At 35.7% G+C, this 72,089-nt stretch overlaps 1 protein-coding gene and 1 pseudogene across 4 annotated transcripts; one reads left to right on the plus strand and one right to left on the minus strand.

Moving 5' to 3' along the window:
- Window positions 1–14,230: 14,230 nt before the first annotated feature.
- On the minus strand, window positions 14,231–21,275 carry LOC111986641 (serine/threonine-protein kinase STY13). Of its 4 annotated transcripts, none has more exons than XM_024018328.2 (3): window positions 21,168–21,275; window positions 18,932–19,924; window positions 14,231–14,881 (listed from the first exon to the last, which is right to left on the minus strand). In XM_024018328.2, the coding sequence occupies exons 2-3, from the start codon at window positions 19,840–19,842 to the stop codon at window positions 14,542–14,544; spliced, it is 1,251 nt and encodes a 416-aa protein (XP_023874096.1). In that variant the 5' UTR covers window positions 19,843–19,924; window positions 21,168–21,275; the 3' UTR covers window positions 14,231–14,541. The 4 variants fall into 4 exon arrangements, with proteins under 4 accessions (XP_023874096.1, XP_023874095.1, XP_023874094.1 ...); XM_024018327.2 differs by having other exon boundaries at window positions 18,932–19,881; window positions 20,938–21,273; XM_024018326.2 differs by having other exon boundaries at window positions 18,932–19,884; window positions 20,938–21,273.
- A 4,604-nt stretch (window positions 21,276–25,879) lies between these two features.
- On the plus strand, window positions 25,880–41,942 carry LOC112003940 (cytochrome P450 CYP749A22-like; annotated as a pseudogene).
- Window positions 41,943–72,089: the final 30,147 nt, after the last annotated feature.

Consider the following 72,089-nt stretch of genomic DNA (forward strand, 5'->3'; position numbering starts at 1 on the left):
ATTTGTTGCTAATATATTAAACATAATATTTACAAACAATGAAAAGAAACTGCGCAAAAACCATTGTCTTTAACTACACTAACTGTTCTTTATCAGTTTGTCTAGATTGTCTTGTTGTTTTCCAAATAAACTAAAATATGATAACAACACAAAAATATGACATATTATAATATAATTTTCCCCAATTCAGATCAACATCAAACACTATTCATTAAAAGTATTTAGTGTTGTAAATAAAATGATAAAAAAAAAATATTTGCATCAAGGAACATATATGAATTAGTCAATAATAGGATAATAAGGGAACAAACCTCTAGTCGGAGATCCTCCTATGGGCAGTGAATTTTTTTTTTTTTTTTTTTTTTTATAGAAAATATTTTAAAAGTAAAATTCTGAAAGACAAATATTCATCAATCTAAGGATTAATAAAAATCCAACAAAAAATGAGAGAGAGAGAGAGAGAGAGAGAGAGAGAGAGAGAACTTTTTTTTGTATGGGAAAATATGCATAAAATGGGAGAAAGTGGAAAATTTATAGTAAGATGATAGGAATAAGAAGAGCCAAAATAAAGAAAGATGGAGGGGCAAAATAATATGTAAAGTTAAAACCGTCCAAGATGAATATATATTAATAATACTTTTGTTTGATTTTTCACTGATTTATTATATAAATTATAACATAAAATTAATGTAGATGTATATTTAAAGTTAAAACCACTTAAGATGAATTTATAAATCCAATATATTTATATATTTAATATTGTAAAAAAATTAAACGTAAAAAATGAATATGAAAAAGACTAATTATGTGGCCAATGACGTGATGATGAGGTAGCTCAATAGAAGTGTAGAAATAATAAATGTTATGATTCAACTTTTAAATATATTTTATTGAGCTAACTAACCTATGTTTGATTGTTTGTGCATTAGTTGTCATAGCCTCAGTAGCACCTACAAGTTGTATATATCTAAAATCTTAAGCGTAACATTTATTGCTACTAAACTCCCACATAATTATTATTTTTCTTATTTATTTTTTATTCCTATTTGTTTTATAAAAAAAATATATAAGTAGATTATTGACTTTACACATTCATCTTAGATAGTTTTAACATTACATATAATTTTGCTTCTACATATTCATCTACTTTAATTTATAATTGATTTTTTATTCCTATTTTTTTTACAAAAAATATATAAACAAATTATTAACTTTACACGTTCATCTTAGGCTGTTTTAACATTACATATAATTTTGCTTTTACATATTTATCTACTTTAATTTAGATGTTTATATCTAAATAATGAAATCAATGAAAAATTTAAAACCAAAAACAATGTCTAACATATCTATACTATATATGTAAGGCACAATTTGGTTCCTAAGCCCAAAAGGTAATAGAATCTAGGCCCAAAAAGCCCAATACAATAAATTTGTAGAGAGTGGGTAAAAAAACTAGACTCTAATGAATTGGATAACAATTATAGTGGATACAGATGACAGGAAAGTAAAGGTAGACTGGATTTATCCAAAGAAAATCGTCCTCAACACAATTTAAGGAGATCAGTTCATGTATATATCTCTTTTAAGTTTGGTTACAAGTCCAGTTCTTGTTTCTACAGTGTTTTTCTCTCAATTCTCCAATCTCTTTCCCTCAGGATCTTCATTTTATTTTATACTATCATCTTTCTTTCATCTCCACCCTTCACGTGTAGATTAGATCGCAGATGTTGATCCTTGTCCCATCAGCACCTTCCTAAAGTCTTTTGAAGTAGTTGTAAGGCTGAAAATTATTATTCAGGTATCATTTTCACATTAATGCAGTTAGAAAGTCAGCTGCAGAGCATTTAATGTGGTGGTGGCAGCTTTTTCTTAGATATTCATAGTTTCCCTTTGTCCTGTGCTTTCATGATGTGTATTCTTATTAATAGGATATCCCAGAACGTTACTCTGGATGGCAGACCACATCTTCTGACCTCTGCTTTGCTTAGTTGAGGAGGCATTCCTCCTCGGCCCACCTTCCCCAACCTTCTTAGTCATAGCTTGCACGTGGAGTTCTGATTCTTACATCTTCACTATTGTTTATCTGTCCTCGGATCACTAAGCATCTTCAGACAAGGCCCATGGCCCAATATATACTCTTGAGCCCTTTATCCCTACAATATATAATAATAGAAGTTTTGTAATAAGTTTTATAAAACTCTTTATGCACTACATATTTAGCATCTTTCCTTATGTTTTGTTTTGTTTTTTGTTTTTGTTTTTGTTTTGTTTTTTTTTTTTCACAATTCTTCATTTGTTCAACTTTTCATCTTCTTCAACCATTTTCTTTTTAGTTTAATCTTTCATCGCCTCCAATAAATATTTTTAAAAGGGGTAATTACACATAACCCACCTATGGTTTGAGCGAAAAACTCTTTGCCTACCTATGGTTTGAAAAGTATTACTTAAACCACTTGTGGTATATTCCGTTTGTTTTCCATAACCCACCTCTGTTAAAATCAAGGGTAAATAGGTATTTTTGCTCAAATTTTATGTCTTTCTCCTCCCAAATCAAAAAATAGAGCAAAAATGCAAGAGAAACAAGATCAAAAAGTGGTATTTGTCTCTCACTCCATTCACACAAATTTTGAACATGAAGAACATACCCAAAAAAATAAAAAGCCTAACCCCCATTGCCTCCCTCAACCCTTTGGCTAACTTATCACAAATAGAAAATGAAAAAGAACCAATATAACAGTTCCACTGCTACTTCAAGAAATCTCAAGGTAAAAAGATTACTGGGTTCTAGGTAATTCTACTTTCAATTTCAAGTTCTGTCCCCTTTTTGTTTTCTTGTGGTGCTGTGTGCCTAAGAGGCAAGTAACTTTGTATATGAACAGTTTGCCCAGGAAATCCATCTTAAGTGCTAATACTTCAGTTGATTCACGGATTAGAATTTTGGATGGTCCTGATGTCACTCAAAAATTCAAAGGTATCTTCATAATCATAGGAGCAGAAGTCTCTACCTTTTAGCTGGTGTGTTTTAACCTTCTTCTGGTTATGGTAATGGGTTTGTTGGTTGGATATATAGAAGGTTTTCAAAATACAAGTAGCCAAATTTCAGCTTCTTTTAGTCAATATGGGAAATATATTGTTATTGCAAGTGAAGATTCTCAAGTTTATGTTTGGAAACATGAAGAGCCTAGAAATGCTGGGACAAGAAAATCCAAAAATGTAGTCACCCAATCACACGAGCACTTTCATCACCAAACATTGAACCCTATCTTCCCTAAAAACCAAAAGCTTAAAACTTTCATCATTAGAAACCAAATTACACAAACACCTAATTGCATTGAGCCAAAGCAGTCCCAAAATTCACAACCCCCAAAAGAACACCACCCCATTTTCCTCAACAAAATTCTCTTTAATTTCACTAAACAAAGCAAGATTTCTTAGAACCCTAGTTGCAAAAGCTTGAGAACCATGAGTGCCCACTTGACAAATCTCCAACAACGATGAAATCCCACCTCAAGAACCAATAGCCTTAGCGTTTTCTTTGCTAAATGTTAGAACTTGAAGTGCCACACATGCTTTTTCTTTAGCAAAAGCACTCCCAGAGTCCAAAATTCTCAACAAATGGTTCAAAAGCAAAAGACCCTCAGCAATCACCACGTGCTTGCTCAAATCCACAAATGAAATCCTCAAAATCAAACTCACAACTTTCTCTTTCATCTCGAATGAGCTCGAATCAAGCAATTTCACCAACATAGGCACCATGCCTTGAGCCACAGCGATCATCACATTCTTGTCATCCAAATATTAATTTTCACAAAACCCTCCCTTTTGATCTTGTTTCTCTTGCATTTTTGTACTATTTTTTGTTTTAGGAGGAGAGAGACATAAAATTTGAGCAAAAATACCTATTTACCTCTGATTTTAACAGAAGTGGGTTATGGAAAACAAACAGAACATGCCACAGGTGGGTTAATTGATACTTTTCAAACCACAGGTAGGCAAAGTGATTTTCTCTCAATTACCCCTTTAAAAAAAAAATTAAAGTCATTTGATTCCCTTTAGATTTAAAATTTTTTTTTCCTTTATATCTTCTTAAATCCTACTGTTTCACTTTGTTCAACCTTTCATCTACTTCTACCATTCCTCTTTCATCTTAATTTTCATATAAATATCTTCTTACTTCATTTCCACCTCTCTCCCCTGTTCCTTCCAAGTTGTCCACAATAAAAAAGGTCAATACTCACTCTTTTTCTCCAATTTTGTTTCTCTTTCGGTGGATTATTTATTTATTTATTTTTTTATACTGTTTCAACCACTTTTTTTTTTCTACTAATGGTTCTTTTTGTTATTATTGATTTAATTGTCACATCACACTTGTTTATTTTTTTGGTAAATTTTTATCAACTTTTATGCATATAAAAGTAGTTTAGTATTCCAATTCCTGATCACAAATTTTTTTTCTTTATCCCATTGGTTTGATTTGATTTGAGTTAATAATTAGTTGTTTTGCAAGTTAGAATTTTTCTTTTTTAAGTGATCAATTTAGATGTTAAACTATGAGACTTTACTAATTTTTATTTTTGATTTTTAATCCTTTAAGGTGGACAAAGTACTCTTGATAGTTGTAGTAGAAGTACTCTATAATGTCATTTATTCAAAGAAAAGCAAATGTTAGTCAAACAAAAAATAATCGGATGGTTAATATAACAATTTGCTGCTAATATATTAAACATAATATTTACAAACAGTGAAAAGAAACTACACAAAGACCATTGTCTTCAACTACACTAACTATTCTTCATCACCTTGTCCAGATTATATGTTGTTTTTCAAAAAACTAAAATCTGATAACAACACTGTGGGGCCTAAGAACCTGGCAACTCCGGTCCATTTTATATCTAGCCCAAGGCCTATGTCGAGGAGGAAGGAAGGCTCGAGGGAGAAGTACGAAAGTCTAAATCGCTAGGAATCTTGTCGAGGACGACCCTGTCCTCGGCCAACCGAGCCCAACACTTTAGCCATGGCAGCTTGGTGGAAGAGTAAGTTCAGGATGAATTGTCACCTTCGCATTAAGTGCGCTCACCTAACCCTTTGGCCACATTAATGGTTATGTGACCTCTGAACAAGGCTGCCTCGGTCGCCGCAACTCACAGAAGGGTTGGTAAAGTGGCTGATAGGACGGGCAGTCAGGAGGAGGGGGCATGAATGATCAACAAGTGGAAGAAAGAGGTTAGGGAAAGGGACTATATAAGGGGAAGATACAGATGAGGCAAGGGGGGATGATTCCCCCGGGAGAGACCGCTGTCAAGCTCCTCGGACTGGTGCTGAGGACAGATTTTGGAGGACGATCTTGATCCGCTTACGTCTAACGGTGGCGAATGGTGGCGAACGCTTCACCGCCCACTGCCCGCTTGTTGGGGCCTAGTTCTTGAACCCGCTCTCTACAAATTCATTGTATTAGGCTAGCTGGGTTTAAGTCCACTCACTTAACATTAGAAGTGCTCAAACCCGGTCCCTACAATTGGCGCCGTCTGTGGGAAGAACTTGTGTGCTAGCAGGTGTAGAGGGCAATCGTTCCTACGATTCTAGCTTATGCAAAGCCAGACAGTCTCTCGTCACTGCCAATAGCACCGATGTCGGATCCCATAAATAAATAAAAAATGCAACAAACAATGACGCATTTGCTCAAGAAACGATTATAGTAGAAAAATAAAAAGATTCAGAGAAAAGGAAAAGTGAACAAACATTGCAACATTTTATTAAACAAAAAATAAATACATGGTACAAACAGAGGCTTAGACATGCTTGTTTTAAAGCTAACTCTACAAATAGAGGCCCAGAGGGACTTGTTCAAAAGCTAACCCTAAAGAAAAGGGGGCTGAGGCAGGTTTGCTTCAAGGCTACCAACAACCTTGCCCCATGATGGTACCGGCGAGAAGAGAGGAGCAGATGCAAAAGTGCCTGAGGGCCCCGCCCCATGATGTTCCCTTGATGCTCCCCCAGCCTCATGATGATTGAGCATTAGAGGCAGCAACACCCGGGCACCAAACATGACGTAATCTTGCGAGCCTCCACCGATAGGTAAGCTGGGCATGAGTCACCACCAGCTTGAAGGGTAGGCATGGACGCACACCAGAGAAAAGCGTTATGTACTTCATGGACCTCCCTCTTGATCACCAGGCACGATACCACCGGGATGACGCCCAAGCCTTGCCGCGCTGGAAGTCTAACGCAGACTGCAACCGCAGCGGCTCTCGATCAAGGGAGGAGGACCTTTGGCTTGCTTACCCCCACCCTCATCCAGAGCCGTCCCATTCTGCCAAGCTCTGATCACAATTTTGGCAAGGTTATTGAAGGGGCTTAGGGGGTGGAAGAACCATGTTTCCTGTTTAACTAGAGGGTTCGTGAAATGTGGAAGGACGATTCCCCCAAAAAGCCTTATATGGAGGGCGAAGGTTGGTGGGAATTGGTCCACCTAGAATTCGAAAGAAGAATTATTAGCGACATTAATCCTGATCGAATTCCAAAGAAGCCATCAATCGTTGGATTTGCATTAATCCATGAGGATATTAATGAGGGCGCGCCTCGCACAACAAAGCTCAAGCAGGGAACGCGAATAGTCAAAAGACGCCTCGTAATCGAAGAGGGCAAAAAAAAAAAAAAAGCAGAGTGAAAGAGGGACAGGTCACCCCCGTCCAGGTCAATACGGGGCCAATTGCCTAGACTAAGGAGGAATCCATCCTCGGCAAAACACGACCGATACCATTATCGCTCTAGAAGCGGACATTCTAGCGTCAAGGGCAAACTCCCTTCACCCCAAGCAGAAGAACACCTGGGTACTAGACTGAACCAAGGTCTTCCGTGGTCCTCGGACCCAAACCTTCGGTGAAACTAGTTACTTACAGAAGAACACCTGGGTACTAGACTGAACCAAAGTCTTCCGTGGTCCTCAGATCCAAACCTTCGGTGAAACTAGTTACTTACAGAAGAACACCTGGGTACTAGACTGAACCAAGGTCTTGCATGGTCCACAAACTCAAACTTGTGAGGAAACTAGTTACTTTCAGAAGAACATAAGCGTTAGACAAAACCAAGGCCTTGCATGGTCCTCAAACTTAAGCCTATGGGAAAACTAACCACTCAGATACACTTGGGTACTAGACTGAAGCAAGGTCTTGCATGGTCCACGGACTCAAACCTATGAGGAAACTAGCTACTTACAGAATAACATAAGCGTTAGACAGAACCAAGGCCTTGCATGGTCTTCGGACTCAAGCCTATGGGAAAACTAACCACTCAGATACACTTGGGTACTAGACTAAACCAAGGTCTTGCATGGTCCACAGACTCAAACCTATGGGGAAACTAGCTACTTACAGAAGAACATAAGCGTTGGACAGAACCAAGGTCTTGCATGGTCCTCAGACTCAAGCCTATGGGAAAACTAACCATTCAGATACACCTGGGTAGTAGACTGAACCAAAGTCTTGCATGATACATTGACTCAAATCTATGGAGAAACTAGTTACTTTCAAAAGAACATAAGTGTTAGACAGAACCAAGGCCTTGCATGGTCTTCGGACTCAAGCCTATGGAAAAGCTAACCACTGCAAGGAGAACCTGGGCACTAGGCTGAACCAAGGTATTGCATGGTCCTTAGACTCAAACCTATGGGGAAACTAGTTACTTTCAGAAGAACATAAGTGTTAGACAGAACCAAGGTACTGCATGGTCCTCGGACTCAAGCTTGTGGGGAAACTAGTCGCTTATAGAAGAACCAAGGTACTGCATGGTCCTCGGACGCAGACCTCTAGCGAAACTAGCTACGTTCAGCAAAGGAGTAAACAAACTCCAGCCCATGAGCACCACTTAAAGCATTCTGAGGTACATTGAACCTAGCCCCTTAGCACAGTTAGCAACTAACGGCTTTCCTAAGCATTTTGTACTGTTTACCGTATCTTATTCATGTGCCGTGGAGTCAATACAGTGGAATCTTTCCCTCAGCATCCAATCCGGCAAAAATAGGTCGTGGTGTTAAGGTGATTCGATTGTCAATCAAAATCCAAGTGAGAACTATTACTAGGGGCTCTACGTTTTGTTTGGTTGCCAGCTTAGAATGAAAAACGTGCTGAGTTTCGGAGATTGTGAAGCTTAGGTTATATAAGTAGCCAAACTCATCGCAACGACAATAGACGCCAAGTAAAAAGAAAAGGAGATCCATGCATTCAGTTTAAAAAGTATTACAGTGTTTAAAACCAAAACAAGGTATACAGTGATGAATCAAGACAAAAAGTAAGGTAAAATGAAAAAGAAAGCAAGAGCAGAGTGGCCCAAGCTGTTAAGATGGGGTAGCCTGTCAAGATGGCCTACTTCCCCAGCTCGGTGGACAGCTTGTCCTAAGGGGTTTGACGAGGGGCTTCGACTGGAGCTTCGGGACCCTGGCTCGGAGGGGCTACTTCGGAGGACCTTCCCTCAGCAGGATGGACTTGAGGGACAGTGAGTGTGGCTTGGGAGTTAGCAGGAGGCCTTACCATATCCTGGGGCACTTCTGGGTTATCGGTTCCTGCCCCCTCCAATGCCTCTTGATGCACAGTCTCCTCGACAGGCTTATCAGATGAAGCTGGGTCCTTGGCGGCACTGGCCTGGCTTCCATCTGTCACTTGTAAGTCAGAGCCCGCTTCGGAGATGACAAAAGCAGTCTTGCGAATTGCGGGGGCGTAGTACACTCTCTCGGCCCTCCTGAGTTTGGACGAGGCCTCGACCCCCGCATGGTTGAGGGCCTCAGTCCAAGTCTGGAAGCAGGAAAGCCTGCATACCTCAGGGACTTGAGCCCTGAGGGCAGCCTCGGTCTTAGCCACTCCCTCGGTAAAGGCCTCTTCCTCCGCTTCCTCTATAGAGCGCTCAGCATCTGTTCTCGTAAACACGGCTTCTTTTTTAGCCCTCAGGGCCTCGTCCCTGGCGTACTCGGCAACGCCTTTGGCCCTTACCGCCTCGGCTAACTTCTGCTTCAGGTCAGCAATATACTCTTCGGCAACCTGTAGTTGACCCTCGACAACGTCTGATCCTCAGCCTGTTTCATGACGCCAGCTAGGTCAGATACCGCATTGTCTCTGGCCTTCGTCATCTCCTCCAAGTCCTCCCTTACCTTCTTGAGATCGGCCTTAGATCTCTTGAGGGTACTCGTAGCCTTCAGGTATTTGTCGTACTCTTGACCTGCGACTTTATCCTAGTTATCGGCCTCCTCCTCCTCCAGCCTAAAAGTGGCCTGGATAGCCTGTCAACCAAAACAAATGCCCCGTAAGTTGGGTGCTGAGCAATAAGATTCNGCGTCTACGCACCCCAGTATCCTAAACACATTGACGGCGCACTGGGTGGGAGTCAGCTGGAAATGTCTGAGGTAGTCACGCGTCACCGGCCCCATAGGGATTCTCATACCCCTTTAAGAAGGCGATTATGGAATCACAACTTCGCCCTCTCTCCTCTTAATATTTACATTCCCTTTCCTCACAGTACCTCAAGCCCATGCTACTGGGTATCCTATAATCGGTGATGAATTTCTCCATCACCTCTTCAGACTCAACTAACTTCTTAAATCTACCCATCCCTAACAACGGCTAAGGGACTCAAAAAAGGCGTAGGAAAGAGAAGACTCAGAGAGAAAATTTGAACTAGAGAGAGAAAGGAGGACTTACAGAAATGAGGAAAAGCTCCTCGGATAGGCTTTTTGTGCTGAAAAAGGACGCTGAGTGAGTTGGAGGTTTGACTGGATTCAGAGTATGTGCACCAGAGTTCTTGAATGCAAAGGTAAGGAGGCAAATTGGTCCAAATGAGTATTTATATCTCAATAAAAGACAACCAGGTGGAGTTTCCGCCATAAAGGTAGAGAACCCCACTAATTGATTACCATCACATAGTGGAACGTGGAGAGTATGGAGTCGCCAGAATTTAATGCGGGTGCGCACCGCATATCGAGACGTCAGAGATGTGCATTGGGTAAGCGAAAAGACTCCAACGCTGACGTAGGCCAAGGTTGGGCGAGCCACAACGAAGGCCCGAGGATGTCAAAATCCTCCTCCCCATCCGAGGATACGGATAACAGGATTTTGAAGGGCTATTATGGGGCCTAAGAACCTGGCAACCGGTCCCTTTTATATCTGGCCAAGGCCATGCTGAGGAGGAAGGAAGGCCCGAGGGAGAAGTACAAGAGCCTAAATCCCAGAATCTTGCGAGGACGACCCTGTCCTCGGCCAACCGAGCCCAACACTTTAGCCATGGCAGCTGGTGGAAGAGCAAGTTAGGATGAATTGTCACCTCCGCATTAAGTGCGCTCACCTAACCTCCTGGCCACATTAATGGTGATGTGACCTCTGAACAAGGTTGCCTCGGTTGCGCAACTAAGAAGGGTTGGTAAAGTGGCTGATAGGACGGGCAGACAAGGGAGGGGCATGGATGATCAACAAGTGGAAGAAAGAGGTTAGGGAAAGGGACTATATAAGGGGAAGATACAGATGAGGCAAGGGGGGATGATTCCCCCGGAGAGACCGCTGTCAAGCTCCTCGAACCGGTGCCGAGGACAGATCTTAGAGGACGATCTTGATCCGCTGAGTCTGACGGTGGCGAATGATGGCGAACGCCTCACGCCCATGCCCCGCTTGCTGGGGCCTAGTTCTTGAACCCGCTCTTTACAAATTCATTGTATTGGGCTAGCTGGACTTGAGTCCACTCACTTAACAGTAGAAGTGCTCGAACTGGTCCCTACAAACACAAAATATACATCATAATATAATTTTTCCCTAATTCAGATCAACATCAAACACCATTTATTAAAAGTATTTAGTGTTGTAATAAATAAATGATAATAATAAAAAAAAAATAAAAAAAAAAACTTGCATCAAGGAACACATATGAATTAGTTAATAATAGGACAATAAGGGAACAAACCTCTAGTCAAAGATCCTCCTATGGGCAATGAATATTTTTTATAGAAAATTTTTAAAAAGTAGAATTCTAAAAAAAAATATTCATCAATCTAAGGTAGAGATACAGGAAATTTTTTTTTTATAAAAAAAATCCAACAAAAAATGAAAAAAAAAATTTTGAGAGAGAGAGAACCTTTTTTGTATAGGAAAAATATGCATGGAATGGGAGATGCTCAAAATATGAATGGAATGGAGTGGGTTGCTAAAATAGATAAAATAGTATTTTAAGTTGCTAAAAGCTAAATATTTTAGATGCGTGAATGCTCTAAGTAACCTGGGTTTGACTGTTTGTGCATTAGCTGTCAAAGCCTCAGTAGCACCTGCGGGTTGTGATGAACCCTACGGTACAAATTAAAGACATGACCAACATAGTCAAACATAGAATCGAAGTACATAATCATACAGGGACCCAAAAATAATGAGTTCATAATTACCAACAACTGCAGCACCAACAGAGCATGTTGCTGCCTACTTCAGAAGCCTTATTGATGCGTTGCATGTGTTGCCTAAACAGTCTCAAATGCAAACCTAAACAGAAAATCCTGAGTCTCACGCATGTTCACAACTGGTTTAGTTACCAAGTGAGGTTTGGGTTTATATAGGTTGTGTGGATTACTTGGTTTAATTAAGTTTAGCATGATTAAGTTGATTGGGTTTGGCATGGGAGTATTTTCAGGACATAGTAATTATTCTGGGGTGGTGTTTTAGTTATTACACAATGAAATATTCTAAGAATCAAAAGATTTTGTTAGAGTTTAACCAAGAATTTGATAGTAGAGGGGTACTAGCTAGCTTTGCTCATTTCAAACCATAAAATGAAAAATTGCTCAGTTTCAAAGGTTTTGGCGATTATGAATTACAGGGATAAAGTACTTAACAATTAGTTGGGAGTGATTTAGACATTAAACAATAAAATATTTCAAGAATCAAAAGATTTTGTTGGGATTTATCAAAGAATTTGACAATAAAGGGGTATATCGCTCATTTCCAAAACATAACAAAGGGAAGAAATTACTCTATTTCAAAATTTAAGGGGAGAATTGTTAACTACCCCAAACATAAAGGAAGGAAAGGGCTTTCTTCCCCTTTATATATATATATATATATAGAGAGAGAGAGAGAGAGAGAGAGAGAGAGAGAGAGAGGTGAACATTTTATTTTGTTTTGTCCCTAAAATGAAAAAATTGTCATTGTTTTATAATAATAAAAAAGCAAATATAATATTATGTATATCACTTTTGATATGAAGGGACAAATAAATATCAATTTATATTAATTACAAATTATTAATATTATAGAAAAAATATTTAATGGAGTAAATTTAAAAAATTTCCAACATTTTTCTTGTAATTAATCAATATGACGAGGATGAAGAGTATGCAATTGATAAACTTACCAGTCACCGGTTGGTCCTTGGACCAAGCCACATCTCATCTGTATTTGATTTGGTTGCCTTTTATTTTTGCCTTATTTATCATTAAACAAACATAAAAAGAGAAAATAACAAAAAGTAAATGACTGCATTATCAAGTCTAAGAACACAGTGGGTCAAAGTGTGAGGCTTTCACACACAGAGCAAGAGAGAGTGAAGGGTGTCGGAGTCCAGATTCATGCCACACCAGGGTTGTGGCACATTTAAAAGGTTAAAGACCAAATTAAAATACAACGTGTTAAGAACCAAACATATATTTTACCCAAAATTTAAAAACAATTAATTAATGACATATGAAGGAAAAAAAAAAATACCCACAGAGTTGCATATACTTCATTTGTATTTGGAGGAAATTTTTTTAATAATTATTTCTTATTTCTTTTATGAAAAATCTACTTATTTCCTATGTTTGGAAATTGGTTGCTTCCTAAAATTAAACTAGAAAATATATATATATATATATTTTTTTTTTTTTGGGTTCAAAATCATTAATATTTTTATGAGGAATGATTGAACGAAGGGCGGAACTAAAATAAAAAAATAGTTCTCAAACAATGCTCTACCAAAAAAGAGTTGACTACAAAGCAATAGTCCTAGCCCCTAGTCATTATAGAATTAATGTATTTTTTTTCTCAGTTTCATTTTCTTTTTAATTTCATTTGTTTCTCATGCACTTAAAGTTCTGGTTCATAATTTGAAAGACTTCATTTGGAAGTTTTTTATTCACTTTGGTAGATAACGTAATAATTTATATTACAAATGAAAATTTTAATGATTCAATATAAATATGGTAACAGATGAATTTTAATATACTTTATTGCATGAAATATCGTTATTGAGATTTATTTTATACAATTTTAAGACAATGAGTTCTTTTTTTCTTTTTCTTTTTAAGCAACATTTATACAATCACTAAATTCGAAAAGATGATAAGTCCTCTTTAATAGTGTGTGTAATGTATTGGTATTAAAACTTGGATATTATGTGTGTATATATTTATCTCAAAGGTATAGTACTCATGCCTCCTTTCTTTCTATTGATAACTGATGTTGTATGGATATTTTACAAACTTTGTTCATGAGGCTAACTTTTACGAGAACTTTTGTGTGGGGTTATGAAGGAAAAGCAAGGGAGAGAAAGTTGGGGTAGACAAAATTAGAAATAGTACCAAATTAGGCAGAAAGTTGTATGGGAAATTTTTTTCATTAGCGGGCTCTTTTCTGGACCTAAAATCTCTCTTTTTCCTGAATAAAATTTCAACTCAATGAAGTGCTTTAAAATTCTTAGCTTTGCTTTTCTTGATTATTAAGCAACTTTAATCAAAGCTATGCTTAACGCTTAGCAAGCAGGCATTTCGCACCCTCTCCATCTCTGATATTTGGGACAAGTCACAACTCCACCTTCCGCGAATTTTGAACTCACAAGTCACCACTCCACCTTTCCACAGCTCCTGCAAGAAGAGATGTAATATTTGAACTTGAACTCAATAACCCAATGGCCAGACCATTTCACGTAAGACCCGGGCTGCTTGGTATTCTAGTAGAAGAGGGACTTCTTCTAGCAATTTCTTCCAACTTCTAGCCAACAGCACCGTAATCTTCAACTCACACAGCTCAATCACATTTGGTACCCAGTTGCCTATATTCACCTCACAGCTTTGACTTCTTTCAAGTTCACTTTCATTATATAGACAAATCTGATTACAACCAAACATGATAATCCATTTGAAAAAAAAAAAAAGATAATGTCTTTTTCAGGAGGTTTTTTCTTTGGGGGTGGGGGGGTTGAGGACACATGAGAGAGAGAGAGAGAGAGAGCTGTATTTCTCAAGAAAGCACAACAGCTAAACAAGGTATAGGTTAATACATAGCAGAGTGAGAATTATACATACACATCAATCTCCTTTTCTATCACTAATTCAGCAAATGGAATCCATTCATGTTGAAACACCAAAACCAATAGTTTTATCATACCTTTTCCTTTTTCTATCTTCAGAAAGAAATTCCAACTCATAAATACACAAGGCTACAAATGTAATCACCTCCTTCTGCCTCTTTTTCTCTTTTTTCCAGTTTCTTTTTTACTTTTTATGTTCTGCTGATTGTTTTCTCATTTAATGTTTCTCTGATAGGATCACTCCATTGTCCTAGGTTGGCTCATGCAACACCTGAAACGAGCCTTGCGGACAGTAGTCATTATCTCCATCTCTGCATTCTCCAGCATTCTGACAACTTCCATGAAAGGTGGCCTGACATCAGGGTTGGCATCCCAGCACCGGGTCATGATATCACTGAGAACAGGTAAGCAGTCACTGGGTATTATTGGACGAACTCCCTTGTTAACGACTGCAAATGCTGCCTGCACGGCTGTCATGTTCTGGAATGGTAGCATTCCTGTTATGAGTTCCCAGAGAACAATCCCGAAACTATACACATCCACTTTCTGTGTGTAAGGCCTGTGCTGGATCATCTCCCTGCATAGCCAGATAAAAAATAATAATGCACTCAAGTAATCCTCAGTGAAGTTTCAAGAGAGAGTATACCAAAAAGGAATCAGTAAATTTGTCAGATTCATCAAACAAGAAATGTCATACCAACCATCAACAAATGGCAAATTGTTAAGATTCTCCAGATCAAAAGAGAACGGAAACATACTAAACAAGCAGATATTTAGTTACTAACTAATATGTTAATATAAGAAGCAAAGCTGGTGATGAAAATGACAAAAAGATAATCTAAAAAATTTTCTTCTTTTGCTATTAAGAATCTAACAACTTTTCAGTTAGCAGTCCTTTGAAAAAAATAATGATCAATGAAGTTCAGGAATATCGTACAATACTAAATACCATTAGTAAGATGATAAAACATGTTTTGCTTTTACTTCAACCTGAACTACCATTACAACAAATCCAATTAATACAACCAGGAGCAATTCAATACATATCAAAAAATAAAACCACATGACAAAATCTATAAGCCACAAAGATAGTCTCCCATTCACTAGAAAAGAAGAAGCAAACTTTCTTCCAGAATGTCAGAGAGAATGGGAAACAAAGTCAATTACAATAGGCAAGTAGGATCAAAGCCAGACCAACTACTCTATAAGCACAAATCCATAACTACTAACACATAAACCTAGCCGCTGCTTGATTGCTCAGCAGAATATAATGATGGTTCTGGAAAAACCAAATTGTAATTTTTAAACCATTTTGCAAGTCAACCTTATTCGCCAGGGCCCCAACCCCTCACTAGATAATAGTACTAGAAAATGCAGTAGACATAAAACTGCAGAAAGCCAAGTTGATCCTCAGTACAATCACAAAAGCAGGCCCAGTTTACTAATGTATGACAAAGGGGCAAAGAATAAGAAATAGCAAAAAATTGGAAAGAGTAAAATTTAGATGAAAGATTGAGATTCTACTTTTACCATGATACCCAGGATTTTCCTACATAATAGCATCTAAACATTAACGTTCCAAAAATGAAAGTTGTTCACAACATGGAACCATATCTCAATGGCAATATTTTATACCCATATCACTCAAATTGATTGAATCCATCACTCCCTAGTATACCTAATCCAACTTTTTCATTAGATTAATAGAGGGTTAGGTTTCACTATAACATTTTATAGATAGCAATGTGATTCTAAAGCTTGGAAAATCGGAAATAACAGACAGTGCACCAAGCCGCCAGCCTACTAATATTTCTACTATGTACTAATGGCAACCATATCTGACCAACTTAAGCAGATCAGGCAAAATCTGATTACAAATAAATCCCATTAGCTCCATAACCCAGAGATATACATATTATTATTTTTTGATAAATAACAGAACTTAAAAACAAAAATAAAAACAAAAAGAAGAAGAAGAAGAAAAAGAAGAAGAAGGAGAAGAAGATACCCCAAGTGTACAGGCTGTATACTATGAGACCATCACAATCACAACCCAACTCTCAAGTTAAAAACATCAATTAGCTTTAAGAAAAAAATTAAAAGAAAAGAGCCCAAGAATATCTTCTTTTTTGAAAAGTAGCCCAAGAATATCTTCCTTAAGTAGACACAAGAAAATTCGGAAAAACAATCATATTAAAATTCTGAATCAAGTTTAAAAGGGAAAAAGGACAAACTTATGTCGCCTCTGACAGACGCTGCAAAGTGGGGAAATATTAGCAATGCACCTCACAAATTTTGAAAAGGATCATCCAATTTGGTTGTAATGATGCTAGAATGACCACCATCAAACTTCTAATGAGATCTGAATTACGATAACCTCTCCACTATGAAGAGACCCATTACAATTCTCTTTTGACAATAATGGTGGTAATCAAAACTTTTCTCCTACATGTTGGTCAAAGTTTGAAATAAGCAAATGGAGAACAAGAATTTTACATCCAAGCACAATTTGAATAAAAAGATTGTTTTGTTAAAAGCCAAGGAAATGAAACAACCAGAAAACAAGCAGAAGAACTTATAAGAATAATATATTGAACAAGGAAAGCAAAAATTCTACACAGTAAGTTATCATAATCTCATAAAAAAGTCAACATCATCCAATTAAAAAGCAGTGAAACTCTATAGCGGCATTTTTTTTTTGCTTGTTAAATATATTTGTATAATGAATCGTGAACCTGACTTCAACCTGTTCTTGGGGAGGAGATTGCATTTGAGCTAGTGCTTATTGGCTTTTTATGGTCGTTGAATATCAAACTATGTCACATGCTTTGAAAATCTAAAACTGGCTTTTAGAGGACAATTATATCCTGCTCTTAATTGTCAGAAATTTTTTTTGTGGGGTAATACAATTGAGCTAACAACATCTCAAACACACATTTAAATCTTAGAAGAATGACAACATAGTATTTAGTGAACACGTTCCCCTCAGACATTAACTAAACGGGGAAGGCCATAATAGGTGTCATACTCTTGAAGGAAATTATGCAAAAATAACAGGCTCCAAGCTGATGCTGCAGGGAAGCCTAATACTTAATGACTAAATAAAATTGAATATTATTTAAGTGGGTTAAAGACCCACAACTTGTTTCAGATAGAATGAGCCCCCAGGAAACCCTGGGGAATTGTCTTCTGCCACAGCAGACTTCTCAATGTAAAATATTTTCTCACAGAAAAAGTTTTCAATGTAAACTGTTTTGAGGAAATTGACATATTCTCCACTGTTTGGCTGGATTTATGGAAATGTTGAGAAAATAATCACGTTGTTTAGCATGCAATGGAAAACTCAAATTCTCAATATATTTGTGGATCTCTATATAACCATAGAAATAACAATTTCCATGAATTTACAAAGAAACAACAGGAGCATTATCAGAATTTCCATTCTCCAATCTGATACCAAACCTGACCATTATAAAAAACCCATTTGGTGGGGTTTGCAAATCAATTTTGAGCAAAGGGCTTGGAGGAATTTAGGTAGATCAGCGATTAAAGGAGAAATGCTTGCAGTGTAATTTTTTGGAGTGTTTAAGGGATCTGCTTTGTTGAGGGCAAGAGCTGGAGGAGCTGCTAAGGTCCAAGTGTTGGTAAATTGAGGAAGTTTTGGATCTCGGACATGGGGCTCACAATGTGGAGGGGGTAGGATTTGAGGCAAAGGCAGAATAAAACTTGGATCTAAGAAAAGCCAGATCCAAGAAAAGATTATAAGCAGGAGAGTGAGAGAGAAGGAAGTAGAAGAAGATTGCAATGGTACTGTATCTTAATCTGGAAGCCCTATGATAACCTTCTTTTTGTCTCAGATTGCAATGTCAAGGCCAAAGCATAAGTCATTTCCCCCATTTTGAGCTTATTTTCTGTTGACAGGGTTTGTCAGTTGCACCAAGTGTAAGAACATGAAGAATAACATATTGTGGAAAATATTTATGTCAAAGCAATCAAAGCCTAATTGATTTTGAAATCAAAACAAAAGCTGTGCTTGCATCAAAGAAATGTGTACAAGATCAATTAGGTAATGAACAGAATAAAATAATTTGTTATCAGATATTTTAAATAAGTACAAAATTCTACGCTAGTATTTTTTGCATAAACTATGCAACTTCATATCTTGAAGAAGAAACAATTTCTAAAATGGTCAATGACACAAAATCCTACTCAAACTTACAAAGAGTAGCCATATCCAAAAGCAGAGCAAGATACATGTGAAATAGCAAGCAAACTCAGATTTTAAAACAAGTAAAATATCTGTAATTCCTAGTAAATGTGCATTGCTAATTTTCTACCTGCAAATAAGGCACAGCATCAACATTTAAACTTATGTTAAAAGCATACTAACCTAACATAGAATAGTCATATACATATAATTAATATACATAATACATACACACACACACACACACATATATATATATATGTATGTATGTATGTATGTATGTATGTATGTATCTCCCCCAGGAAAGACTATCAAGGGATAAAATCATGACAGCCGAAACATGAGCTTGCAAAACAATTTAATGAAATAAAACCAATACAGCAAATAAATCTTAGCAGCTAATGGGTTAAGGAGTCTTACGGAGCCATCCAGCGGTATGTCCCTGTCTCAGGTGTCATTCCTTCAGTCTGCACCTCTATCCGCGCAACCCCAAAGTCAGCAATTTTAATTGATTTGTCTGCGAAAATCAACAGGTTATCAGATTTTAGGTCCCTATGGATCAATCCAAGTCCATGAACATAAGCCATCCCCCTTGCTACATCCAAGGCTTGCTTGACAGCTAATTTCAATGGAACTGATCGGTTTGAGCGCCTTGTCAGGAACTGCCGAACTGAACCACCCTTTGCATACTCAGTCACAATGCACCAAAGCATTGGTTTCCGGCATGCACCGATAAAGCGAACTATGTTTGGATGCTTAAGTGTAGCCAACATCATCACTTCCTGCTGAAACTGTGTCTCCATCAACTGAGCCCTTCCCAGGTCATTTTCTGGCCTCTCCAAAATTTTGATGGCAACATCCTCGCCATTGTAAGTACCTCTGTACAGCTTCCCAAAAGCCCCTTGAGCAAAAGCATCTCCCATATTAAGCTTCCTTAAATCGATTGTCCAGTCATCAAAATTCTCAAGCCCCTCAGTAGGGGTATTACTGTCCATTAGAGCTCGGGCCAGTGCATCATCACTGAGAGCATGCGTGACTTTTCCACGACGATTAACACTGTGTTGCACAGAGTAATTGTCATTAGCACGCCTCCGCAAGCCTTGGTGGTTCAAAATGCGAGTATGAGAATCGTTTGATCCAACACTGCTGTTATCTATAGACATTGCAACAGAGCCTCCGCCAGTACTTGTTTGTAAACTGCCAACACTGTCAATTGACATGTTGGTACCCTCACCAAGTTTCTGGTAAAACCCTTGGGACAAGTCGTAATAGTTGTTGTCATTTTTGTTAAGGTCTATTATTCCTGCAAACTTTGGACCACCCTCCAACATTTTCTGACTGAAAAGCAAATCTAGCAAGCCTCCTTATTTCTTCTGCATCAGAAATTGCAAACTCAATCCACTTAATTAAACCCTGAAACATAAAATTTTTATACAAACATTTTCAGCATTGGCCTCTTATACATCACAATCCCATAACCAACAAAAATCCTAAATTTGTAATCAACTTAAACTCTGGGGCATATAAATAATTTCATTAGAACCTAAAATCTCCAACAGGTTGTGTGAAATATGTTGGAAGATAATTAAAAAAAAAAAAAAAAAGATTCAACCGTGCAAGCACAAAAATATTTGGCTCAATCAAGCATCCGAGCAGAGTTGTTTTTTCTTAGTATCACATGTCCCTCCCATGTATTAGCCTGACACTAAACCATTTCATACCTTTTCTTTTTTCTTTTTTGTACTCTAAATTCTAGATAAATAATAATTAAGTGAAGAAAAAAAGGGTCTTTATAATAAAATCCTAGATTTTTATGAAACACAAAATCAACAAATTTTATTAGAAATTTAAAGCAAACCCACAAATAATTTGAAGCCCCATAACATAAAAATTCAAGATTTTCAATAAACCCAAAAGAAGAAATTTTAGCATAATGAAAAACAAACAAACAGGCCCAATATAACAAACAGTCCTTTAAGGCTCAGAATTTCTCGTGTAGCCAAACAATATAAGACCAAAACACAAACTTATAATTACACAAACAAACATATACACAACGCCAATTTCGCATCATCACCACCAAAAATAGCATTATAAAACATAAAAATAAAAACTTTCTAAAACCCAATTGAGAAAAAAAAATTAACTAAATTACAAAAATAAAAATAATCCATCTACACAAAGAAGCAAATACAGAAAGTCAAAACTCCTAGAAAATACAGAAACATCAAAAATTCACATAACCCTAAAAATAAAATAAATAAATAAATAAATAAAAACCCTTTTTTGTATTATCTCCGATTTCATTTCCTAAATACAAATTCACAGCAAAATCGTAAAACGAAACCCTAGAACCCGAAAAAGTCAGCGGTTTTGAGCGATAGAGCTTCGAAAAGGAACGGAATTGTGCATGCAACGAAGCTTACCTCGATGGAGAGAGGTTTCCGATTCTCCGATCGAAACAGAGAGAGAGAGAGAAGATAAGATAGAAGAGATCGAGCTCCGATCAGAGAGAGAGAGAGAGAGAGAGAGAAGAGAAAAGGTGTAGACTTTTTTTTTTTGTGTGTTGTGTTGGTTTGTGTGTTGAGAATGGAATGAGGCAGAGAAAGAGAGGAGGGTCTGGGAGTCTATAGAGTCAGAGTCAGAGAGGGCTTACTCAGTCAGTCTTTTCTCTCTTTCTACCAATTCTTCTGGTCTTCGATGATTGCTATTTGCTATCTATGCTCTCTCTCTCACCTTCCTTTACTTACACTTTCCCCTTTCTATTTCTTTATCTATATATATAGAAAATAGGTATATGGAGTACTATATTTACACCGTCAGCAGTCAGTCCTGGATTACTCAGTAACTGGTTTTAGTAATTACTAGCTGACTGCAGGTAAGTTTTACTAACTAGAGACTAGTTTAAAAGACTATTCTTTCTAGTTAATATCCTGTGAATTACGCGACAACTAGTTCGAATTAGTATAAAATATTCTTCTTTCTAGTGAATATTCACTGGATTACGCGACAACTAGTTCGGAATAGTATGAGTTTAAAATATTCTTCTTTCTAGTGAATTCTGGATTAGCCGGCAACTAGTTCAAGTGTGTGAGTGGGATTGGTTACTTGTAGGTTTTACCAGTTAGAGATGAGTTTAAAAGATTCTTCTTTCTAGTGAATGTCTTGGATTACCCAGCAGCTAGTTTGAATTAGTGTGAGTTTAAAATATACTTCTTTTTAGTGAATTATGGATAGCTCACAACTAGTTCAGGTGTGTGAATGTGATTGGTTGCTTGTAGGTTTTACTAGTTAGATATGAGTTTAAAAGATTTTTCTTTCTAGTGAATGTCCGAGATTACCCGACAACTAGTTTGTTAGTAAGTTTTACCAGCTAGACACAAGTTTAAAAAAATTCTTATTTCTAGTGAATCCTAGATTTCTAAGCAACTGGTTCAAGTTTGTGGGTAAGATTAGTTGCTTCTAGATTTTACTAGTTATAGACAAGTTTAAAAGGTTGTTTCCTATTTTATCAAATATATGAAGGTTTTACAAATGTAATCATTTTTCTTTGTCACTTAATAGATCATCATTAGTTCGTTATATTTAAAATTTGAGCAGTTAATTTTAGATTTCTTAAAAATCTTTTTTTTTTTTTTGTATTTTACATTAGATTTAAAGGCCATTAGAGTTAAAGGTCATAATATGTTACAAAATTATTTATGTTATATGTTGTATCTTCTTAATCTTAATTGTTCATTTATTATTATAAAATCTATTAGTGTGTACCGTTACATTTAGTATTTTAAACAATTAATTCTAAATCAGTGAAAAAAATTCTTATTTCTAGTGAATCCTAGATTACTAAGCAACTGGTTTAGGTGTGTGGGTAAGATTAGTTGCTTCTAGATTTTACTAGCTATAGACGAGTTTAAAAGGTTGTTTCCTATTTTATCAAATATATGATGGTTTTACAAATGTAATCAATTTGCTTTGTCAATTAGATCATCATTAGTTCGTTATATTTGGAATTTGAGCAGTTAATTTTAGATCTCTGAAAAATCAATTTTTTTTGTTTGTATTTTACATTAGATTTAAAAGTCTTAATACGTTACACAGTTATTTATGTCATGTGTCCTATCTTCTTAATTTTAACTGTTCATTTATTATTATAAAATCTATTAATGTGTACCATTACATTTAGTACTTTAAACAATTAATTCTAAATTAGTGATTTTTTTTTTTATATTTTAAATTAGAGTTAAGGGTCGTTCTACCATACATGACTTTCTTTTGTTGTATACCATATATTCTTAATCTTGACCATTCATCTATTATTTTAATTTATTAGTGTGTATTGTATAATTCTAAATTAATAAATTTAATAAGTGATGTATACATGGCAATATTATTATTTTAAAATTATCGATAATAAATAGTAATGTACACATAACGTGATCGATTGTAAGTACTCATGTTAAAGTCAAATAATGATAGTTGTAAAGGTGACATTTTTTTTGTGGCAGTTTGCATCATCCCTCACGTGGGTATTGAGTCTACCTTGCGGTCCCGGGCTCTGTAGACCGCTCTTAAAAGCCCTTGTGGAATAGTCTTGGTCTAGATCAACCTTGGGCTAATTTGAAAATCTACGTTTCTTTGCACCAAAATGTTTTGGATCTCAAGGCTAGAGTTCTAACACCAGATGGGTTCCTCCTCAGTCATGGCTATAGAATAGAGCATCTGTGTTAACATGGCTGAGTGTGGGCTTTCTCTTCTGGATTTGATTTTCCCCTGAGCGACTTTGTTAGCTTTGAGGTGGATTATTGCCTATTGGAGAGCTTTGGTTTGTTGGTTTCTCAAAATTTTCATTGCTACTTCTCCTTAATTTGAGGTGGTTTCCTTGTATTGATAGTATATTGTTTGTAGGTTTTTTTCCTAGAGTTTTGATCTATTCCAACATTACTACTTTTTTTTTTTTTTTTTTTTCTCTTTTACTTTTATTTAGTTGTTATTATTTAAAAAAAAAATTGTTATTAATTATATATTTTCTGTCTTTATCTCAAAATAAAATCAGTAATATTCCTGGGAAATACTATGATAGAGAGTCTCATAAAAATTGATCAATCAATTCTATTGACAATTATTCACCAATACAACATTACAGGCACTTTTGAGTTGGTCTCCAAAGAATGCTTATGTTGGTTCTTTTTCCTCTTATGGCCGGTCCTTCAAGTTTTGCAAGTGTAATCTTGATGGAAGGCTGATTGTTCAACCCTTATCTGGCTTGTTTTGCCGTTATAATATCTTTTCTATTTGTTAGAGAGAGAGAGAGAGAGAGAGAGAGAGAGAGAGAGAGACTTAATGAAGTATATGCCTTATAAGGATCTATTGTGAATTGGGAATTAGAAACTTATATTCAAAGGAAAATTTTATTACATTTTTTACTATCTGATAGGTTAAAATTGATTTATACTAATTGAGTGAAAATTAAAAATTCAACACCTATTATTTTATAAAAAAAATTAATTTTCACTCATATATTCAATTCAATTTATCGTATAAATATAAATCATTGTATAAATCTCATGATTGTCAATACTCTATTTTGGTTGCCCTCGCTTTACTTGCAACAGTCCCAATTTAAATTTCAAAAATTATATTTTTGCCTTGAGATCAAACAAATGTCAAAATTTGTCCCATTTGAATGTTGAATTAGCCAATTTTATGGGTCCATAGGCAAAATGGCCAAAATATCTTAAGTTGACCAAACTTTGACCTAGTTAATCGACAATCAAATGAACTCAAAAGTTCACCTAACCACCAAATTCTATTATTTTGCATCAAAATCCATACTTCCAAACACTTCCCCAAAGTTTGATCAAGTTTAAGCAAGGTTAACCCACGATTGATTACAATTTGACCAAAAATCTGATAATTTGATTGGGATAAATTCAAGTCTCTGTTGAAGGTAATTAAATTCACTTTAAAATGATTGCTCATAGGCCAATATCGAATTTAAAACGATTAAGATATTGCAAAAACAATAAATTAGAAAAATGTCAAACACAACCATTGTTTAGCTTAATTAGGATGATATTGAGTGGAAATTTAAGGGGTTAATTTTGCATTTTTACCAAAAAAATAATAATAAGTTAATACTCAATGGACTAGGCCTAGCCCACAAACACACGCACCCTTTGAGTAGATCCATTGAGTCAGTCCTCCCCCTCCACTAAGTGAGTTGCCCCTTAAGGCTCAAACTAATAGCCAACTAATATATAAACCTATCCAAAGCCCAACTCTTTTCATATGTGGGACTCAATGATTTCACCACATTAAGCCATGTTTAAGTGAGCACTATTTCAAGGATGACAATTTTGCCTCACCCCACCTTGAGTCGCCCCTTCCCACTTCACCCCACGCAAGTTTTCCCTGCCCAATAAGGTGAGATTTTAGCCCCCGCCACAAGAATGAGTTTAGACATTTTAGCCCCGCCCCACCCTACCCTAGTTGATAAGTACTATAATTGTAAATTTTTCATATCTTGAATCCCTACTATTTAAACAAATAAATCAATACTAGCTTATTTAAATGCGTGGATATTAAGAATTTTATTTTTGTTAAGATATTGTCTTGTTAAACATTTGGATAAAATGGTTCAGTTATTTGATGAAATAAATTTATTAGTAATTTCAAGTATATTTATATTAATGAAACATGTTTTATTAAAAAAAAAATTGTAATAATTGTGGGAAAATTAACATGAAGTAAAATTTACAAGGTAGGGCCCCAACAGGGTCTAAGGGGTGGGGATGGGCAAGGAAGTTTTTCCTATTATACATGGTTAGGTAAGGATGAGGCATGACAAAGCCATGCGAGACGTGGCTTAAGATCCCATCCTTAAGTCCCACCCTTTCCCATTGCCATCCCTACACTATCTGTCTGTTATTTATATTTATACTATCATTTAAGGGGCTTCCAAGCCATTTAAATCGTGGACTCTAAGCCATAAATTCTAAATATTTAAGGGGATTTCAAGCCATTTAAGCTATGGACTCTAAATAAAACTCCTAATTTTTAGGTAATTTTTTTTAAAGTTTTTTTTTTTTTTCATCACATTTCTCCATATCACATAAAATTAGGCACTACCTCTCCTTACAATTTTTTATTATTATTTTTTTGAGGTTATATCAACTTGCGTTTATTTTTTATAGAGTTGAACGAAAAGTATTTTATATCAAATTATACCACGTCATCCGTATCAAAATCCAATAAACGAGAGACATATGTGCAAAAATAACTACCTACTAACAAATGTCTTTCATTTGTTAGTGGGTTAGTTATTTTTTGTTGATATATTTGACACTTATTGGATTTTATACTGCTAACATGATATCATTTGATACCAAATACCTTCTCAAGTTGAACACATGCAAAAAAGAAAAAGGTAAGAGAGAAACAAATAAAAGGAGAGCTTTTATAAGTAACCTAAAATTTTAAATTTTAAAACATAATAATTTTACTTAGATAAGTGAAAAAGAGTAATAGATAACTAGTAGATATTCTTTCAACTACATAGAATAATCTCATAAAAATAATAAATAAATAAATAAACTACATGGAAATATGGGATAAGGATACGTATTTTTTAATAAAATTACCGTGGGTTTTTTTGTATAGGAACCTGAGTTTTTTATTTTGGCTAGAAAATTGAAATGAATGTTTTTTTTTTTTGGTTAGAAAATTAAAATGAATGTTTTTTTTTTCTTTTAGGATAAATATATATTAAAAAAAAACACAAGTTTATGTGTTTCTAAAAATAAAGGGGCTGTTTGGTAGGGTGTTTTGAGCAACAGTTTTCAGTATTACACATATTTCTACACACTTTTTTACTTATGCATATTTCTAAAAAATACAAATAACATTATTAGAACAACATTACCACCCCAAAAACTCTTTTTTGTGTTGTTTTTTACTCTCGTTTTTTACTCATTTACTTTTTCAATTTTAAATAATAAAATAAAATAAAAATTGCTTATCAGTTATCACTTATCGTGTAGGTGTTATTCTCAAAACTTCCCAACAATCATTTGCTATAAAAATATGATAGTTCTTAATGCCAACCACCATAAACTTCTAACATAGAGAAGGAAGGTACACCACGAGAAAAAAAGTGGTAGATTATGTCAAACAGATCAGATTATTTTTCAGATTAGCAATGTTATGTGATTTTTATATTGTTGTGCACGTGTTATTTACTTATTTGATTTCTAGGCCATTGAACATCTTAAAATTATAACGTACTCTCTCACTCTCTCTCTCTTCTTTTTGTTTTAAAAAAATGATAATTTGATTAGGCTTTTAACATTATCTTGATGAAGTTTCTCCAAAAAATAAAAGCAATAGGATCCTAAAATTTTTGCAGTTGATCACCTCAAACTTTATGACTATTTTATTATGTGAGTTTCAAGTCTTCAAGACTTATGAATTTTTTTTTGTGTTTGCTTTGTTTTATTTTACAATATTGATGTAATAGAAATTTATCTTCAAAGTCTTTTCAGGCTTAATTTCCTTCCTAGGGAAAATTTTCATTCTTTTTTTTAGCTCATTTTGTAATTTACTTATTTGTGCATTTTCTTTGTATGTATGTAATTATTTTACAGGTTGAATTATTATCTATCGTTATATTTTTGTTATATGTCTTTTTTGGGTGGCTTTAATTTAGGTATAGGAGGCCCACACAAATTACGAGAGAGAAATTTAATGAGAACTTCTTATAAGATAATTTTACTCTCTTCACATATTTATGAGTAAAAGAAATTATAAAATGTAGCAACTTCGAATTGTTGGTGAAATAATGTTTTGGCATAAATCTCATCATACTCTTAGGTATTTTGTAATTGAAAAATGTAGTAACTTTGAATTATGATGAATGAAAACTATTAACCTTTAAAAAAAAAAAAAAAAAAAAAATAGAAGAGTCTCTGAGTACACACGTAAGTGCATACTCAGATGCTAGTATATTCTAAAAGTTGAATCTTTAAAATTGGTAGATACACAAAATGGTGGCAATTGTCCCTTTGGCAAAGCCCATAACAAAATATGTTTGTAAATCTACAACAGCGCCATTTAGCAAACAACGATTTGTACAAGTCATAAGTACTTGACACATCATAATGAGTTGAGTTTACTTAAATACCCATAATTAAATTACTGTTATATATATTTGACATTCATAAAGTTTATTACTTAAATATTGGTATTTAATTCAAGAGTAAATGAGTTTTCTTAAATTACTCCAATTATTTAATAGTTTTTAATAAAAATATGGCACTAAACATGTTAAGTTTTAAAAAAGTGTTATGTTTACAATATTTTCACAACAAATCTTAGTTGGTAGGTTGTTATAGGTTTTTAATTTGAATCAACCACTGAAATTAGTTTCTTGCTCACTAGTAACAATAAATAACAATCTGCCACATAAAATTTGTTGTGAAAGTGTTGTGAAAATACTGTGAACATAACATTTCTCTAAGTTTTATGTTTCTTCTCTACCTTTCTTCATTCTTTTACCTATTAATTTATTATAATAAAAGAATAGGTAACTAGAGCCTCTAGTTTTTTGTTGACCTCGTGAGAGTGTGCCACCTCAGTTTTGTAGCCTCTAGAATTTTACACTTCAATTTTATTTTAAAAATTATATAATTTTTATTGTATGAATATTACACGAACTCTTTGGAAAACCTAACTCTTTTTTAGATACGCTTCTTTTGGCTCAATATCTCTTGCTCTCATTCATTCACTTACTTTGCTTTCCAAACCACAACGCAGTCTCTTCTATCTCTCTACCCTCCGTTAAGCAGAGCACCCTACCTTTAAGGTCACCCTTAACTCCCTCTCAGTCCATTATCGTTGCAATTCTTGTCGGTTCATTCCTCCTTTTCTTTTAGGTTTGATCCTTTATTTATTTATTTTTCACTTCAAGTACTGAATAGTTAGTAGTGTCATCAACTTCACTACCATCAGAAGTAAAATTTAAGAATACTATGCCACATGTTTAGTGGGGTGATTGATTTTCTCTATATGGTAAACCAAATTTGGTTCAATAGTTGGAGTTAAATTCAGTTTTGATTGTTTATTAATTTTATTTATTTATTGAAAAGGCAAAAATTGTATTTCTATTAAAAAGAGAAGTATGAAAAGAATAATAAGCCAGCAAATTTCTCTAGGGGGCCAAGCTAAATCATGTACTCCCATGGTGGTTGTAATTTAGATTTACGTTCTAAGGAAACAACACTTATTTATTCAAGTATAGAGTTCAGTTAATTTTAACATATCTAAAGTTTCAACAATTGGGATAAAATATTGTAAAGTAGCTTTTAAAGTTTTAAAATTTTGAATATTTTTTTCTCTTAAAATATCATCAATCATGGATGATTTCCATTTCCCCATCAATTACTCAAAAAATTTAAAACCTAAAGATTGGATATAATAAATTACTTATAAAACAATTTTTTTTTTCTTAAAAACATGTGAAATACAAAACCTAAATTACTGTTTGGGTGAAGTCAAATAAAATGAACAATTATACAAAAGTTTTTCTTTACCTCAAAATCTATATAAAGAACAATAATATATATTGTGGGCCCTGTGGGCCTGGTAGCCACGGCCCATCTTGCATTCGGCCCATGGCCCATGCTAAGGAGGAATGATCGTCCGAGGATGGCGTATGAAGACCTAGGCCTTTTTGGATCCACGCCGAGGACATCCCTGTCCTCGGCGTATCGAGACTAATTCCAGGCGAGGGAGCGGGCCAAGAACAGGTTGTCACCTCCATACTAAATGCACTCACCTAACCCCCTGGCCGCATTAATGGGGATGTAAGCCCTAGACAGGGTAGCGTTGGTCCTGGTGAACCACTCAAGTACTGATAAGGCCTCTGATGGGCGGACGATCAGAGGAAAGGCAAGTGAATGGTCGACAGATGGAAGAAAGAGATAGGAGGAAGAGGACTATATAAGAAGGGCAAGCAAAGCAGTTGGGGGGGACCTCCGGGGACGAGAGCTGAGGAGCTACCCTTGGCACTAAGTTGGCTTCATCCTCCTTCAAGGAGAAGAGGGTTCTGGGTGTAAGGTCGTTAGTCGGTTAGGGCCTAATTCTTCTTCCCACTCTCTAGAAATGTATTGTTGGGGCCTATCTAAATTGAGTCCCTACATATATATATATATATATATACACATACACATTGCTATTTAAGGGACTTTTCCCATTTGGGATCTCATTTTTTTTAGTTCAAAAATGCTCCTACACCCCTATGTTTAAGTAAAGACAAAACTAAAAGACAATCCAGTAAAAATACAACTTTAATTCCCACTAAAACATTGGCTAAAAAATAGGGCCACTCTTCCCATTGATTTTCAAATTGCTTTATCCACTTATAAATTAGATTGTCAAAATAAAAATTATATATATATATAATAATAATAATAATAATAAAAACACTTTTTTTTTTGCTACAAAATAAACATGTATTATTTGTTCATTTCTTGAAGTTAGCCTCATGACACTCTAGTTGTATTAGTAGTTCTAAATATGTAATATTAATGAGAAAACATTAAAACCTGAATAAAAAATTATGACACTATAAATGTGATGAGGCTAGTTAATTTTTAAAAGTTATAAGAAATATATAATACTCTAGCAATTAATGTTCAGCCACATCTTTCAATATCTGTGTACAGCACTAATATCCATTCACATTCATAGTTACTGCTTGCTAATTGCTATCTTCGACAGCAAAGAGGGGCGACAAAGGGAGAGGGAAATTGAGAGATATGGCACTCAACCTCATTTTCTCACATTCATAGTTACTGCTTGCTAATTGCTATCTTCGACAGCAAAGGGCTATCATTTTTCATTTTCTTGCATTCCCCTCTCTTTTCGGTGCAGGGAAGATTTATCTTCAATGGTATGGCACTCAACCTCAACTGGTCATCACAGAACCACAGCTTATCAAAGAGATACTGAACAATAGAGACAGTGCCTATGCGAAGGAAGAGGCTAAAGGCTATATGAAGAGGCTCTTTGGAGATGGGCTTTCAGTATCTGAAGGTGAAAAATGGACAAAGATGAAGAAATTGGCCAATCATGCCTTCCATGCCGAGAGCCTGAAAGTAATCTCTTATTGGCTTTGAAAAACAAGTTTAATTTTTTCTATATAAGTTTACAGCAATAATAACAACAAAAAATGAAGCCCTAGTTACAAAATTTTGAGTCTGCTACAAATTCTCAACTGATTAGCTAGGGTCAATATATATTCTTTTCTTCTATTCTATTTTATTTAAAATCATATTTTCTGTTACTTATTTATTCTACTATCTAAGGAGCTTTTTGGTTTAAAATAGATATTTTGTTGATTCAAAAATACTCACACACCCTTAGGTTTAAGTAAAGCCAAAACGAAATGACAACTTGAGAAAAATACATTTATAACTCCACATATAACATTGCCTACAAAATAAGATGACTCTTCCACTAACCCATGTCATCCAAAACAACCCTATTTTTTTTTTTCTTTTAAAAAAATAGAACTCTTTTTATTCTCTACTACCATTGAATGAGCTTCCTTAGTGACTGTTTGGATTCAACGTTTTATACTTGCATTCATCGTTTGCGTTTTAATCCAGTTGGGACCCACGATACAGTAGACAAAAGATAAACGCTGAGATGAAAAGAGCTGAATAGTAGTCGTAATATTTGACTTTTTAACCACTTTTTAGCACACTAGTAGGTCCCGTACACTGTTTACGAGACCCATAAATCTCACTTTTTAGCAATTTTTTCATTAAAAATGGGTTTCACGGCACTATTTACACATTTAAAAATTATTTTGCTAAAATGTTTTTAGTTTTCAAATTTCAGTTTTCAGTAAAATAAGTTGTAACCAAATGGACCCTTAGTTTGGACTCCTATTAGACTCTTAATTTTTTATGCCCAAAGTACTCTCAAATTCATCTACTTAGAAGGTTTAAATAGTAGGGTTAGATATATAAAATTACTAATTTAAAAACTCCTATATTTTAGTTAAATTTTAAAAAAGAAGTTTTGCCTGGCCACCTTTCTGCCTTCTATTCGTTTCAGTTTTTTTTTTTTTTTTTCATGTTCTTTTTTTAACTCCTAACTTTTAGCTAAATTAAAAATAAAATAAAAAAACCGTTTCTCCAAACCAATTTCGACCTCCACGTATGACAAAAAATAAATACAATAGCTTTTTTTTCTCACTCTCTCTCATGTTTTTTTTTTTTGTTGATAAACTCTCTCTCTCTCTCTCTCTCTCTCTCTCTCTCGTTAGACATCTAGGGAAAATTAAAAATTAAAATAAATAATCATAGTAAATAGAGACATAGAGGTTTAACTTAACCCATTACCAAGTAATTTTCCAAAAAATAAAAAAGCAGTTATCCAAATTTAAATTTTCACCAAAACCCATTATGAAAATGTTAGGAACACGTGTAGAACTCACCCTTGAAAACCGACTTAAAAGGAGACGGTGCCTTAGAACTTATAAACACATAGTTAAATTTACACTTAATCCATGTGGAACATTAGGATCATAACATACCACCACGCTCCACAATTGATGTCCACAACGGCCTACTCTATTGACATTGACCCGATAATAGCCCTTTTTTCTTTGGGCAACTCCACTCACCTATTAGTTATCCAATGACTTCATAAGCCATTTTAATTTAGCCTCTAGGTCGCCCTCTTCGAGACGCATCCACAAAACCACAACTCATTCAATCACATACTCAATGAACTACATCCGATTACTCGACATGGTGGTTGGCTCTGATACCAAATGTTAGGAACTCATAGGTAAAACTCATCTTGAAAACTGGCTTACAAGAAGAAAGTGTTCAAGAGTTTATAAACACATGGTTATGCTTATAAACTCAATGAAAACCATATGAAGATCTTTACAGGCCTCTTTATATTTTTTCCATTAGATGTCTATAGCTTCCATGGTAGATCGTCCTAGCATGAAACCAAATTGATTCTTTGATATTATTGTTTCATGTCTTAACCTATATTCAATCACATTTTCCCAAAGTTTTATGGTATGGCTCAGAAGTTTAATTCCATGGTAATTTGTACAGTTTTGAATATTCTCTTGTTCCTATAAATAGATATTATTTTTAATTGTAACTAAACTCAATAACAACCTAGCTTACTAAATTATTAATAACTTAGTTTGAATTGTAAGAAGAGGTTCACTTTTGAATGCAGAATATGATTCCAACAGTGATCACAAGTGTGGAGGCCGGAAATGCTAGAACGGTGGAAACAGCACGAAGGCAAAGAGTTCGAGATATTCGAAGAATTTAGAGTATTTACATCATAAGTAATTTCAAAGACTGCTTTTGGGAGTAGTTACGTAGAAGGGAGGAACATTTTCCAGATGTTTATGAAACTGGCCTCGATAACAGCCACCAATGCTTATACACACAGGTTTCCCGGCATCAGGTAAAGTCCTTGTAAACTTGTGTTTCCTAGCATCAGATAAAGTCCTTTTAGTTAAACATTAAGCATTTGTCTATTTTTACAGTAAAATTTATAAAACAAATGATGAAATTGAAAAAGGTATACGCCAATCTATATTAGAGATGATTAAGAAAAGAGAAATGAAGGTAACGACTAGAGAGGTTGGCAGCAGTACTGGGGATGATTTTCTTGAAATACTTTTAAAGGCTCATCATGATGCCAATCCTAGCCGAAAGATTTCAGTACAAGATATGATGGATGAGTGTAAGACATTTTACATTGCTGGACAAGAAACCACCACTACTTTGCCTGCGTGGACTGTATTTCTCCTAGCAATCCACACTGATTGGCAAGAGAAAGCAAGTGTTAATGTATATTATGATTGGGCTCTAGGCCCAGCTAGTTTACTTGTATAGCACACTTGTACTTGTACTACACTTTACTTGTACCGCACACATATGCTTACTTGTACCGCACATATATGTCTTCTATATAAAGGCATCGCATGTATATTCATTTATTATGAAATACTATACAATCATTCAGTATTTCTAACATAATATCAGAGCCACTGCTCTGACCTTTCTTTTAGCAGTCTTGTCTCTCTTAGTGTTACTCCACTCTTATCGCTTCCGCCGTCACAACAGCCGCTGCAGCCACTCACCATTGAACCTTTGACGTCTCTTAGCCGTTGTCCTCAGATTCTGGAACTGCAGCCCCCGTCGTTGAGGAGTCCCGCACCACACAGACCACTGCAATCACAGTCTCCGCCGTGCATCTTGCTCCGATAAAGTTTTTGCAGATACCATCGTGATTTTCTCGCCTCGATCTACGCAGTTGTGGAAGTCTCGCAAGCATTGGAGCTTGCACTTGCTCTCACGCGCTGCCTGAAGAAGCCGTGCCTCAGTCATGCATGCGCCTCACGCACCTCACGCGCCTCCCTCAGGTCCTGCTGACATCATCTGTGACGTCATCCTGCCACATCACCTAGGGCTGATGTCATCATCCACTCATCTGCTGACGTCACCCACCACAACTGACGTCATCGTTGACTAACTGTTGACCAGACCGTTGACTTTGACCGTTGGCCAGCGTTGACTTTGACCGTTGACTTTTCTACGGGTTGACTTTTTACAGTCCAGGTTCTCCTTACCCAGTTTTTTGCGTAGATTTCATTTTTGCAGTCTGTTTTTGCATATTGTGTTTCTAAATGGATAAAAAGGATGTTTTTCTTCCTCGCCCTATCAATACTGTATTGGAGGGGAACAAGAATTATTTATCTTGGTCTCAAGCTATGCGCAGTTTTCTTAAGAGTCGCATGCTCTGTCATTACTGTAATGGTACAATTACCATTCTTGTCAAGGGAGCAAGTGAAGAAGATGCTGCCTTCCTTAGTCGCATGATTGAATGGGATAATCACAACCATATGATCCTCACATGGATTCGGAACACTTCCATTCCCTCCATCTCCAATCTGTTAGGCAGCTTTGATGATGCAAAATCAGCATGTGATATGTTGGGCAAAAGGTACTCCACTACTCACGGATCCATGAAATATCAGTTGGTAGTTGAATTGTATCAACTTTGACAAGAACCAGGGCAATCCATCAATGACTACTATGATCAGCTTCGCTTCATTTAGGACCAAATTGACCTTTCTGATCCAATTTGGGCATGCTCAAAAGATGCTCAGCAATATGCTACAGTTAGAGATGAATTTCGTCTCTATGAATTCCTGATGTCTCTTCACAAAGACTTTGAGCCCATCTGAGGTTAGCTTCTTAATCGCAGTCCTCCTCCCTCTCTTGATATTGCTGTAAACGAGTTAGTTAGAGAAGAAGCTCGGCTTGCAACCCTTCAAGCTCAGAATAAGTTCAATGTTTTGGCTATTACTCCTTCTGCTCCTTTCATTGAACAACCTCAGCAATCAGGTGATTCCTCTGGCTCTAGCAATCGTCGCAAGTAGACCAACAAGAAGTTCTGCAATTATTGCAAGCGTCCTGGCCACACCATTGAGACTTGTTACCGTCGCAACAAATCTACTAATGTTGTTGCTAATACTGAGCTTACTCCGCCGATGCCTTCCATTTCAGCTGAGTCCCAGTCTTCTGGATCCATTATCAACCTCTCCCCTACTGAACTACAAGAGATCATAGCTCAGGCTGTTCGTATGGTTGATAATGCATCTCTTTCCACTGCTCTCTCAGTTCTGCCAGGTAAGTCTTAAACTTGGCTTTTTGATTCTGCCTGTTGCAATCACATGACACCTCACTCATCCTTATTATCCAAACTTGACACTGCACCACATTCTCTTAATATTCATATAGCTGATGGGACAATTAGCTGAACTAGGATATCGCCTTATTTTTTACTATTTTGGGTGTATTGTGTAGGATCCGAGGACGGGGCAAGAGCTTGGGACCGGTCCTAGGGTTGGGCGTATGTTTCCCGTGGACAATCTTCATCTTCCACCTGTTACTCCTATCTCTGTTGCTACTGCAGCTGCTGCAGTTTCTTCCTTACCTTCTCTCGCACTTTGGCATTCTCGTCTTGGTCATGCCTCATCTACTCGGGTACAGCAGTTAGCTTCTAAGGGTCTATTGGGTTCTGTGTCCAAAGACAATTTTGATTATACTTCATGCCAGTTAGGAAAATAGCCAGCTTTACCTTTCAATAATAGTGAATCTATCTCTAATAGTATTTTTAAGTTAATTCATTCTGATGTTTGGGGACCTTCTCCTGTTACTAGTATTGGTGGATCTCGTTATTTTGTTGTTTTTATTGATGATTATTCTCGTTATAGTTGGATCTTTCCTATGAAATCTCGTTCTGAAATCTTACCAATATACAGTAACTTTGCAAAAATGGTTGAAACACAATTCTCCAAACATATCAAAACTTTTCATTCTGATAATGCTCTTGAATATACTCAATATGCTTTTCAAGCTTTGTTACATTCCTATGGCACTGTACATCATCTAACCTGTCTAGGCACCTCTCAACAAAATGGTTAAGCCAAAAGAAAATTTCGTCATATTCTTGACACTGTCCGTGCTCTACTTCTTTCTGCCAAAGTTCCTGCCTCATTTTGGGGTGAAGCCGCTCTTCATGCTGTTCATGCCATTAATCGCATTCCAAGCACTGTCATCCATAATCAGACTTCATATGAGCGCCTTTTTGGGTCACTACCTTACTATCATTACCTTCGCTCCTTCGGATCTGCTTGTTTCGTTCTTCTTCAGCCTTATGAGCACAACAAACTTGAGCCTCGATCTAGACTTTGTTGTTTCCTTGGTTATGGTGAAACTCAAAAAGGGTATCAGTGCTATAATCCTGTCTTTCATCATCTTCGTGTTTCCCGTAATGTTGTCTTTTAGGAACACCGCTTGTTTGTTGAACTCTCTCACTTTTGTTCTTCCCTAACTAACTCTTCTGTTTTAGAAATCTTTCCAGATGAGTCTCCTGTTTCTTCCACAGATACTCTTCATCCTCCTTTGGACTTCTCTATTCAATCTCCAGATATTTTTTATGATTCTTCTAGACAGGTTGTAGATGAACAGGTTGATGATGAGCTACCCCACCTTGAGCCTAGGTCCCCTGCTCCTGCTCCGCCTGAAGATCCTCCATAAGACATTCCACCTCGCCACTCAACCCGGGTAAGATCCATTCCTGCACATTTATTTGACTATCATTATTACACTGCCCTTGCTACACTCCATGAGCCTCAAACCTATCGTGAGATCTCTACTGACCATTTATGGTAGATTGCAATGAAAGAGGAAATTGATGCATTAACCAAAAACCATACTTGGGATCTGGTTACTCTCCCTCCTAGTCAGTCTGTGGTTGGTTGTAAGTGGATCTATAAGATCAAGACTCGCTCTGATGGGTCCATCGAGCGCTACAAGGCTCATCTTGTTGCAAAAGGTTTTACACAGGAGTATGGGATTGATTATGAAGAGACTTTCGCTCCAGTTGCCCGTATCTCCTCTGTTCGTGCCCTTTTAGCTGTTGCCGCTGCTAGTAAATGGGATCTTTTTCAGATGGATGTTAAAAATGCCTTCCTTAATGGGGATCTGCATGAAGAAGTCTATATGCAACCTCCTCTTGGTCTCTCTGTTGAAACAAACAAGGTTTGTCGCCTTCGACGTGCACTTTATGTCCTTAAACAAGCTCCACGAGCTTGGTTTGCCAAGTTCAGCTCCACCATCTTTCACTTGGGTTATATTGCCAGCCCTTATGATTCTGCCTTATTTTTTCGTCGCAATGATAAAGGCACCATTTTACTTCTCCTATATGTGGATGATATGATCATAATTGGTGATGACCTCAGTGACATTCAAGAACTCAAGGATTTTCTTAGTCAGCAATTTGAGATGAAAGATCTTGGACATCTCAGCTATTTCTTGGGTCTTAAGATCACTCGTTCCACAGATGGTCTTTATATTACTCAAGCCAAGTATGCATCTGACCTTTTATCTCGAGCTGGACTCACTGATAGCAAGACTGTTGACACTTCAGTTGAACTTAATGCGCATCTGACACCCTCGGGGGGGAAACTATTGTCTAATCCCTTTCTTTACAGACGATTGGTTGGCAGCCTAATTTATCTCACAGTTACTCGTCTAGACATTTCTTATGCTGTTCATCAGGTGAGCCAGTATCTGTCTGCTCCACAATCGACTCACTATGCTGCTGTTCTGCGCATTCTACGATACTTGAAGGGCACTCTCTTCCATGGCCTTTTCTACTCAGCTCAGTCTCCTCTTGTACTCCGTGCATTCTCTGATGCTGATTGGGCAAGAGATCCCACTGATCGCAGGTCCACTACAGGTTATTGTTTTCTCCTTGGTTCTTCTTTGATTTCTTGGTGAAGTAAGAAAAAAACTTTCATGGCCCGCTCCAGTACTGAAGCAGAATATCGTGCTCTTGCTGACACTACATCTGAGCTCTTTTGGCTACGATGGCTTTTTAAGGATTTGGGTGTGTCCATATCCTCTGCTACTCCCCTTTATTATGACAACCAGAGTGCCTTTCATATTGCTCACAATGACGTCTTCCATGAACGGACTAAACACATCGAGATTGATTGTCATTTTATTCGTTCTCATCTTGTCCATGGTGCTTTCAAGCTTTTCTCCGTCTCCTCCAGAGATCAACTTGCAGATATCTTCACCAAGGCACTTCCTAAGGGACGCACTCGTGATTTGGTTGACAACCTCAAGCTGGTCTCACATCCACCTTGAGTTTGAGGGGGGCTGTTAATGTATATTATGATTGGGCTTTAGGCCCAGCTAGTTTACTTGTATAGCACACTTGTACTTGTACTACACTTTACTTGTACCGCACATATATGCTTACTTGTATCGCACACATATGTCTCCTATATAAAAGTATCGCATGTATATTCATTTATTATGAAATACTATACAATCATTCAGTATTTCTAACAGCAAGAAAGGAGGTGCTCGAATTTTTTGGCCAACAAAATCCAAATCCTAATGGCATCACAAAGCTCAAGACTGTAAGAACTTATGAAATTCATATCAATTACTTGTTTTATATCACTTTAACACCCTGAACACAATTAAGTGTTTATATAGATCACTCACTCACTCAATGAAACACTTGCACACACACCTCAATCTCTGGACACCTATACACTCACACTATTATCACTCATTCACTTGCTTCACACACATAGGCACCATCTCCCCCTTTTAATTCTTGCTTCAAGTCGGTAAAGCCAGCGATTTCAAAGCTTCTAAATTCCTCTTTTATTGTTAGTAAATTTTTTCTTGTCCAAACTTCAAAAAAAATCAATGGTGGTGATTTTTTTAGCTCAGAACAGCTTATAGATGTTAACGTGTATAACATATTGTGGGCTTTAGGCCCAGTTAGGTTACTTGTATAGCACACATATTTACTTGTACTGCACACATATGCCTCCTATATAAAGGCACCTATGTACATTCTTTCATCATGAAATACAATATAATTACATTCAGTATTTCTAACATGGTATCAGAGCCACCTTCTTGTGGCTATGGTTTTCTATCCTTACGGTATATTTAAGAGCAATCTTTGTCTTCCTCGGTGTTTTTTTGCTGCATTCATCTTCTTTGGCTTCCTACTACTGCTGTCGAAACTCTCCGGTATAGTCAAGCCATTGTCAGAAGTCACATCAACACTGCAAAACCATTGCCTTACTGTCACAAAACCAAATTTCATTCAAGGAATCTTCTTAATTTTATCACATTTCAAGATTTCATTAAACTTCCATCTTGAGTTTGAGAGGGGGTGTTAGAGATATATTAGCCCATTAGCATAGGCCCAAGCCTAATTCTACTTTGTGTGCAAGCCAAGTCTCTTACTTGTACTAGAAGTCTATTAGTTTGGTTGTAAGTGGATCTACAAGATTAAGACTCACTCCGATAGGTCTATTGAGCGCTACAAAGCTCGTCTTGTTGCAAAAGGTTTTACACAAGAGTATGGGATTGATTATGAAGAGACCTTTGCTCCGGTTGCTCGTATCTCATCTGTTCGTGCTCTCTTAGTTATTGCTGCTGCCAGTAAATGGGACATTTTTCAAATGGATGTCAAAAATGCATTCCTTAATGGGGATTTAAGTGAAGAAGTGTATATGCAACTTCCTCCTGGTCTCTCTGTTGACTCAAACAAGGTTTGTCACCTTCGACGTGCACTTTATGGCCTTAAACAAGCTCCACGAGCTTGGTTTGCCAAATTCAGCTCTACCATCTCTCGCTTGAGTTACATGGCCGGTCATTATGATTCTGCCTTATTTCTTCGTCGCACTGACAAAGGCACTATTTTATTTCTCCTATATGTGGATGATATGATCATAACTAGTGATGACCTCAGTGGCATTCAAGAACTCAAGACTTTTCTTAGTCAGCAGTTTGAGATGAAAGATCTTGGACATCTCAGTTACTTCTTAGGTCTTGAAATCACTCATTCTACAGATGGACTTTATATTACTCAAGCCAAGTATGCCTCTGAACTCTTGTCTTGAGCTGGATTCACTGATAGCAATACTGTTGACACTCCAGTTGAGTTTAATGCGCATCTGACTCCCTCAGGGGGGAAACCATTGTCTAATCCCTCTCTTTACAGACGCTTGGTTGGTAGCTTAGTTTATCTCACTATCACTCGTCCAGACATTTCCTATGATGTTCACCAGGTGAGCCAGTATCTATCTGCACCATGATCGACTCACTATGCTGCTGTTCTACGAATTCTTCGATACCTAAAGGGCACTCTCTTCCATGGTCTTTTCTACTCTGCTCAGTCTCCTCTTATTCTCCGTGCATTTTTTGATGCTGATTCGGCAGGAGATCCCACTGATCGCAGATCCACCACTGGTTATTGCTTTCTTCTTGGTTCTTCTCTGATTTCTTGGCGAAGTAAGAAACAAACTCATGTGGCCCGCTCCAGTACTGAAGCAGAATATCGTGCCCTTGCTGATACAACATCTGAGCTCCTTTGGCTACAATGGCTTCTCAAAGACTTAGGTGCGTCTACATCCTCTGCTACTCCTCTTTATTGTGACAACCAGAGTGCTATTCATATTGCTCACAATAATGTCTTCCATGAACGGACTAAACACATCGAGATCGATTGTCATTTTATCCGTTTTCATCTTGTCCATGGTGCTCTCAAGCTGATCTCAGTCTCCTCTAAAGATCAACTTGCAGATATCTTCACCAAGTCACATCCTAAGGGACGCCTTCGTACTTTGGTTGACAACCTCAAGCTGGTCTCACATCCACCTTGAGTTTAAGGGGGCTATTAACATGTATAATATATTGTGGGCTTTAGGCCCAGTTAAGTTACTTGTATAGCACACATATTTACTTGTACTACACACATATGCCTCCTATATAAAGGCACCTATGTACATTATTTCATCATGAAATACAATATAATTACATTCAGTATTTCTAATAGTAGAAAAATATAGAAATTTAGATGGTGTTTTTACCAAGTGTGGGCAATGATAGGAGAGAACTTTCTAGAGAGACAGAGAGACACTAATAAGATTTTTAACACTGCAAATCTTAAATTCTAATTTTTCCGATATTCCTTCATATGCAGATGAGCATGATCATCAATGAGAGTTTGAGGTTATATACTCCTGCACTTTCAATACTAAGAAAAGTTGAAAGGGAAGCTAGGCTGGGGAAGCTCATTCTTCCTGCTAATCTATTGTTGTTCATTGCACCTCTTGCAATTCATCATGACCCTCAAATATGGGGAGAGGACGTTCATCTTTTCAAACCTGAGAGATTCTCAGAAGGTGTTGCCAAGGCTACTAACAACAGCATAGCTGCTTTTTTTCCATTTGGAATGGGACCTCGGATTTGTGTGGGCATGAACTTTGCCACCAATGAAGCAAAGATTGCTCTTTCAATGATTCTACAGCGCTTTGCCTTCACCCTATCCCCAACCTATGTCCACTCACCAATTCAGAATTTTACCCTTCGCCCACAACATGGAATTCAAGTGCTGCTACACTCATTGTGAAGACTGGCTAGAATTGGCAGTAAAATGTGCACTTTCTTACGTGCAAAACAAGGGGAGCTTCTGTTGTGGATGTTAATGTTATGCTTGCTGCAAAATATTTGGATGTTTAATTAATTTTAGTATCCGAATAAGTTGTTACATAATTTTCAGATTTCTTGCATTTGTATTTGCATTTAGTAGGATAAGGGAATTTGTTAATCAAGTGTTTGGGTTATAACGGCTAGTGGAGCTAGTCTTTGAGTTTTATTAGGATATGTTGTCCCTAAAATGCAGGGGTTAAGTTGTATAAAAGAAGCAGGTAGTTTATTTGAATAAAATCATCAAAGAAATCTATTGAGGTCAAGGATTTCTTAGTTGATCCTAATTTATTTTATAGTGTTTATCCCTTAATTATCAGTATAGGTTAAGGTCAAGTTTTTTACATACCACACTTAGTGCACGGAACATCTTTGGATTTGTAGCCTTTTTCTTTCAGTTGGTAGTTAGCTTAGGATTTGATAGCTTGGAAGAAAAAAGAAAAATAAATTAAATCACGGTTTTAGTTCAAAAATAGGATGTGTGTAAAACTGTGTGTAGCAATTTGTTTGCAACAATATTACCTTTAAATGAAAAGCGAATGAAGAGTGAATTAATAAAATTAGTAGCAACATTGAAGTTAGGGGTGATGTTAGGAACCCATGGATAGAAATCACCCTTGAAAATTGGCATGTAAAAAGAGGGTGCCTAAAAGCTTATAAACACATGATTGAACTTACACTTAATCAATGTGAGACACTAAGATCATAACATCCCATCACACTCCGCAGCTGACGTCCACGAATGCTTATGCTATCGACACTGACTCGATGGTAATCCTTTTTCTTTTTGTGGCTCCACTCACCTATTAGTAATTTTAATCTAGCCTCTAGGTTGCTCCTTCTGGGATCCGACCACAATACCGCAACTTTTTTTATCTCATACTCAATGAGCCACACCCCAATTAATTGGAGTGGTGGTTGATTCTGATACCAAATGTTGAGAATCTAGTTATGGAATTGGGGAAGAGAATTGTGTAGGTCACTTCAAGGAGAGCTAGGCCACCAGAGAGAGAGAGAGAGAGATTGTCTAATAATATTATTCATTATTGAATTATACATTCAATTCTTATCCCTTTATACCTGTAGGTAGTCCTTGCTTAACAACTAACAAAATGTTAGTTGTTAGTTAGCTAAGTAACCACTTGCCTGACTAACTCCTAATCAACCAATTAATCCAATGGTAACTAAACTACCTGCTACAATAGTCACAGTATATGTATAAATGATAAAATGCAATTGAGGTTCCTAACAGGTGACTTCAACTACCTTAAAATATTACATGAAATATATGCACCATTGTCTTATGTGTGGTTAATTCCAATTCACTATGACCCTTTCTTGATCTTGAAAAAAAATTAGATTAAGGTTGCGTTTGGGATTTGAGAAAATTTTAGTTTATTTTACTTTTTAGCTTATTTTTGCTCCTAAGATGAGTTTCATTGATCTAAAAGTCAGCTTTTAGCTTTTTTCTACATACTTTAAGGAAAAAATTTTCAGTTTTGTCAAAATAAGTGACTCCCAAACGAACCCTTAAGTGTTCATTTGAAAACAACTTATATATTTAGTATTTTGCTAAAAATATTGTAAATAAACACTATAAGTTATATATAGTGTTTATATTGTAAATAAACACTAAAAGAAAATATATATATATATATATATATTTATATTTGAGAATCTAAATAAAATAAGCTGATTGTTCTTTTTTAAATTATTGTAGCAAAAAAAAGGTGGGGTGAGACCGGCAATAAACAAAAAATTGAGCAAAAACCAATGAATGTGACCCATAAAGTAGTGATTCTAAAAATTATATATATAAAAAAAATAAAAAAAAGAGCTAAAGTGGAACCTGCAGCAGTGGCAGAAATAAACTAATTGAATCTTGAAATAAGTTTCTTTCATGGGCAGCAGCGGAGCCAAAAAAAAAATTAAGCATGCATTTGGATAAAATTATTCTCCCTACTGCTTTTTGTTTTGTTTTATTTTATTTTATTTTATTTTATTGACTAGCGCTTTTTGTATTGTTCATAGAACATGAATAGTGCATTAAAGCAAATGTACAGTGTTTGGGGGAATGAACAGTAATATACATTTTTTTTTTTTTTAGCAATAAATTTACAGTTTTCAGCAAAATAAGCGATATTCAAACACCCTCTAAATATATGTGCACAAAAAGAAGATTTACCACATGCTGCAAAAGCAAAAGCCAGTGCTTGTCAAAATACTGAATCTGAAATTCAAGGAGAAGTAATTTACTTTCCCCAAGCTTTGTTAAGGGTAGAGATTATGATCTAGATCGTGAACAGGCTGAGAAGGAAAGTTGTAGAAATTAACAAGTAAAACGTGAAGCTAAAGGGGCAGCTCATGAAGGTATTAGAAAGAGAAGAGAATTATGGGAAGCCACTAGAAATATGAATCTTTTGTGTACCCTTGCTTGGATAAATTAAATTGAAATATGACGTTATGAAGTAAATTAAGGATCCAGCAATACCATCGTTGAGAATGAGACCTTTGCAATTCTGTAGAAAACCAATATACACCACCATTGGTCTTTCAAGTTTCAAGTGTCAACCGGCTAAGTTGTCAGCATGCATGGTACGTTTAATTGTAAAAGTGGGTTTTTGAAATTTTGATTAAAAAGACAAAATACAAAATGTGTAATGGTCTGTTGATAAGAGCTTCAAAATCATTTTCTTGTTTATTTTAAGTACTTGTTCAGCCACATCTAAGCAGTAAGGAGTAAGGACCTAAATAGTTCAAATCGGATGTTAATAACTATTTTATCTTCAATGTTGAAAATCTTAAATGTTAATTACGATGAAACTTCCTTTTGTCGGCAACCCAGCATCAGAATCAGTGTCACCATATATAATTCCATTGCCAAAGAACACCGCAAAAGATAATCAATAAGACAATATTATACTCATGGTCGTGGACGTGCAAAGCCAATCAAATTGGATATTTTTTCCTCTCTTTTCAATTCAATGATTTAAAGTTGTCAGTATATGTCACGTTACATATCCATATTAGGGTATGGGACATCAGATTCCACCATGGGGAATCATTTTGTTTTCATGGATGCTGAAGCTAAACTTGGATTTCAGTTTAGCAAGCAGGCATTAATCAACACTATAAATTTAAGATCAACAAAAAAAAAAAAGTACTAAAAGAGAGAGGCAAAAATAGCCAGAGAAGATAACAATGGAATTTAATACTCCATTCAAAGATGATAAGTTCCAAAATATTTATTCAATAAGCCCCAGGGCTATGTAAAGCAAAGCAATGCCTTAACAAGCCAAAGGAAACAGCAATGACACTCAGCATTATTGATAACTTTTTTTTTTTTTTGAGAAACAGCATTATTGATAACTTTATTACATATAGAAAACTGAAAAAGTTATATTACTACTACTTGCGCAGGTTGCGAAAGTAGGCTGCCGGGTCTCTCTCAAAATCATCTCTGAATATGCGATGATTTCTAGCCGGTGCTTTCATTGTCTTCCTGTTGGTTTTAGATCCTGATGAACCATACAGGAGACCACATATGGTAATTGCTGCACCAAGCACTGCAACAGTGCACTTGGCTATTGTAGCCGCTTTATTGTCTGAGTCTGACAGTACATATGCTAGTTTTTTTTCACGGTTCTGTGTGCTTTGGATGCAACCCTTTATGTCCCAAATGTTCCTGTTTTTGTTAATCTAATTCTTTGCTCTTTAAAACATACAATAACAGGGCTTTATATACATAGAGCAGTCTAGGAACTTAGAAAGTCATTTTGTAATTAATACAAAACTTCTACGTGCATTTTCCAAGACTTATTCATTGTATCGAGGATGAAAGCATGTGAAAATAATTCAAGGAACTTGAATCACGAAGAGACGTGTGCATTGTACACCAATGACAAGAACATTTTCCTGTTAGTATGGCGTGTGGACGTTTCAATCCCTAGCGCAGCACATACCCGCATGATTTTTGAGCGCATGCTGCATGAGAGGTACATTGTTATATGACTGTCACATGGTGGTATATGACAAATCAATGTTTTGAATACTATTTTGGATACCATTACAGTTTGTCAATTGGTATCGAACATTTTGGTATCAGCCTATATCAGCATAATGTTTTGTGGTTATTGTTAAAGTTACATATATACCTAAGTCCACCTTATATAATATTATACCATATCAAATTATTAATTCAAAATAAAGTAATGTACATTCTTAATATCAACATTAAAAAAAATAAATGTCATATCTGAGTTAATGAAAAAAAAATATTCTTAATGAATTAAAAAAAAAAAAAAACTATGTTATAGTGAGTAAATTAAACAAGAAAAACACATTGTTAATGGAAAATAATAATAAAATATTATATGTAAGTAAAGTAATAAATAAATAAATAAGGTTTAGGAAAAAAATTATGATTCGTTTACATATCGGCTGAAATCACCATATCAGGCGAAATTGAGTGGAATTAACCGAAATGGGTGATATGATCAGAATGGGCTCGAATTTAGAACGTATGGAATAGAACATACTAACTTACTAATTAGAATAAAAAAATTCAGCCATTCTAGGCAAAATGAAACAAAAATTCATCACTATGTGACAAATATGTTTATGGAACATAGTGTAGCTAAATATGCAATTGCACCGATCTCATTAATTTGCACTCAAAATTTTTGTATATGGATGGCACAAACTAGCGTGTTTGTGTTTGGATTTATGATTTGGGAGCAATCCACCTACAAACACACCCAAGTTTATGTCAAATTTTGTAACATGCTCAGGTGTCAACATGTGATTGGATTACAACATTTACACAAGAGACCACCAATGGTACTTGATGAAAAAGTGAATTTGGTGCACCAATCACAAATTGACATGTAAGCTTGATGTGGATTTGAGTGTGAGTTTGGGTGTGTCAGAGTTTACCATTTGGGAATGACAATCTAGGCCTATTCATTAGACATTATTGTGGCTATTGAAGAGTGTGGTGTTGGTGTTGTGGTGGATGTGGAGGTGGAGTCTTAGTGGGCTTGGTAAATTACCAATTCTCCGAAAGTGTAATTTTTTTGGAAGATGAATTTAATCATTAAATTATTAACTCTCCCTTACTTGTGAACCCAAACTCTCCTTTAATAAGTGAGATTTTAACATGTGAGATTTTTATTTTTATTTATTTATTATTATTAATTTTTTTTTTTTTTGAGAATGAGATTTTTAACATCTTAAATGGGAAGTAGAGTGGATACAAATATTACACTTAGGAAAGCCGTGTTAACTTATTTATTTTATTCAAAGTCAAAATTGTACTTGTAAATCAAAGCTAATAATTAAATAATAATTGTGGGGCCTGTGGGCCTGATAGCCTCAGCCCATCGTGTAGCAGGCCCAAGGCCCATGCCGAGGAATACAGACTATTCAAGGCTAAATTAGGGAAAGCCTCTTTTCCCAATCCACGCCGAGGACCTCCTCATCCTCGGCCTAACAAGGATGATTTTTGGGAAAGACCAGGCCCAAAGTGAACTGTCACCCTCGCATTTAATGCATTCACCTAACCCCCCTGGCCGCATTAATGGGGATATAACCCCTTGGCAGGACAACGTTGATCAGAGTGAACCACTTGAGTACTGATAAGGCCTCTGATGGGACGGACGGTCAGAAGAAAGGCAAATGGATGATCAATAGATGGAATAAGGAGATAGGAAGATGAAGATTATATAAGAAAAGCAAGTAAAGTAAAAAGAGAGGGGGGGGGGAAAGAGAGAACAAAAGGGCCTCCTCGGCCACAGGCCGAGGAGCATCCCCCCATTTGTAAAGAAACTCTAAGTATTTTTTTTTTTATAAAAAAGGTTCATGTTTGATGAACGACGGCCAGCAACTAAACCTTTAACCCACTCTCTATAAATTTATTGTTTGGGCTTGATTGGGCTGAAAAACCCATTCGCACTCAGGGTCAATCCAAACTGAGTCCCTACAATTGGCGCCGTCTGTGGGAAGGATTAGGGTGCTGGCTGGCGCACCAGGCGATTGTTCTAAGTGGTCGTTTTACAGTAGGTTGGCGAAGTAAAAAAAAAAAAAAAGATTCGACAGCAAAAAAAAGAAAAATCTTGATATTATTATTTCATAAATAGAAACAGTACAGATTACAATCAGAGGCTCAGGCAGGTGTGTTTCACACACAAATTTACAAGCTAATCCTACCAGCTATTTCTACAATCAGAGGCCCAGCCGCCTTAAAAAACCTAGCCGGTGGGAAGTATCAAGCCGACCCTTTATTGATATAAAGAGAATGGGAGAGCTTGACACAAAAGGCAGAGAAGGGGGAGGGCCATCATGTTTCCAGGCCACCGACAACTCCCTTCTCGGCCAGGCGGAGCTGGAACAAAGAGAGGAGCAGATGCAGGGGCTCCGGGATACCTTCCCCCATGATGTTCCCTTGATTCTCTCCAATCCTCACGAGTGTTGGCCGTTGGAGACGGCAACACTCGAGCACCGCCCATGAGGTGAATTCGCACGTCTTCTTCATCGGGGGTGCGCTCCGAGGAAAGACGTTAGGTACTCTAACAACATTCCTCTGGGCCACCTTGTAGGGCGCCATCGGGGTTACGCCTAGACTCTACTGCACCGAAAGCCCAGTGGGGGCTGCGGCCATACCGGTTCTTGTCAATTTCGGTAACAATTCCGGCGGGGTTGTTAAAAGGGCTTGGGGAGCTGGAAGGATTTGTTTTTTCTGTTTGTGTTGAGAGGTCCATGGATTGTGGAGAAACCATCTCCTCACCTTATATAGGGGATGGGGGTTGGTGAGAATTAATTCATGCAGAGTTCGAAAAGAGAATTATCAGCTGGGCTAATAATGAAGCTACCAATTTCCAAGGAGGCCGTAGACCGTTGGACTCATGTTAATTTACGAGGACATTAATGAAGGCGCGTTTTGCGCACCGAAGCGTCAAGCGCGGAACACGAACAGACAAAGGGCGCTTCATAAATGAAAAAGATGGGGCCTTGAGCTGGAGGCGAGATCAACGCCACGTGTAAAGATCATAATCTAACCCAAAGAGGAATCATCTCCAGTAAAGCGGTCTGAGGACAAACCTCTGCTTACAGAAAAATAGAAGTGGTAGACAGAACCAAGGTATTACATGGTCCTCGGACCCAAGCCTATGGTAAAACTATTCACACCATTATACCTGGGTACTAGACAGAACTAAGGTATTGCATGGTCCTCGGACTCAAACCTATGGGGAAACTAGATACTTACAGAAAAATAGAAGTGGTAGACAGAACCAAGGTATTGCATGGTCCTCGGACCCAAGCCTATGGTAAAACTATTCACACCATTATACCTGGGTACTAGACAGAACCAAGGTATTGCATGGTCCTCGGACTCAAACCTATGGGGAAACTAGATACTTACAGAAAAATAGAAGTGGTAGACAGAACCAAGGTATTGCATGGTCCTCGGACCCAAGCCTATGGTAAAACTATTCACACCATTATACCTGGGTACTAGACAGAACCAAGGTATTGCATGGTCCTCGGACTCAAACCTATGGGGAAACTAGATACTTACAGAAAAATAGAAGTGGTAGACAGAACCAAGGTATTGCATGGTCCTCGGACCCAAGCCTATGGTAAAACTATTCACACCATTATACCTGGGTACTAGACAGAACCAAGGTATTGCATGGTCCTCGGACTCAAACCTATGGGGAAACTAGATACTTACAGAAAAATAGAAGTGGTAGACAGAACCAAGGTATTGCATGGTCCTCGGACCCAAGCCTATGGTAAAACTATTCACACCATTATACCTGGGTACTAGACAGAACCAAGGTATTGCATGGTCCTCGGACTCAAACCTATGGGGAAACTAGATACTTACAGAAAAATAGAAGTGGTAGACAGAACCAAGGTATTGCATGGTCCTCGGACCCAAGCCTATGGTAAAACTATTCACACCATTATACCTGGGTACTAGACAGAACCAAGGTATTGCATGGTCCTCGGACTCAAACCTATGGGGAAACTAGATACTTACAGAAAAATAGAAGTGGTAGACAGAACCAAGGTATTGCATGGTCCTCGGACCCAAGCCTATGGTAAAACTATTCACACCATTATACCTGGGTACTAGACAGAACCAAGGTATTGCATGGTCCTCGGACTCAAACCTATGGGGAAACTAGATACTTACAGAAAAATAGAAGTGGTAGACAGAACCAAGGTATTGCATGGTCCTCGGACCCAAGCCTATGGTAAAACTATTCACACCATTATACCTGGGTACTAGACAGAACCAAGGTATTGCATGGTCCTCGGACTCAAACCTATGGGGAAACTAGATACTTACAGAAAAATAGAAGTGGTAGACAGAACCAAGGTATTGCATGGTCCTCGGACCCAAGCCTATGGTAAAACTATTCACACCATTATACCTGGGTACTAGACAGAACCAAGGTATTGCATGGTCCTCGGACTCAAACCTATGGGGAAACTANAACTTGAGCCCGAAGGGTGGCTTCAGTCTTAGCCACCCCATCTGCGAAAGCATTCTCCTCTGCCTGTTCTACAGAGCGCTCAGCGTCTATTTTTGCAAATACCGCCTCGTCTTTGGCTCTCACAGCCTCGTCCCTGGCATACTCGGCAACACCTTTCTCATGGATTGCCACGGTCAACTTTCCCTTCATATAGGTAATGTTCTCTTTGGCAGTCTATAATTGACCCTCAACGTCTTGCAAGCGATTAGTTTGATCCTCAGCTTACTTCCTGGCCACGGTTAGGTCGGAGACAGCAGTATCCCTGGCCTTCGTCATCTGTTCCAGATCCTCGGTCGCCTTTTTTAGGTCGGCCTCAGATCTCTTGAGAGTATTAGCAGCCTCTAAAAACTTGTCACGCTCTTGCGCTAAGGCATTGCTATGGTTATCGACCTCCTCGCCTAACCTGAAAAGGGCCTGGATAGCCTACCAATAAAAACAAGCAACTCTGTAAAGAGAAAGAAAGATACTAAGCGACAAACTTTGAATAAAGTAAATAGGTGCCAAAGGACCCACCATGCCTAGATATTTCTTAAGGTCGAGGACAACCTCTGACCCACTCATTTTCCTTAGCTCGGCCATGTCAGTGGGAAGAAGAAGAGATTTCTCCAGGGCCTCGGCCACGAGAGCCCCCTCGGCTCCTTGAGATTCCCGCATCGACGCGTTATCCATCAGGGGCTGATCATGAAGCATGGCAGCGGGCAGCCAGGTTTGAGCCTCGGACTGCTGGGTGGCCTTCTTACCCTTCCGTTGACCACCGAGTTTCAGTTGCTTCGGAGGCCTGCGAAACCTACCCTCCTCGGATGGGGAATGGGATTTGCTCCCATCCATTGGCTCCTTACCCTTGGAAAGTCTTTTTCTTTTCGGGTCATGAGACTCGGTCTGAGGGTCTGATACTATGGGGACAGAGGACGACCTGGTTTGCAAGGTTAGAATCTGGGGCTGAGGTGCTGGGGGCTGGGGCTGCGACTCCTCTGATACACCCTTCTTGGAACCGCCTTCGAGCAAGTCAAGAAGATTGGTTTGGGGCTGTCTTTTTAGACCCATCTCAGCCTGAGTACCAACTCTTAGGGACTGAAGATCGGCTTCGGACAAATGAGGGTCTCCTAGGTCACCAGGGGGATCCTCGGACTGATCAGCTAGGTCAAACACACTATATTCGTCCTCGGAGGAACTCAGTTCAACCACCTCCCTTACCTTCTTAGATAGTCCTTCCTCGGCCATCGTTACTTGCTGGGATGAAGAGGGACCTGATAGCGGAATGCCTTCAGGTATATAAGACCCCTCAGTAAATGCAAAACCGTCCTCCACCACGGTAATTTGCGTAAGCCGAGGGTCACGAGCTCTAATTACATGCTTCGGGACTGGGAATGATTTCTGAGCTGGGTTGCATCCGAAGATCTGATGAGCAGCTCTGACCTGGTTATCAGTTTCGTTCAAGAAAAGGTCCGACCTAAGAACGGTTTCCAAATCCGCTTTGTTAACCAGGTGGAAATGACGTGCAAAGGCACGCGGATCTGCGAAAAGAAAAGCGAAATTCCTATGGTTAATCAACCAAATCGGATATACAGTTATAAAACTTGAAAATACTGAAACCTAGATTGTCTTTTACTTCGGATACCCTACCTGGCTCCCCCTCTACTGTTGGGCAATGAAAACCGTTGTGCCACTCTCCCGACACTATGAGAAAATCTTGGGTTAACCCCTTATTGGAATCAGGAAGACACTGGATAAGACGAACCATATCGTCCCTTGTCTTCATATAGTACGTCTTACCCCTCAGGTGATGAAAGTTGTAACACCAGTTCACATCGTGGTGAGTCAGTCTCAGCCCCATTTTCTCATTCAGGGTATCTACACACCCTAATATCCTAAATACATTCACGGCACACTGAGTAGGAGCCAGGCGAAAATGCCTAAGGTAATTGAGGGTCACCGGCCTCCTAGGGATTCTCATCCCTCCTTCTACAAAAGCGATTATCGGGATCACGACTTCACCCTTTCTCCTCTTAAGGTACCACTCCCCTTCTTCACAGTACTTCAAACTCACATTATTGGGTATTTCATAGTCGACAATGAATTTGTTCATCATCTCGTCGGACTCAACCAACTTCTTAAACTTACCCATTCCCCAAAGACGACTAAAAGTTCTAAAAGAAGAAAAGGAGGAGTAAAATCAAGGAAATTTGGGGTCGCTAGAAAAAGAAGACTTACAGAAATATGACGATACTCTTCAGATAGTGTACAAGTCGAACCAGATTCAAATCATACGCGTCAATAATTGTAAGCGCGAAAATGATGAAACCAGGCAGTTCAAACAGGTACTTATACTCCTCCTTAGGTTCCCCAAATGTAACCGCTTGCTCATAAAAGCAAAAGATCATGCCGTTGAAAGTGGGAAACGTGGTGCCGCCAAAATTTAATGTGGGCACCCATTAAGTCTTGAAACGCTAAAAACGCGCATCGGGCAGTCAAAAAGCCGCTAGCATCAACACGAACCGAGGTGGGGCGACTCGTCTAGAGGGCCCGCAGGTATCAAAACCCTCCTCCACGTCCGAGGGAACGTGCAGCAGGGTTTTGAGGGGCTATTGTGGGGCCCGTGGGCTTGATAGCCTCGGCCCATCGTGTAGCAGGCTCAAGGCCCATGCCGAGGAACACAGACTATTCAAGGCTAAATTAGGAAAAGCCTCTTTTTCCAATCCACGCCGAGGACCTCCTCATCCTCGGCCTAACAAGGATGATTTTTGGGAAAGACCAGGCCCAAAGTGAACTGTCACCCTCGCATTTAATGCATTCACCTAACCCCCCTGGCCGCATTAATGGGGATATAACCCCTTGGCAGGACAACGTTGATCAGAGTGAACCACTTGAGTACTGATAAGGCCTCTGATGGGACGGACGGCCAGAAGAAAGGCAAATGGATGATCAACAGATGGAATAAGGAAATAGGAAGATGAAGATTATATAAGAAAAACAAGTAAAGTATAAAGAGGGGGGGGAAAAAGAGAGAACAAAAGGGCCTCCTCGGCCTGTGGCCGAGGAGCATCCCCCAATTTGTAAAGAAACTCTAAGTATTTTTTTTTATAAAAAAGGTTCATGCTTGATGAACGACGGCCAGCAACTAAACTTTTAACCCACTCTCTATAAGTTTATTGTTTGGACTTGATTGGGCTGAAAAACTCATTCGCACTCAGGGTCAATCCAAACTGAGTCTTTACAATAATTTTCCTCAAATTGTATTTTGTTTATAAATAAATTTTTATTGAGGAGAATAAATTATAGGTAAAAAACTTGAGGTGCTAGTAGTTTGTTTGTATATAAAAATTATACATAAATTTTATGTGGATTGAGATGTTTTTTACAAATATTTATTGTCCGTTTTGAGAATAGTTTATTTAGTTGAAATTGAAATTTTTTTTGCTAAAAGTACTGTAAATATAGCTAAAAGCTAGTTGAAATAGTACAGTAAGACACATGAATTGTATCAAAAAGTACAATGAGACCCATAAATAGTAGCAAAAATAACCTAAATAGTAAAAAAAAAAAAAAACTAACTTTTTCAGCCAATATCAAACTCAACCTTAGTCTCTCTTTAGGAACATGTATGAAGAAGTATTTATACATAAGCTAAGAGTTTAGGTGTAACGGGTGTTTAAGATTGGTCAAAAGTATAATCCTACACACTTTCTAGAAGGAGGGTCAAGCAACGTTTCTATCTGATTTAAATGAAATAAAATAATTGGATGGAATAGGATTCATTATTGAATCTAAAAACTTCCACCTGCAAGCTCATCTATCCCTCCCACCAAAATTTCATCACTTTCCTGCCTTCAAAACCAGAACAAATCCATAAGTATAGCACCTTGTCAACCTCAAAAAGCATATCAAACAAACAATATTAATTGAAAAAAATAAAACCAGCTAGACAAAACTTATCTCTCTCTCTCTCTCTCTCTCTCTCTCTCAATTCTTTACCTCATTGACACTGAAACTCTCAATCAATAATGGGAAAAAAAATTAAAAAAATTAAAACCGTAAAGCATGATGTGTATAGTAAAAATTAGACAAAGAATGGTGACAGAGAGGTAGAGCTAAGCTTATTTTAATTAAGGTGACCCCATGCATGGAGGAAATACGTGGGCCATGATCCAGATTATGTAATTGGTGTTATGGAGATTGGAGTTTTATAATGTAGATGCAGATATTGTGATTCTGGTTGGAATTATTATTATTGTGTGTTACATGGTTGTGATCATTGCTGTAGGGCTAATACACAGTTGTCATGTTTTCCTTATTGTGCCTAAATGTTTATGTTTGAGATCTATTGAATTAACTTATAGCAGCCCTTATTCATTTTTTATTTATTCTTGTTCAACACTGTTGTAATATTGATGTGTGAGTTGTGTGATTAGTTAAATAATGAAATCCCACATTGGATAGTAATGAGTGGTTAATATAAACTAGCATATAACTTCATGCAAACGCATGAATGCATTTAAAATTAAACAAAATTTTTATTATAAAAATATAAATAATTAGTCAATTTTTTTTAAGCACGTAACACATGCATTCATGCATACATATAGATATATTTAAAATTAAACACAATTTCTATCATAAAATATAGATAATTATTCAAATTATTTTTTTAAAGTAAATGAAATTAGTCACATACTAAAATTCTTACCTAAATTTAATACTGCTTATGGTCATTTTTTTTTCTAATTTTTAATAAGATAAAACCTGTGGTGATTTTTGTTATGTGGTATTTTTTTTTTCTTGAGAAACACGTGATTTTTATTGAGTTTATGTGATTTCTTTTTTATATAAAAATTTTATAGTTTATTAATATTAGATTCTTAGTATTTTGCATTCATTAACTCACTTGATACAAAAACTAAAAAATTAAGTAGACACATGACACAAACTTAAGTGGATAATTATGATATAGTTCTCACATAAATTTAGACTCATGCCGCAAAACTGGATTATAATTTCAAATTCAAATTCAATTTTCTCTAAGCTTTACATACTATTATATATAGATGACTTATAAATTTGAATTTTTTTTTTTTTTTTAGTTATATGATTATGTTTTATGGTTTATTATATTGGACTCTTCATTTTCTATACTAAATTAACTAATTTGGCACAAAAATTTAAAAATTTAGATTAGATGGAACACATGGCGCAAAATTAAACTCTAATTGAAATTTAATTTTTATACTAAATTAACTCACTTGGCACAAAATTATAAAATTTAAATTAGATGAGACACATGGCACAAAATTAGACTCTAATTAAATTCTAATTCGAAATTTAATTGGATTTTCTTTCTGTTTTACCTATTATTATTATTATTATTATTATTATTATTATTATATATAGATATATAGATTATGTTTTATGGTTTATTATATTGGACTCCTCATCTATATATCTATATATATAATAATAGGTGAAGCAGAAAGAGTGTGAAATTGAATCCCAAATTAGAACTCTAATTGTGTGCCACGTATACATACCAAATTAGAATTCTAATTTTGTGCCATGTGTCTAGAATCTGAAATTGAAGTTGAATTTTGCATTATGTGGCTAAATGTATGTGGACTCATTCTCATTAAAACCACTTCTATGTATCGGGTCAAGTGAGTTACTGTGCTAATAAATTTTTTTTCTTAATTTTGCAGTCAAACGTGAAAACCAAAGAGATTAATCTCGGTGATAAGAACTTGGTTTGGGTAAATTGAAGTTGAATTTTGCATCATGTGGCTAAATGTATGTGGACTCATTCTCATTAAAACCACTTCTATGTATCGGGTCAAGTGAGTTACTGTGCTAATTAAGTTTTTTCTTGGTTTTGTAGTCAAACGTGAAAACCAAAGAGATTAATATCGGTGATAAGAACTTGGTTTGGGTACATTGCATAATTTCCAAAAAAATGGCAAAGCCAAAGTTTGCATCTTTATTATAAATTGTTTACAAAGTTTGCATCTTTATATTTGCACTAAGTTTTGAATTAAAGTGCTTTCTTCTTGGTTCTGACACTGAGTTTTGTTTACTATTCACTTACAAAGTTTGCATCTTTACATTTGTTATAAATTACTAATATGTGATTAGATGCACATTATGCCTAAAATTCACTATCTTTATATTTGGCTTTTTGTTCAGGTTTGGCACCTATAACAATGAAGAAAGCACTGCTATGGACCGATGGGTGATACTTTTTGCAGGCTGCAAAGGAACTTAGTGATCAATGGAATCTAACGCGAATTGGAGAGGGCTCGGCTGTAGATGTCTGGAGGGCAGATGTGAGTCACTATGTTTTTAAAATTTTCAGTGAAGGTAAAGGTTATTAACTATGTAAATTTTTCAGAGAGAGATTTATTATTCTATATTTACACAAGTTTGATCGCTTTCTTGGAGTGAATCACTCCACCTTATCTTTCTACTGGAATTTTTTATTCAGATTGTTACAATTTAATCCAAAATTTTATTTGAATTTTCCTATTATTGTTACTATCATATATTATCATTCCAATTGTTTAATTAGAATCTGAAATTGGAGTCCAATTTTACTATATACGTGTACAATCTAATTATTTTTAATTTTGATGTCATGTGCAGAAACCAATGAGATGAAATTAATAACACATTAAATACTTATGCTTTGTGAACAAGTATCCGAAGTTAAAGAGTAATGACATGCAATATCGAAATTGTGAATTTTCACCCGATTTGGAAATTTTGAGAACTCTGAACATGTCTATGTCTATGAATATGTTGATGTATGATTTAGAAACCAATTGAATCTTTTATTTAAATTTATTTGATATGTAGTTGCCAATTCTAGCCAACAAGGCCCTTGTAGCTTCATAGAGGAAAATGCTCCTTTCCAAACTAGTTTGGAGAAAAACCTTCAAAATTCTCTTATATTTTTTTATTAGATGTGAATTTTGAAAATCTAACCGTTGGATTGCATGGTCTTATTATATCCTTCATACTTGCAAAATTTCAAGAAGAGTAAAGATTTATAGCTATATTATCAATGACATGTTTAAATTTCAAATTTTTGTGGTTGAAAATTATGCATAAAAAATGCTTTTATTGATCAAATAGTAAATAACATTCGATTTGAACGAAATTTGACATGCATGTTAAGAACATAAAAAACATGCAATCCAACAGTTCAATTTTTAAAATTCACATTTGATAAAAAATATATAGGATGAGTTTGAAGAATTTTTCTTCAAACCTGTTTGGAGAGAAACCTTGTCCCCTTGCAGGGAAAAAGGTTCCTCTCCAAACTAATTCGAAGAAAAACCCTTCAAATTCCTCCTATATATTTTGATTGGATATGAATTTTGAAAATCTAACCGTTAAATTCCATATTCTTATTATATTCTTCATACTTGCAAACTTCAAGGAGATCAAAGATTGATATATAGTTATGTTATCAATGACATGTTTAAATTTCAAATTTTTGTGGTTAAAAATTATGTATAAAAAATACATTTATTGATCGAGTAGTAAATAACATTTGATTTGAACAAAATTTTACGTGTATGTTAAGAACATAAAAAACATGCAATCCAACGGTTCAATTTTTAAAATTCACATTTGTTAAAAAAACATATAAGAAGAGTTTAAAGGATTTTTCTCCAAACCTGTTTGGAGAAAAACCTTATTCCTTAGAGGGGAGTCTGTGTGCCCTTAAAACCTTCCCCCCACCCCCACCAAAAAAAAAAAAAAAAAAAAAAAAAAAAATTGCAGTGTATAGTACACCCTTTGCTATTTGTTACCTTAGAGTAGATTACGCACTATTAGCAGTGGAAGTGAAGTCTAATGGTGTGGTGAAGGTGGCAATGAGCCGCTGTGGTGGTACGTCATGGGAGAGAATGGTGGTGGTGGCTATGACAACAGACAAGCAAGGTGGTGGGTATTGTTTACTTTTAACAATATTGCATTGAATCTTAATGATATTTGTGTCAATGGTCATATATTTATGTATGAAGAAGTATGGCAACTATATTAGCCCATCAATATATAGGCTAAGGCATGAAGTTTAATTTGTCTAAGGATGTGTTGCAAGGTAGACATGGAACATTTTATGCAGTGTAGGACTACAAAGTTTTTTGAACCACAGCTTTTGGAAGGTGCGTGGTCGCTGACATTTATGCTTAGTGGCTAAAATGTTGCTCATCCTTTGCTTACTTAAAATTTAATATATTGAAGACAGCTTTGTTGTGGGTCTATGTGGTAGCTTTAGTAGCTGTTAAGGATCCCAACAATGATCAACCCATAGTTTTTGAATTGTCTGGTTTTCCTCTATATTTTGGATGAGTTTATTTGTCTTTTTGTTTTTTTTTTTTTTTTTTTTTGGGGGGGGGGGGGGGGAGGGTTTTAGGGCACACAGACTCCCCTCTAAGGAATAAGGTTTTTCTCCAAACAGGTTTGGAGAAAAATCCTTTAAACTCTTCTTATATGTTTTTTTAACAAATGTGAATTTTAAAAATTGAACCGTTGGATTGCATGTTTTTTATGTTCTTAACATACACGTAAAATTTTGTTCAAATCAAATGTTATTTACTACTCGATCAATAAATGTATTTTTTATACATAATTTTTAACCACAAAAATTTGAAATTTAAACATGTCATTGATAACATAACTATATATCAATCTTTGATCTCCTTGAAGTTTGCAAGTATGAAGAATATAATAAGAATATGGAATTTAACGGTTAGATTTTCAAAATTCATATCCAATCAAAATATATAGGAGGAATTTGAAGGGTTTTTCTTCGAATTAGTTTGGAGAGGAACCTTTTTCCCTGCAAGGGGACAAGGTTTCTCTCCAAACAGGTTTGAAGAAAAATTCTTCAAACTCATCCTATATATTTTTTATCAAATGTGAATTTTAAAAATTGAACTGTTGGATTGCATGTTTTTTATGTTCTTAACATGCATGTCAAATTTCGTTCAAATCGAATGTTATTTACTATTTGATCAATAAAAGCATTTTTTATGCATAATTTTCAACCACAAAAATTTGAAATTTAAACATGTCATTGATAATATAGCTATAAATCTTTACTCTTCTTGAAATTTTGCAAGTATGAAGGATATAATAAGACCATGCAATCCAACGGTTAGATTTTCAAAATTCACATCTAATAAAAAAATATAAGAGAATTTTGAAGGTTTTTCTCCAAACTAGTTTGGAAAGGAGCATTTTCCTCTATGAAGCTACAAGGGCCTTGTTGGCTAGAATTGGCAACTACATATCAAATAAATTTAAATAAAAGATTCAATTGGTTTCTAAATCATACATCAACATATTCATAGACATAGACATGTTCAGAGTTCTCAAAATTTCCAAATCGGGTGAAAATTCACAATTTCGATATTGCATGTCATTACTCTTTAACTTCGGATACTTGTTCACAAAGCATAAGTATTTAATGTGTTATTAATTTCATCTCATTGGTTTCTGCACATGACATCAAAATTAAAAATAATTAGATTGTACACGTATATAGTAAAATTGGACTCCAATTTCAGATTCTAATTAAACAATTGGAATGATAATATATGATAGTAACAATAATAGGAAAATTCAAATAAAATTTTGGATTAAATTGTAACAATCTGAATAAAAAATTCCAGTAGAAAGATAAGGTGGAGTGATTCACTCCAAGAAAGCGATCAAACTTGTGTAAATATAGAATAATAAATCTCTCTCTGAAAAATTTACATAGTTAATAACCTTTACCTTCACTGAAAATTTTAAAAACATAGTGACTCACATCTGCCCTCCAGACATCTACAGCCGAGCCCTCTCCAATTCGCGTTAGATTCCATTGATCACTAAGTTCCTTTGCAGCCTGCAAAAAGTATCACCCATCGGTCCATAGCAGTGCTTTCTTCATTGTTATAGGTGCCAAACCTGAACAAAAAGCCAAATATAAAGATAGTGAATTTTAGGCATAATGTGCATCTAATCACATATTAGTAATTTATAACAAATGTAAAGATGCAAACTTTGTAAGTGAATAGTAAACAAAACTCAGTGTCAGAACCAAGAAGAAAGCACTTTAATTCAAAACTTAGTGCAAATATAAAGATGCAAACTTTGTAAACAATTTATAATAAAGATGCAAACTTTGGCTTTGCCATTTTTTTGGAAATTATGCAATGTACCCAAACCAAGTTCTTATCACCGATATTAATCTCTTTGGTTTTCACGTTTGACTACAAAACCAAGAAAAAACTTAATTAGCACAGTAACTCACTTGACCCGATACATAGAAGTGGTTTTAATGAGAATGAGTCCACATACATTTAGCCACATGATGCAAAATTCAACTTCAATTTACCCAAACCAAGTTCTTATCACCGAGATTAATCTCTTTGGTTTTCACGTTTGACTGCAAAATTAAGAANTTTGATTTTGGGTTTGGGTTATGGGTTTTTAATTAATGGTTTAATTTTGAGTTGATTTTCTGTGGATTTTGGGTTTGATTTTGAGTTGGGTTTGAAATGGGTTTTGTTGATTTTGTTGATTGTGGTGGTAGACCGGGTTCATGGATGACTTACCACGGAGAGGGCAGAGAAGAGATGAGCGTGAGAGTGAGAGAGCTCAGTGCTTGACGGCAGAGCAGAGAAGAGAAGAGAAGAGAGAAATAAAAGGGAAAGCGTGAGAACTGAGGTATACATCTGCAAGGGTAATTTGGTGAACAGCAAGAGCTAACGGATAAAAATGCGCGTTTCATTTTGTTTATGGACCTCTGTTGCTGCATATTTGTTGTGCGTTCCCGGACCATTTTTTGCCTTGGCTCAAAACGCAACTTTTTTCAAAAAGTTGCGTTTTGGGCTGAGCCAAACGCAAATAACTTCTCAGCATTTTGCAAATGCGCATATTTGGTAAAAGCGGGCTCAAAACGACCAACCAAACGGGCACTAAAGCACAAGGCAGGTGTAACGCCTATTTTTCAGTGTTGAAAGTCTTAAATGTTAATTACGATGAAACTTCCTTTTGTCGGCAACCCAGCATCTGAATCAGTGTCACCATATATAATTTCATTGCCAAAGAACACTGCAAAAGATAATCAACAAGACAACATTATATTCATGGTCATGGACGTGCAAAGCCAATCAAATTGGATATTTTTTTCCCTCTCTTTTCAATTCAATGATTTAAAGTTGTCAGTATACGTCACGTTACATATCCATAGATTCCACCATGGGGAATCATTTTATTTTCATGGATACTGAAGTTAAACTTGGATTTCAGTTTAGCAAGCAGGCATTAATCAACACTATAAATTTAAGATCAACAAAAAAAATAAAAAGTAAAAGAGAAAGGCAAAAATGGCCAGAGAAGATAACAATGGAATTTAATACTCCATTCAAAGATGATAAGTTCCAATATATATATATATATATATATATATTCAACAAGCCCGAGGACTATTTATAGAAAAGCAATGCCTTATAAAGCCAAAGGGAACAGCAATGACACTCAGCATTATTGATAACTTTATACATATAGAAAACTGAAAAAGTTATATATTACTACTACTTGCGCAGGTTGCGAAAGTAGGCTGCCGGGTTTTTCTCAAAATCATCTCTGAACATGCGATGATTTCTAGCTGGTGCTTTCATGGTCTTCCTGTTGGTGGTAGATGAGCCAGATAGGAGACCATATATGACAACTGCAGCAACAAACACTGCAACAGCACACTTGGCTATTGTAGCCACTTTATTTTCTGAGTCTGACATTACATATACTAGTTTTTTTTTTTCACGGTTCTGTGTGCTTTGGAAGAGATGGGTTCGTTGAGAGGCTCTGCGCTGCAACGGCCGCCGTTTCAGTCTCGCTGTCAGATTTGCGATGAAGATGATGGTGTAACGCCGGCGATGAATCAAAGACGATGACTACGACGACGGCGATGAGAGATGACGACGGCAGCAAGGATTTGGATTTGTATTTGTATTGTGGTTTGTTTGATGATCAGCAAAAGTAGGTGGCCGGCGGCAGTGTGTGGGAGCCTCTGTGAGAGAGAGAGAGAGGGGCGGCTGAGAGGTGAGGGTTAGGGTTTGTAGGTGGCCGGCAGCAGTGTGTGAGAGCCTGTGAGAGAGCGAGAGAGAGAGGGGGGGCGGCTGTGAGAAGTGAAGGTGAGGGTTAGGATTTGGGAAGTGAAATCTAATGGGAGAAAGAGGGTATTTATATCTAGGGTTTTTTTAAAAAATATTATATATGTATATGGGTCGGGTTTGGACTGGGTATGCATAAAACCCTGACCTGATGCAGCCCGTTCTAAGTTTTTTTTTTTTTTTTTAATTTCATATTCAACCCTATTATTTATCGAACCGGGTAAAATTTGGCCCACTAAAGTCGGGCCTGGTCGGGTACCCGCAGGTCAGGCTTTTATTGCCATCTCTACTCTCAACGCTACTAGCCACATATTTGGAGTTGTGCAAATTGTTGCCCAACACACTCAAAACTTGGCTTCACTAACTAAACCCATTAACAATTCCTGCAGTTTTTGAACAACCTGAAGATAGCTCATCTTTTGGGCAATCATATCCTGATCAACTTAGTTCTCATGGTTTAAACCTTGTATCAAATTGTGACATGAACAAGGCGCTTGGATTTTCTAATTATAATATGACAATTGGTTTTCAAAAGTTCACAACATTTTTAGTATCAATTTACTTAATTAATAATTTATTAATGCCATTAAAATTTTGTTATGTATTTTGGCAAGTTTATAGTTTTACATATGATAATCATATTTAGTGCCCGTTTGGTTGGGCGTTTTGAGCCCACTTTTACCAAATATGCGCATTTGCAAAATGCTGAGAAGTTATTTGCATTTGGCTCAGCCCAAAACCCAACTTTTTAAAAAAAGTTGCGTTTTGGGCCAAGGCAAAAAATGGTCCGGGAACGCGCAACAAATATGCAGCAGCAGAGGTCCATAAACAAAACGAAACGCGCATTTTTATCCGTTAGCTCTTGCTGTTCACCAAATTACCCTTGCAGATGTATACCTCAGTTCTCACGCTTTCCCTTTTATTTCTCTCTTCTCTTCTCTTCTCTGCTCTGCCATCAAGCACTACGCTCTCTCACTCTCACGCTCATCTCTTCTCTGCCCTCTCCGTGGTAAGTCATCCATGAACCCGGTCTACCACCACAATCAACAAAATCAACAAAACCCATTTCAAACCCAACTCAAAATCAAACCCAAAATCCACAGAAAATCAACTCAAAATTAAACCATTAATTAAAAACCCATAACCCAAACCCAAAATCAAAATCAAATAAAAATACAAACCCAATGTTTCAATCATCTTCATCTTCATCATCATCATCATCTTCTCTGGAGGAAGTGAAAGAGCAGCTTTCGAATTGTCAAAAAAAAAAAAAAAAAAAAAAAAGAGCTCAGCGGTGGAACAACGTTCTGGAGGAAAAGAGAAAGGGAAAAAGGAGAAAAGAAAAAGAGATGAAGAAAAAAGTGAAAGTGGAATGTTCTGGAGGCTAGGGAGTGGTAGGGAAAAAGGGAAAAGAAGGAAAAAGAAAAAGAAAAAGAAAAAAGAGAAGGCTACGTGGGTGGAGGAGAAAAAAAGAGGGAAAAAAAAAAGAAAAAAAAAAAGAAGAAAGGGGAAATGTTATCACAATATTTGTATAATATTTTCACAATAAATTTTAAAAGGTAGGTTATTATTAGCTAATATTAGTGAGAAAAAAATAATTTTTTTAGAAAGAGAAAAAAATAATTTTAATAGTACGTTAAAATTAAAATCTGTATTAATTTTTATCACAATATTTTTACAACAAATTTTAAATAGTAGGTTATTATTAGCTAATATTGGTGAGAAAAAAATAATTTTTCTAGAAAGAGAAAAAAATAATTTTAATAGTATGTTAAAATTAAAATCAGTATCAATTATCACAATAATTTTACAATATTTTCACAATAAATTTTAAGTGGTAGGTTATTATTAGCTAATATTGATGAGAAAAAATTAATTTTTTTAGAAAGAGAAAAATTGATTTAAGTATATGAAGTAGTTGATTTAAGTATGAAATTAACTCACATAAAAAAAAAAAAGTATGAAATAAACTCCCTTATATATACATTGTCCTTTCTGGTAATTTATCCCTTAAACTGCCACTTTTATAAGTACTAGCCAAACACTCAGTTGTTTCAAAAAGCACTTTTTAACAGCTTTTACCAAACACTCAGCTTTTTGAAACTCCACTTTTTCATTATGCACTTTTTGAAAACTCCACTTTTTCATTATGCACTTTTACAAAAAGCTGAACCAAACTCACCCTTAGAAACTTATAGCTTGAGATCAAGCCAGGGGCGGAGGCAGAGGGGGGCGAGGGGGGGCACCCGCCCCCCCTGACTCCTAAAATTTTCATGTATATGTAACCTTAATGCTTAAGTAGTTCCATGTATAGAGAAAAAACAAAAAAAAGGACTCCCACTTGGTTGAAACAAAGTGGCTCTGACATAAGAAAAAAGAAAGCAAAAAAAAGTTGTCTTAAACTTCCAACTTGTCACCTATTTTTCTGTCCTTGTAGGTAGCTTTTATCTTGTCCCAAGTTTGGCACCTGCTTCACAATTTTTTTTTCTTTTCTATTATTTTTTTCACCATTTTCACTAGTAATGATACTACAAATTTTACTACTTATATATTATAAATTGATATATCACCAATTACAAAAAATAATTTCAAATATTTATTTATTATATATTGTTTAAGTAACACTAATAACATTTTTACCATATCAGTTTGTAAACATTTTGTTGTAAATTTTGTAGTATGAATTGATTTTTTTTTAAATTTATTTTAATGATATGAAATATATTTATTTTCTTACAATTGTTTATTTATTTTGTTATTATTATTATTATTATTATCGATTAATATATTTTAGATCAATTTCACTTTAAATAATATCTTTTAATTTTGCCCCCTCTGAACTAAAATTTTGGCTCTGCCACTGATCAAGCACTTTGTGAACCAAGTATCCGAAGTTAAAGAGTAATGACATGCAATATTGAAATTGTGAATTTTCACCTGATTTGAAAATTTTGAGAACTCTAAACATGTCTATGTCTATGAATATGTTGATGTATGATTTAGAAACGAATTGAATCTTTTATTTAAATTTATTTGATATGTAGTTGCCAATTCTATGAATATGTTGATGTATGATCAAATGAGTATGAGAATCATTTGATCCAACACTGCTGTTATCTATAGACATTGCAACGAGCCTCCGCCAGTACTTGTTTGTAAACTGCCAACACTGTCAATTGACATGTTGGTACGCTCACCAAGTTTCTGGTAAAACCCTTGGGACAAGTCGTAATAGTTGTTGTCATTTTTGTTAAGGTCTATTATTCCTGCGAACTTTGGACCACCCTCCAACATTTTCTGACTGAAAAGCAAATCTAGCAAGCCTCCTTATTTCTTCTGCATCAGAAATTGCAATCTCAATCCACTTAATTAAACCCTGAAACATAAAATTTTTATACAAACATTTTCAGCATTGGCCTCTTATACATAACAATCCCATAACCAACAAAAATCCTAAATTTGTAATCAACTTAAACTCTGGGGCATATAAATAATTTCATTAGAACCTAAAATCTCCAACAGGTTGTGTGAAATATGTTGGAAGATAATTTTAAATATATATATATATATATATAAAGATTCAACCGTGCAAGCATAAAAATATTTGGCTCGATCAAGCATTCGAGCAGAGTTGTTTTTTTTTACTATCACATGTCCCTCCCATGTATTAGCCTGACACTAAACCATTTCAGACCTTTTCTTTTTCTTTTTTGTACTCTAAATTCTAGATAAATAATAATTAAGTGAAGGAAAAAAAAAAAGTCTTTATAACAAAATCCTAGATTTTTATGAAACACAAATTCAACAAATTTTATTAGAAATTTAAAGCAAACCCACAATTAATTTGAAGCCCCATAACATAAAAATTCAAGATTTTCAATAAACCCAAAAGAAGAAATTTTACCATAATGAAAAACAAACAAACAGACCCAACATAACAAACAGTCCTTTAAGGCTCAGAATTTCTCGTGTAGCCAAACAAAACCAACAAAATTATAAGACCAAAACACAAACTTATAATTACACAAACAAACATATACACTGACACCAATTTCGCATCATCACCATTCACCACCAAAAATAGCATTATAAAACATAAAAATAAAAACTTTCTAAAACCCAATTGAGGAAAAAAAAATTTAACTAAATTACAAAAATAAAAATAATCCATCTACACAAAGAAGCAAATACAGAAAGTCAAAACTCCTAGAAAATACAGAAACATCAAAAATTCACATAACCCTAAAAATAAAAATAAAAATAAAAATAAACCCTTTTTTGTATTATCTCCGATTTCATTTCCTAAATACAAATTCACAGAAAAATCGTAAAACGAAACCCTAGAACCTGAAAAAGTCAGTGGTTTTGAGCGATAGAGCTTCGAAAAGGAACGGAATTGTGCATGCAACGAGGTTTACCTCGATGGAGAGAGGTTTTCGATTCTTCGATCGAAACACAAAGAGAGAGAAGATAAGAGAGAAGAGATCGGGCTCCGATCAGAGAGAGAGAGAGAGAAGAGAAAAGGTGAAGACTTTTTTTTTTTTTTTTTTTGTGTGTGTGTGTGTTGTGTTGCTTTGTGTTGAGAATGGAATGAGAGAAAGAGAAGAGGGTCTGGGAGTCTATAGAGTCAGAGTCAGAGTCAGAGAGGGCTTACTCAGTCAGTCTTTTCTCTCTTTCTACCAATTCTTCTGGTCTTCAATGATTGCTATTTGCTATCTATGCTCTCTCTCTCACGTTCCTTTTCTTACACTTTCCTCTTTCTATTTCTTTATTTATATATATAGAAAATAGGTATATGGAGTACTATTTAGACCGTCAACAGTATATGGAGTACTATTTAGACCGTCTTGGATTACTCAATAACTGGTTTTGGTAACTACTAGCTGTCTATAGGTAAGTTTTACTAACTATAGACTAGTTTAAAAGATTCTTCTTTCTGGTGAATATCTTGTGAATTACATGGCAACTAGTTTGAATTAGTATAAAATATTCTTCTTTCTAGTGAATATTCAATAGATTACGTGACAACTAGTTCGAAATAGTATGAGTTTAAAATATTCTTCTTTCTAGTGAATTCTGGATTAGCTGGCAACTAGTTCAAGTGTGTGAGTGGGATTGGTTGCTTGTAGGTTTTACTAGTTAGAGACGAGTTTAAAAGATTCTTCTTTCTAGTGAATGTCTTAGATTACCCGGCAGTTGGTTCGGATTAGTATGAGTTTAAAATATACTTCTTTCTAGTGAATTCTGGATAGTCGGCAACTAGTTAAGGTGTGTAAGTGTGATTGCTTGCTTGTAAGTTTTACTAGTTAGAGATGAGTTTAAAAGATTCTTCTTTCTAGTGAATTTCTGAGATTACTTGACAACTAGTTTGTTAGTAAGTTTTACCAGCTAGACACAAGTTTAAAAAATTCTTATTTCTAGTGAATCCTAGATTTCTGAGCAACTGGTTCAGGTTTGTGGGTAAGATTAGTTGCTTCTAGATTTTACTAGCTATAAACAAGTTTAAAAGGTTGTTTCCTATTTTATCAAATATATGAAGGTTTTACAAATGTAATCAATTTTTTTTGTCACTTAATAGATCATCATTAGTTCGTTATATTTAGAATTTGAGCAATTAATTTTAGATTTCTTAAAAAAAAAATTTGTTTGTTTGTACTTTACAATAGAGTTAAAGGTCATAATATGTTACACAATTATTTATGTTATATGTTGTATCTTCTTAATCTTAACTGTTCATTTATTATTATAAAATCTATTAGTGTGTAGCGTTACATTTAGTATTTTAAACAATTAATTCTAAATCAGTGAAAAAATTCTTATTTATAGTGAATCCTAGATTACTAAGCAACTGGTTTAGGTGTATGGGTAAGATTAGTTGCTTCTAGATTTTACTAGCTATAGACGAGTTTAAAAGGTTGTTTCCTATTTTATCAAATATATGAAGGTTTTACAAATGTAATCAATTTGCTTTGTCAATTAGATCATCATTAGTTCGTTATATTTAGAATTTGAGTAGTTAATTTTAGATTTCTGAAAAATCAATTTTTTTGTTTGTATTTTACATTAGAGTTAAAGGTCATAATACGTTACATAGTTATTTATGTCGTGTGTCCTATCTTCTTAATTTTAACTTTTCATTTATTATTATAAAATCTATTAATGTGTACCATTACATTTAATATTTTAAACAATTAATTCTAAATCAGTGAATTTTTTATTTTATTTTATTTTAAATTAGAGTTAAGTGTCGTTCTACCATACGTGACTTTCTTTTGTTGTATACCATATATTCTTAATCTTGACCATTCATCTATTATTTTAATTTATTAGTGTGTATTGTATAATTCTAAATTAATAGATTTAATAAGTGATGTATACATGGCAATATTATTATTTTAAAGTTATCGATAATAGATAATGTACACATAACGTGATCGATTGTAAGGACTCATGTAAAAGTCAAATAATGATAGTTGTAAAGGTGACATTTTTTTTTGTGGCAGTTTTCATCATCCCTCACGTGGGTATTGAGTCTACCTTGCGGTCCAGGGCTCGGTAGACCGCTCTTAAAAGCCCTTGTGGAATAGTTTTGGTCTAGATCAACCTTGGGCTAATTTGAAAATCTAAGTTTCTTCGCACCAAAATGTTTTGGATCTCAAGGCTAGAGTTCTAACACCAGATGGGTTCCTCCTCAGTCATGGCTGTAGAATAGAGCATCTGTGTTAACACGGCTGCGTGTGGGCTTTCTCTTCTGGATTTGATTTTCCCCCGAGCGACTTTGTTAGCTTTGAGGTGGATTATTGCCTATTGGAGAGCTTTGGTATTTTGGTTTCTCAATTTGCATTGATACTTCTCCTTAATTTGAGGTAGTTTCCTTGTATTGATAGTATATTGTTTGTAGGTTTTTTTTCCTAGAGTTTTGATCTCTTCCAACACATACTACTTTTATTTTTTTTTTCTCTTTTACTTGTATTTAGTTGTTATTAAATTTTTCTCAAAAAAAAAAAATTGTTATTAACTATATATTTTCTGTCTTTATCTCAAAATAAAATCAGTTATATTCCTGGGAAATAATATGATAGAGAGTCTCATAAAAATTGATCAATCAATTCTATTGACAATTATTCACCAACACAACATTACAGGCGCTTTTGAGTTGGTCTCCAAAGAATGCTTATGTTGGTTCTTTTTCCTCTTATGGTCCTTCAAGTTTTGCAAGTGTAATCTTGATGGAAGGCTGATTGTTCAACCCTTCTCTGGCTTGTTTTGCTGTTATAATACCTAATCTATTTGTTAGAGAGGGAGAGAGAGGGAGAGAGAGAGAGAGAACTTAATGAAGTAGATGCCTTATAAGAATCTATTGTGAATTGGGAATTAGAAACTTATATTCAAAGGAAAATTTTATTACATTTTTTACTATCTGATTGATCAAAAATGATTTATACTAATTGAGTGAAAATTATAAATTCAACACCTATTATTTTATTTAAAAAAATTAATTTTCACTCATATATTCAATTCAATTTTTCGTATAAATATAAATCATTGTATAAATCTCATGATTGTCAATACTCTATTTTGGCCGCCCTCCCTTTACTTGTAACAGTTCCAATTTAAATTTCAAAAATTATATTTTTGCTCTGGGATCAAACAAATGTCAAAATTTGTCCTATTTGAATGTTGAATTAGCTAATTTTATGGGTCCATAGGCAAAATGGCCAAAATATCTTAAGTTGACCAAATTTTGACCTAGTTAATCAGCAATCAAATGAACTCAAAAGTTCACCTAACCACCAAATTCTATTATTTTGCATCAAAATCCATACATCCAAACACTTCCCCAAAGTTTGATCAAGTTTAAGCAAGGTTAACCCATGATTGATTACAATTTGACCAAAACTCTGATCATTTGATCGGGATAAATTCTAGTCTCTGTTGAAGGTAATTGAATTAACTTTAAAATGATTGCTCATAGGCCAATATCGAATTTAAAACTATTAAGATATGCAAAAACAATAAATTAGAAAAATGTCAAACACAACCATTGTTTAGCTTAATTAGAATGATATTAAGTGGAAATTTAAGGGGGTGGATTCTGCATTTTTACCGAAAAAATAATAATAAGTTAATACTCAATGGACTATGCCTAGCCCACGTACACATGCACCCTTTGAGAAGATCCATTGAGTCAGTCCTTCCCCCTCTACTAAGTGAGTTGCCCCTTAAGGCTCAAACTAATAGCCAACTAATGTATAAACCTATCCAATGCCCAACTCTTTTAATACGTGGGACTCAATGATTTCACCACGTTAAGCCATGTTTGAGTGAGCACTATTTCAAGGATGGCAATTTTGCCCCACCCCACCTTGAGTCGCACCTTCCCACTTCACCCTGCACAAGTTTTCCCCACCCAACAGGGCAAGATTTTAGCCCCGCCGCGAAGATGGATTTAGACATTTTAGCCTCGCCCCGCCTTATTCCGAGTTGATAAGGACTATAAATGTACATTTTTCATACCTTAAATCCCTACTATTTAAACAAATAAATCAATGCTAGCTTATTTTATTTTATTTTTGTTAAGATATTGTCTTGTTAAACACTTGGATAAAATGATTCAGTTGTTTGATGGGATAAATTTATTTGTAATTTCAAGTATATTTATATTAATAAAACATGTTTTATTAAAAAAATTGTAATAGTTGGGACAAATTAACATGAAGTAAAATTTGACAAGGTGGGGCCCACACGGGATCAAGGGGTGGGGATGGGGCAAGGAAGTTTTTCCTATTATACAGGGCTGGGTAAGGATGAGGCATGACAAAGCCATGCTAGACGGGGGTTAAGATCACATCCTTCAGTCCCACCCCTTCCCATTGCCATCCATACACTATCTATCTATTGTCTATATTTATACTATCATTTAAGAGGCTTCCAAGCCATTTAAACTATGTTCTCTAAGCTGTAAACTCTAAATATTTAAGGGGATTTCAAGTCATTTAAGCTGTGGACTCTAAATAAAACTCCTAATTTTTAGGTAATTTTTTTTTAAAGTTTTTTTTTCATCACATTTCTCCATATCACATAAAATTAGGCACTACCTCTCCTTACATTTTTTTATTATTATTTTTTTGAGGTTATATCAACTTGCGTTTATTTTTTATAGAGTTGAACGAAAAGTATTTTATATCAAATTATACCACGTCATCCGTATCAAAATCCAATAAACGAGAGACATATGTGCAAAAATAACTACCTACTAACAAATGTCTTTCATTTGTTAGTGGGTTAGTTATTTTTTGTTGATATATTTGACACTTATTGGATTTTTATACTGCTAACATGATATCATTTGATACCAAATACCTTCTCAAGTTGAACACATGCAAAAAAGAAAAAGGTAAGAGAGAAACAAATAAAAGGAGAGCTTTTATAAGTAACCTAAAATTTTAAATTTTAAAACATAATAATTTTACTTAGATAAGTGAAAAAGAGTAATAGATAACTAGCTAGATATTCTTTCAACTACATAGAATAATCTCATAAAAATAATAAATAAATAAATAAACTACATGGAAATATGGGATAAGGATACGTATTTTTTAATAAAATTACCGTGGGTTTTTTTGTATAGGAACCTGAGTTTTTATTTTGGCTAGAAAATTGAAATGAATGTTTTTTTTTTTTTTTTTTTTTTTCTTTTCTTTTAGGATAAATATAGATTAAAAAAACACAAGTG

This window comes from Quercus suber, unplaced genomic scaffold, assembly GCF_002906115.3.
Source record: "Quercus suber isolate HL8 unplaced genomic scaffold, Cork oak 2.0 scaffold_517, whole genome shotgun sequence".
Lineage (NCBI taxonomy): Eukaryota > Viridiplantae > Streptophyta > Magnoliopsida > Fagales > Fagaceae > Quercus > Quercus suber.

Excerpts from the sequence above, each read along its gene's own strand:
- LOC111986641 (XM_024018328.2), bottom strand. The coding sequence starts at position 19,842 with ATGTTGGAGGGTGGTCCAAAGTTTGCAGGAATAATAGACCTTAACAAA. Across the intron at positions 14,882-18,931 it reads ACATACCGCTGGATGGCTCC|GGAGATGATCCAGCACAGGC; the intron begins GTAAGACTCCTT and ends CTGGCTATGCAG.